Raw genomic sequence first — 52,126 nt, forward strand, 5'->3', positions numbered from 1 at the left:
GACTTTCACAACTGTCACAGCTGAGCATTTATTACCCACCTGGCAGGGCACAATCTATAAGATCAATACATATATCAGACATGCAGATAAGCAGTTTTCCCAGGACATTGAGAAAAAATGACTTTTAAAAGCTGCTAGCATGCAGCTCATGATGCAACTCCAGTGCTAAAAGAATAAAACTATTCAATCAAAAGTGAGAAGCTGAAGACCTCTAAGATCATCCTGCCCAGTCACCAATCCATCCCCACCAAGCTCATTAACCACATTTCTCAGAGCCACATCTACACATTTCTTGAACACCTCCAGGGTCAGTGACTCCACCACCTCCCTGCACAGCTCGTTCCAGTGTCTGATCACTCTTTCTGAGAAGAAATTCTCCCTAATGTCCAACCTGAACTTCTCCTGGTACAACTTGAGGCCATCACCTCTCATCCTATCACTATTTACCTGGGAGAAGAGGCTGATCCCTAAAATATGAAATGGGTTTAAACTCATCTCCCTTAGGATTCAATTGATCTGCAAATGGCTTTTGCCTTCTGCTGTCCTTGACACAAAATGCAAAATAAGGTGGAAAACTAGACTAATTGTTGGAAAAATATGTTGAAGAAGCTCAAAAATTACAAATGGAAGCACTAACTCAAAAACACTCTGAACTATGCTCCTCTCTATTCTCCTCAGCACCTGAGAACACCTCTCTGGGTTAGGAAAAAATCAGTCCTTGAATCTAGGTTAGGCAGACTCTTGAGACAAAGTTATGAACATTACGCATTATTGCAATTAACAGTGAAAGTAGGAAAAACAAGTAACTTTTAGAGAAGTTGGATAAGAGTATGGAGAAAAGCAATAGCAGATAGATGACACTATGAAGATTAGTTAGCAGGGGAAAGAAAAGCATGAGCAGAAGAGTAGCGTGTAATTTTTCTTATGATTACTTCCTTCCACCACAACTATGTAGTTATACAAAGCTGGCAATGTGCTAAGGCACGTAGAATAGATACAGTGTTAGGCTTTAGTCCTTAGACCTCGGGGCCCTCAGTGTGAGAACATTTGGATAGACAGACAAATGGACAGTTCCCACATCATATCGGTGCCTGTTCCAAATCTGTTGATCCCACTGTGTGACACATAAGTGTCTGCTGAGAAACATTTCAAAAAGGCAATTGTCATTCGCTATCCAAATTTACTACAGTTTCCCCTCAGCTACCTGGTTAAACAAAGGAGCTGTTATTAGGGCTACACAATAGTAACACTATACCAATTTTACAACAACATGTTGAATGGCTTTTTATTTACTACGGGGTTTTCCTGTCTCTTGAAAATGAGTATCTCTGTGAATTGGCACTGCTGATGAGTGCTGCTTCTCTAAGGCTATGAAAGAACCTTTCAAACAACTAACATGAGCACTTGAGCCACGGCTGAAACCTTGGAGACTCAAACTGCAATCACACTGTTTTGTCAGCTCTTGTGAAATACTGGGTCAGGCTATCACAGCTGGAACTGGGGCAAACTGATTAGTTAAAATATTTTGGCTTTGCATCAGAAGTACACAAACACAGTATTTCAGCTACCTGGTAGTCTGTAATGCGCAGGCTCATCCTTAAGATAAAACTATTGTCTAAGATCCATATCGATACCTAAACATTTTGGGGCTTAATATATATTTTTTTCCTTTTTTAGCAAGAGAAACAGAAATACTGAAAACAGAATACTCAAAGGTACAGCAGGCAAGAAAAACCCCTACACACATCTCACAGGAGTACTATAGAATTCCTGAGCTGCAAGTAGGCAATAGGTTCCCACTTTTTTAATAATGAGAGTATTGTTTCTCAGGCTCCTTCTACTGTAATCAGGCACAGATTAGCATCAGGACAGAAAAGTACTTAGCCTTTGGAATTACTTGTCCAAAGGAATTTTGTCGAAAATAAAATGTTCAATATATTCAACTGAAAAAATAAACCATATGATGATTCATAAGGAGCGGTGATAATTCCAAAGATAACTAGAAAGACAATTCTATACAGAAAGCTGCAAGCAGAAAAGGATCAAGATGAAAGTGAAAAAAAAAAAAAAAAAAGACAAGAGGAGCAAAGCCCAAGAATACACTTCTATCAACAAAAGACAAAAAAACAACCAAGACACCATATCTTAAGATACACACACATTCAATTAATTAAGTGAATCCTCAGTATCTCAAGCTGAGCATGCAGAAACAATGAATGCTTCTAGAATTTTTAGCCTTTATGAATATTTTTCTTTCTTTTCTTTGAAGAAAATATTACACTTCTGACTCTTTATTCTGCCAAGTCTTTATCTTAGTTTAGGGACATTACATTGTCATAAACCTCATCTGAATAAGAATAGATTCTAATTCTATGGAAAAAGTTTCAAACATGGACGAAAAGTACTTATCAGCGTTGGGATTTTTTACTGTATTTCTTGAGGTAATTTAAACACAAAGTTGTGCTTAAACATAAAGAGATTTAGGGAACAATACAGTGACAAAATCCTACCGAAGGTGGCCCCTGAGCACTCCACTCCACAATTGCTGCAGCACAAAGCTGCAGCATTTCTCACCTCCTCAAGGAAGGGAAACTTCACTCCCTAACCTGGAGTTCTGTCTCTGGCACTCACACTTTCAGCCATTTTAAAACAGGGGATCTTATTAATGTTTATAAATATCTTAAGTATGACAGACGAAGGGACGTGGCCAAACTCTTTTCAGTGGTCTGTGGGGAAAGGACAAAGGGGAATGCCCATAAACTGGAGCGTAGGAAGTCCTGCACCAAAATGCAAAGGAACTTCTTCACAAAGAGTGTGAAGGAGCACAGGCTGCCCAGGGGGACTGTGGGTTCTCCTTCTCTGGAGATATTCAAGGCCCACCTGAATGCCTACCTGTGCAGCCTGCTTTGCAGGGAAGTTGGACTCGATGATCTCTGGAGGTCCCTTCCAACCTCTACAATTCTGTGATTTTGCAGTCAAGCCTTACTGTTCTCTCTCTATGCCAGATCATTGTTTGATCATGAATTACCATTGCAGAGCAGCTGTAATTTGAATTTCCCCATCATTGGTTAGCAAGAAACTCAACTGACTACAGCTTAGTATATTTTTCATTGCCCCAAAAATCATGCAACATATGTTAGACATGCACACAACATGAAAACAGACATATTCAGAATCTTTTGAATGGAAACTAATTCAGGCTAATCTTTAGCCAACGCATACATCAAAACCCAACTCTTGGTTTATATTTTAAGTGACATAAATATTTTGGCTGCTGATTTCAACTGTTGTCAATTTATGTGCTCTAGATTTTGTAGCACAAGATGCATGATCTGAAGCAGTTTTCCAATACTGCCACTCAGTATGTATTGTTTGAGTACTTAAGAATCTCACTGGACAAGCTCTGAAGCAAAGCTACTTAATATACAAGGTAGAAGCCAGTTCAAAAGCAGAATAACTCTATTATGCATCTTCTTCATTATGCATCCTTTTACTGCTTCACTGCTTGTCTCTGCTTTCTCTGATCCTCCTTCCATTCCATTCTGCTTTTCCCTTCCTGTAGGCATACACTGTCTCTCATTGATCTGCATCCTCTTCTTCCTCCCCCACAGACCACTGCTCTTTCACAGCATTACCCTTTGTCTCCTCATCCTGCAGTCAGGAGAATGAGGCTAAAGTTCAGGCACACAGAACAGCTCTGGAGATCTCATGATCCCACCCTTGCACAAAATGCCTCTTGATACAGAGAGTCTCATCAGCTCCTGCTTTCTCATATTTACATTATTTATCCAGTTACTTTCTAATTTACAGACTGCTTTTCCTTTAGAAACCTCACTGAAAAATCAATCTACGTGCCATGGTATATTCAAGTACTGTTAGAACGGAAGCAACTCAGAGAAGAGTAACCTGGCCAGGCCTCACATCAAATACACAAAACTTAAAGCCATGATTTCATATTGAATTAAATACAGTTTCACAGTCTTAGGTGAGTTTCCTTTTGCCAACAGCAGTAAGGCTGCTGTGCTTATGTGCCATCAGTCTGGACTCTGGATTGCTCAAGCTTTCCTTGCATTGTGAATTCCACTCGTCCCTCTCCTTTTATCAGCAGGCTTCCAGGTGACAGAGGATGAAATTTATCTCACCTAATGTTAGACATCTATTGATTGCTGAAATCTGCATTGAACTGGTCACCAAAGGCTCCCTCTACAGGGTCCTCTCTTAATGGAGACAAAAAGCTTTTAGGGTGCAATTCACTTGGCTTGTTTTCTGTGCTCACATTAGGATAGAATGAATTGTATCACACAAGGGCATAATCTTCTTCATTTATTTATTTTTAGCAGAGTCTAGGGTTCAGTGGTATTCAATACACATTAAAGATTTATGTTTAGACGGATGAGTCCCACCTGGGTTCCCACTGATCCCTCACTAGGCCTTGCAGTCCAGTTAAACTTCACTCCCACAAGTCAGGAGAAGACTACAATGGAAAATCACTACTTAAAGACAACCACTTTGCAAGTTCCAAGGTTGATTACACTTTGCTTCTCACCTCTCCAAGTGCATAAGGTAGCTGAAGCATATGTGTATTTCTAGTTTGTTCAGAAAGATCCTGAAATCGTACAGTGTTTCAGTATAGTAGATGTGTGTGACAACTGTTTCCACAGCCTTAAATAAATGTTATGTTAAAATTGCTGATACTTTTACACTTGAAATCATGTACTGCCTGTGCATAGTATTATTCATCTTTGTCAAAGATAATGAGCAGTTCCATTTCCTTTGCAATATCTTTCTTTTATTGTCTTCTGCCTTATTCCCTCATTTAACACATCTGAGAAAACTCTTCAGAGATCAGGAAGCTGCATTATCAATCAGCTAACAATGTAACATGTCATTTTATACCCAAATAGATATATTTTTTCCATTGCATATCAGATGTACAATTTACAATGTGCAGATTGTGGTGAGTTGAGAGTTAATGTCTTCTCCCACATAACTTGCAACAGGACTAGAGGGAATAGCCTCAAGTTGTGCCAGGAGAGGTTCAGGTTGGATGTAAGGAAAAATTTACTCTCCAGAAGAGCAGTCAGGCACTGGAATGGGCTGCCCAGGGAGGTGGTTGAGTCACCATCTCTGGAAGTGTTGAAGAATTGTTTAGGTGCTGTACTAAGGGACAGACATGGTTTAGTGGGGAAATATTGGTGGTATGTGGACAGCTGCACAAGGATGACTGTCTTTGACAACCTTGGGAACTATATGATTCTATGAAGGAACAGGGATGAAAGCTTAAGATACTTATAGTATAAGTAAATAAAGTACTGACTGGTAGACAAAACCATCTTTAGTAAGGAACACCACTAATCTCAGCATCATCAGCTGACAAAGAATGTGTAAACAAAGACAAGGAGATCTACCACTCAGGATCACCACTATATCTGCACCAGAGCTGTAGAAACTGCCTGTCCAAAGGGTGCCAAAGACTTCTTTATTTCTAGAGCTATTTCATCAGTTTCTAAATTAGACTAACACTCAAGATAATCACATAATATAAGGTAGGATTCACTTAATGAACTTGGGCATCTAGGAGATAAAGAGCAAAATCTCAGTTACTGTGTGGTTCCCAATAATTGATCAAGGGAAAGAAGCAGCCCTGCAGGATGACCCATCTCATTCTCAGACAGGCATCCTGAAGAGGTAATGTCTCATCTCTGTTCTAATTTCTCTACCCTCATCATCAGAGGTGACAAGGAAGACTAACACAGACACTAAACTTAAGTACCTAAAGTGAAGAGAGATTAATCCCCTGTATACAGTTGTGGTAGGAAACAACCTGATTTACACACAACAGATACATGCTGGCTGACAAAATGTGATGTCAAACATGAGTTATTTCAATATCCTAGTTTGAACACACATGGTGCTCTCTATGTGCAAAACCCACAAGAAGCCAGCTGGCTAGCACACAGGCTGCCTCTATGGTTCATCTGTCAGCACACAGTCAGGAAAGCATGAGCGAAAGATCTCATGTGCAGAACAAAAGGGGTAAGGCAGAAGCCCTCATAGAATCACCAAGGTTGGAAAAGACCTCCAAGATCATCTAGTCCAACCATTCACCTACCACCAATATTTCCCACTAAATCATGTCCCTCAGTAAAACATCTCAATGTTTCTTGAGCTCCAGGAATGGTATCTGCCAACAGATTGTCCAGTTACAGAGAAATAAATATCAGGACAGAAAATCCAGGTCTGGCTCTGTGCTATATTAATAAAATAATTTGAAAGACAGTACAGATGCAGTATCTGAAATAACACCAGAAATTTCTAAGGCCTTGACCTTACGTTGGTCCTAGAGCCAGTTCTAGAAGGTGCTCCTCTCTCACTGTTTTTATTCAAGATACTAACATTACTACTTCTCCTAAGAGAAGACACAAAATGGAACAAAAGACATTCATCCCCATGTCATGTGGGCTAACCCTCAAGAACATTGGCAGTCAAAGCAATGAATGTGCCCTTGCTTTGTGCAAGTACATACATGGTACATCCAAACAAAAATACACTGTTTCCCCTGAGGTTCACTGAGGAATAAAGATAACATTGATAAGCACAGCAGGACTGATGGTTAAAAGTTCTCAACTTCCCCAAATCTGCTTTCTAATCTATACTATAAATTCCGTATTTCAACATTACCATGGAACATGAATTCCGTGTTACTACCAAAGCGCAAAGCAGGAGCATCAATGGGCTGAGGGAACACGAAAACTTCTGAGGATTTGGAGGAGAAAAGTCTTGTTTCCATGGGGCTCCTGAGCTGAACTCAAGCAGATAAAGTTTTTCAATCTTGCTAACTCAAATAAAAAAAATAAAAAATAAAAAAAAAAATTGAACGGGGAGTGCTAGATTCTAGAAGTGCATAATCAGCTGGATTTTTTCTTTTTAATACATTTCTTCCCCATAAAACTGCAAAACACAGATCTAGTTCTTTTTCATAAGATCAGATAGCAGGCAGACGATAAGTATGGCTTGCTACTAAGGAAAAAAATCTTAAAGCTCAGCATGAGTCCTGACTCGTGTTTTTTAAATCTCTTGTATTGATCATACTGCATATCTAAATGAGATTTAATGGATATCTGTAAATAGCACAGGCTACAAAGTCAAGAGACAGATACAAATCTTTTGTAACAGACCGATTTTCAGTCTAAGAGAGCAAATTTTACATGTAGGAGTAACATTTGCTCACCACAGAGAGGTTGGCAAGCAGCAACAAGCACCAGGAGGGCAGCTTTCCGCATGGAGAAGGGGAGGACTTAATAGAGGAAGCAGATGCAGAAGTCTGGGGGCAGGAGGGAGGTAAAGGAGCATCTCATCTGCACAGCATTGCTCCGGTTTCCATTCACTAAAATCAGAGATTCAGTAGCTGAGGATGGTCATGGACAAAGCAGATGACCCAAATCCCACAGCACTGCAAATTGTGATTTTCATTTGAATCCATGTGAGGTATCAGTTTCATTATCTGACAGTTGCTTAAAAATGTAATTACACTTACATTGGCCAAGAAGTTTCTCTGTAGTACAGAAGGATCCTTCTGATTAGAAATAAAAGTTCCACTGAACCAACATGAAGGTAGCATGTCTACTTCCTAACATGGGAGACAAGCTAATAGAAAAACTGTCAGGAAAAAAACTGGAAACCAGCAATGCTAACAAGAAGCTTGCGTAAAGCAGATAAAATTGAATGAAAACAGTGCGACATAAAAGCAAAAAAGCAGCAACAATTGGGGTTATTTTCTCAGAATCTGCCAAATCACATCAGGAAGCAGCAACAAGCCTGCAAAATCAGCCAGAAATTTAGAAATGCCAAAACTGAGGTTCTCAATTTTATTAACTTCTCCTACCTCAGGCCCGCAGCCTTATTCCGTGCATTTGTACTATCCAAATCCCACACCAAACAAGCTCCCAGGCAACAAATGGCCGCAAGTTGTGCCAGAGAAGATTTAGGTTAGACATAAGGAAGAACTTTTTCTCTCAGAGAGTGGTCAGGCACTGCAATGGCTGCCCAGGGAGGTGGTGGAGTCGCCGTCCCTGGCAGTGTTCAAGAGGCGCCTGGATGAGGAGCTGTGGGATGTGGTTTAGTGCTTGTGGTAGCAATGGTGATGGGAGGATGGCTGGACTAGATGCTCTCGGAGGTCCTTTCCAACCTTGTGATTCTATGATTCTAAGAATTGGATTCTGTTGTCAGCATCCCCAAGGCAGTCACTCTCATCAGTGCAGGGTCTCTTAGTTTCTGTTCAACTTCACAAAACCTGTGAGGAGGGAATTGCTGTTGCAGGTAAGATGTAATACTGTCAAATGAATGAAAAAGGCTTTAAAAGTATCTTTAGGTAAAATAGTGATATAATCAGCTATACAGCCATTTTCCTGCCTTATTATTAAGGGTGTAAAATTGCATTCTCCCAGCCCTATTAACCAGGTACCCAATGGCAGAGTGCTCCTTACATTGGACAAGCATTTTGGGAACAGTGGTTGGTGGGATGTTCTGGCAAAAGGGGGAGGCAGGCAGCGATGACTTTCCCTGCTCAGGTAAAAGGTGGCTCAATAGCAGCACGGAGCTGAGCCACTCCTGTGTTTCGCACCAATAACGTCAGTGCCGAAAGACTTGGTGTATTGTTGCGATGTCAGCATATGAGAAAGGGTACAAGAGACGTTTTGGAGAAGATGTTTAGCAGCACTCATACCGACAATCTAATGGTCTCAAGTTAAAGGGAGGAGTATATCTGGAACGGTTGCGACAGTTTACCTGGGAACTAAACGATGTTTTTCGCTGAAAAACAGATGCCAGCCTTGTAAATAACGCTTCAGAAAAATCCGAACGATTGGCTGCACCTTAAAACTGGAGAAACGAGAACGAGCAGCTGGGCGGACAGTCCGCACAGACCGGTTACATTCAGCGCTGCTGTGATTGCAGCCGGCTGCCGACAGAGGGCGCTGCTACCCGCTCGGCCCACACGTTCAGCGGGTTTTTCCAAGAGCGAGGGGAGTGAGGCCGCCCCGCCTGAGAGGGGCGCGGCTGGCGGCTGCCCGGCCGTCCTGAGTATTGTTGTGTACGGGAACAGCCTCGGTCTGCTGATGCCTCCGGGGTGTACGGAGAGCGGAGGGGGATAAAAAAAGAAGCAAAACTACTTGCCGAAACCCGGGATCGAACCAGGGACCTTTAGATCTTCAGTCTAACGCTCTCCCAACTGAGCTATTTCGGCTCGCACTGAGTAGGACTCTCAGGAATTGCTTCAAATCCATTTTTTACAGAGTATCTGGTTGATGACTCAGGATATTTTAAGTGGAAGAAACATTTTTGGATGTTCCGTGCTACCAGACACACGGCAAACGACAACAGCACCTCAATGCAGAGACGGCATTAACACAAAAATATACAGATATCTGCATCCATTTACACTCAAAAGAAAAGTACTTTGCCTGCAAGCTTTGGGGATGGCAAAAAATAGAATATTCTGTGGGATTCAGGAGCGTTAGATCAGCAGTGTTTTTGCCTCTGAGCTTTCAAGAACTGCACTCTGAAGCATGACCAATCCCACACAGAGCTGGTGTACCCACACGCAAAAAGGAAGCACAGCCCCGGACTCATTTGTCAGTGGTTTTACATAAGGACGCACCTGTAAAGAAAGCTGTGTCTACAGATCTGCCAAGACCATCCAAATGTATTTGTAACAGAAACTAGCCTGTTCCCACAGCTAGGCATTTATTCCATGTCCCATGAGCTCCAGCCTGATCTGTCTGTGAGGACGTCCCTTGCTCACGCTCATGATACGTGGGAGGAAACTTCCATTGCCTGCTGCCTCACACTCTTATCAGCCCAACAACCAAACACAGCTCCCACACAGTCCAGCAGACACAGGCCCCACAGCCCATCATTCCTAGGGCAGTTGGACAGCAATTGGTGTTGCCTCAGGCGCTTGCTTTGCCTGTCTTCCACTGCTGCTTGCAAGAAACTTGCAGGCTTTGTGCATTAAGAAAACACAGCAATGTTGATTTCCCCCCAGTGCACACTTCACAAGCCCATGGCACTTTATGAGTTGCTTGCAGAAGAACTAATCCATCCCACAACAGTTACCCAACAGAGATGTAGAAGAGTTTTAAAAATTTCTGAAGTCTGAGCCTCTCCTCTGCCACAGAAGATGGACAGAATCCCTCTTCCAAAGGCCAGCCTTTCTCCTTCAGAAAGCTTCCCCAATTTAAGCAGTATAGACACCTACTCCACTTATTTTATGAGGGCAACCTCAGTTTCACAACAACGCAAACCTTGAGAAAAGCAGACAAAAATTTCTGTGCTCATAGAATTTAACATAACCACCTTTTCCTTTTTCATATCTCGCAAATAAAATGTGAAGCATAACCCTACAGCATTACAGCTCCCCATGTTAAGAGTTCACTAGCGGATCCTTTGTCATTTTCTTTCTACAGCAGAAGACAGAAGGTTAGCAACAAAACAAGCAGTTTTCTTTTGGAGTAAAGACTTTTCCTTGAGAAATGAATGCTATCAGAAAACTCACCTGCTAAGCCAACCTGACCTACAACATCAGAGCAGCTCAAAGACTCCACGATTTAAATAATAAATAATAATATGCTGAGTAGAAAAACGGGTTTAGCTTCTCAAACACTTTGATTAAACCTTCAAAAACATTGACATGAAGTAGAACACTTTCCACTAAAAGCTGATCATCTTTTTGACACATCCATTCTCAATAATGCTCCTCGTGTCATTAAAGCTTGCATCTTCAGCATCCCAACATTCAAAATAACTTTCCAAATTTCTACTCAATTGCAAAGTACTCATTTCTTCTATTTCTGACATTACCACATCAATTATTTTTAACATCTCAAAGACAACATACCTATTTGTCAGATTAAAAAAACAAGTTCAAGAACCTATAACTTCCAGTCCTAAAATTAAAGGCTCTTTATATCACCAACATATATTGCACTGCTGTGCTTCTGATGTATTTCTCCAACATAAACACACAGGAAATACATGTTTCTCACTGCAGTTCACCCAGACGACTTGCCATGTCAAGAACGAGTACAGCAGAAATGCATCTTTGCAATACTTCACCTATTCCTGTTACTGACTTTTGTAAAGCACCAAACGATCAGATGGTTAAATAACACCATGTATTGTAAGCTGTCTCTCAGGAAAAATCTTAATATACCAATGCCATGTTTCAGTCAATGCAAGAGATTTAAGCATGTCACTGGGACAAGGGTACATATCCAGTATGCCAAATATTCTAACAGACCAGTCTATATTAAGACCTGCAATTTTCACTCCCAAGTGAAGATTCTAGTATCAAACTAAGCATCAGAAACTCAAAAACAATAAGTGCAATGCAATCTAGCAAAGCATTATTATCCCACCTTGTCACAGATACATGTTCCAAGGCTATAGAATACATATTTGGTGTAGAAGTTACAAAGCTTGCTACTCAGCCTCAAGACGATTCTTATCAACCAACATTAGCACTCTATCAACAGCACCATACAACACAGAAGCAGCACAGTGCAATTAGGAGCACTGTAGTTCCAAAGGCAGCACTGCCATTAGCAGAGGCACTATTTAAGTGTGCAACTACTTCCAAAACAGGCACAGACAAAGCTGATGTAAATGCCTCAAACTCTATTCCTTCTGCATAAGGAAAACACTTCTGCTTATACTTGTTTTGATTGTTAATTTCCAAGAGACTTCAGAATTTAGAACAATTCCCATTCACAGCAAGAGACCACTTCAGAGATTGGAGTGCTCTAGCATCTTAACCCTACACTTTCACAGCTCTATGTGGCAGAAGTGTCTGGAATTGTGTTAAATACTTACATGCCCTGATAAAGACAAGAGTTTCTTATTTGATATTTGAAATGAGGTATGCAAAACAAGTGAAGAACCTTTTCCTTAAGACACAGGAAAAAAAAAAAAAATACACATTTGCTTTTCCAGCTGCTATGCACTAGCTGAGTTTATTCACCCAGTTAAGTGAAATCAGTTACACTGTAACTTATAGCAAAAAATCACATTTGACAAAGATTTATTGACAGATTTCCAGAACTGAAGTTTCTTCTGAAATTTTACATCAACTCAATATATTGTTACATCTTTAAAATTTGCCACAAAGAACAAGTGAAACAGAGTTGAAAAAGGTGTGCTAACCCACAATTCAAATGAAGCATTTAAAATTTTCCCTCAATAAATCACCTTTGTATCACAGAAAGTGATGCTACCGGAATGTTAACTGTGTTACAGTACTTCAAGTTTGTTACAATTGAAGTAAAAGGCCATAATACAGTAAACAGATGACATTCAAGACAAGAAGCAAAGCTTAAGAAAGGCTCATAGAAATTTCAGTAAGAACAGCTATTTTCTTGGCACCTTTTCTACCTGCACTCCTTTAGAAATTGAGCATTAGGAAGATAACAGTTTAACTGGTCCTCTACTCAAGATAATACTGCAACAATAAAGAACCGTGAACCATATGGGTACCATACTTAGCTTTTATCCACTGATTTATATTCTCTAGAAATATTCTCTTTGATTTGAAATAGAAGACAACTGTTCAAAGTGACAAAACACATTACACTGTAAAAATAAACTAATGCAGATGAAAAACTTCAGAGCTAAGTATGCTCATGAATGAACATTCTCACTGCAATCCCAAATACTGTAATCATCATCCTCTCATTCCAAAGGAATATGGAAGATTTGAAATCTATTACACTAATTTAACATAAAGTTCTTCACCCTGTAAAATACTCAAAAAAGTTTATCTATACCTAGTGAAGATACAATATTGCACCAAAAGCTGAAATCAATGGATTAAACTTATAAAGTGCTGAACCTTTCCAAAGGTCTTTTCTATTACTCCGCATTCATCATGGCTCACGTTATCCTGAATACAGTAAGAGTTCAGTGTGGTCACTTGATTGCAGGTTTTGAAGAAAAGGCTATATGAGGTAGAATAGACTCCTTCAGGCTGCCAGCCACCTTATGGAACGTTAAGTTATGCAAATGGCTCTGTCACAGGAAAGGGCTCCAAAGCTTTCTCGGCATTCTTCCAGTTGTGAAAGTTTTCCTTGTACCATTCAACTAATACAAGAAGAATGTTGGTGAGTCAAATTGAACAAAGACTACATTCAATTATTTTACAGATACTACAAGAACAGAAAAACAGATACCTATGCAAAATTTTAACCTATAAAGGTCCCAAAAAACCTAGTTTTAGTGTTTATAAATTATTTATTCAAGACTTACTGGAATTAGTTTTTAGTGCTAGAATACCTTATATTTCTTTAAAAATATTAAAAACAGCTTTAAATGGAGCTAATGTACGTAAAATTAAAGTGAGAAACACATTCCCTTTCGTTTCTCATTAATTAGCCTATAGAATCATTTCTTCCCCTCTCTTTTCCTCCTCCCCTAACTTCCATTAGTGTAAAAGGCATCAGACATACTTGTTTTCTTTATTCCTTCTTTCCAAGGCACTTTAGGTCTCCATCCTAAATTGTGCATTTTTTCTGAATTCATCGGGTATCTCAGGTCATTGGTAGGTCTGGTGAAATATGAAACACACAAAGAAAACAATTTGGTTAGTCTTCTCTCATTAATTGGATACACAGAACTTAAACTGCCTTCAAGCCATGATTAGGTATGCCTCTGGTTTGAGCACTCCTTCAACATGAAAAAGATTACATTACCTTCAAAAAAAAAAAAAACAATTAAGTGGCAACCAAGTGCAGCTGTGACAACACAATTCAGTTTGCACAGCCAACTACCTAGAACTGACTAGAATAAATATGAATTAATGTTTTCACACAGAAATGAACAGTGATCTGAAGGCACTGTCAATGAAAATCAGTGCACTTGCAGGTCTCTGGTCACTGAACAAGCCAGTGCTCTCAGATTTCTCACCATACAAGCCCACAGACTTCAGATCTAAAGAACAAAGATGTCCAAAGCATGGCTATTACAGTGCCTATCAGCTGCATAACCTCTGTAATACTGAGCATACAGAATCTCAAACTGCAAGATTCAGTACAGAAATATTTCCTTCCTTTAGGTACAAAACATTTTTATCCCTACAATCTGGCAGTTTGGTAGTCTAGTCTATCATGCCTGCATTACTGACACTGGAATACAGGTTGGTTGAAGTATACAAGCACACAGAAGCAAACTACTTCACAGTTACTAAAACGTTCTAATCTCAAGGAGAAACAACTAATTTTTCCAATGCAAGTAACTATCACGATTAAAGTCCTTCAAAATTAAACATTAGTAAGGTATCTTAATTATAGAATCCTCTGAGTTGGAAGGAACCTTTAGAAGGTCATCTAGTCCAACTCCCCTGCACTGAATAGAGACACCTACAGATAGATCAGTGTGCTCAGAGCCCCATCCAGCCTGGCCTTGAATGTCTCCAGGAACGGGCATCCACCATCTCTCTGGGCAACCTGTGAGCCCACTTACAATTCCAGATTCACAGCCAGGGCTCAATATAGATGAATAAAATCCTTAATCTGAATTACACGAGAACCTATAGAACACGCACACCATGTGAGCCAGCAGCAATTTTTGTTCAGAGTCCTACGGTAAATTTAGAGAGGATTGTGAAAAACACTTCCTTTTAGAAAAAGGCACTTAAAGACACTTCAGTTGCTTGAACTATCCAAACATGAACAGAAAGTATGTATTATTAGGGCTTTCAGAATTCTTAACAGCTATCAGCAGATATGTGATTCCTAATCACTCTAGAGAAAGAGTCATATCTGAAGTATGCAGTGGTTTATTGTCGCTGCAGAAATGAAATGGAGGAAAAAAGAACAGAGTGAAATCAAGCTCACAGTTAAAAATGGAAACACTCAGCAAAAGCATTTACAGAAGCTTCCCATTTTTTATGCTGCCCTAACTTCAGCATGTTGATGTTTTACACTTAAAGTAGTAACACAGAATCACAGAATGACCCAGGTTGGAAGGGACCTCAAGGATCATGAATCTCCAACCCCCACCACATGCAGGGCCACCAACCTCCCCATTTCATACTAGACCAGGCTGCCCAGGACCCCATCCAATCTGGCCTTGAACACCTCCAGGGATGGGGTATCCACAATCTCCCTGGGCAGCCTGTTCCAGTACCTCACCACTTTCTCTGTAAAGAACTTCCCCCTGACATCCAACCTAAATCTTCCCTCCCTCAACTTAAAACCATTTCCCCTTGTTCTGCAGTTATCTATCCTTTCAAAGAGTTGACTCCCCTCCTGTTTGTAGGCTCCCTTTAGGTACTGAAAGGCTGCAATGAGGTCACCCCATGGCTTTCTCTTCTCCAGGCTGAACAAGCCCAGATCTCTCATCCTGTCTTCTTAGGGGAGGTGCTCCAGCCCCCGATCATCTTTGTGGCTCTCCTCTGGACCCTCTCCAACAGCTCCGTCTTTCTTGTACTGGGGGCTCCAGACCTGGACACAGTACTCCAGATGGGGCCTCCCAAGAGCAGAGTAGAGGGAGAAAAATCACCTCCTTGTCCTGCTGTCCATCCCTACTCTGATGGACCCAAGGACACCATTTGTTTTCCAAGCTGCAAGAGCACACTGCTGGCTCACATTAAGTTCTCCATCCATCAGGACCCCCAGGTCCTTCTCTGCAGCCCATATAAATGCCTGGGATTCCTCTGGCCCAAGTGCAAAACTCTGCACTTTGCCATGCTGAACCTCATCAGGTTCACCTGGGCCCACCTTTCTAGCCTCTCAAGGTCCCTCTGAATGGCATCCCTTCCTTCCACCGTGTCAACCGCACCACTCAGCTTGGTGTTACCTCAAAGCACACTTAAATTTGAACTAGTCACATTTACACCAAAATATTAAAGCTAAATGAGAGACAATTGTTCAAGTTAAGTTGAGGACAAAGTAATAAATAAACTATCCTTACAAAAAGATCTGGTTGCTACGTAAAATCAATCCCTATCTCAGAACAAGCTTCAGTAGTTTGAAGAAAATTTGCATCTTTTAAAGATTAGCAATACGCATTCCAAAGATTCAAGTAGTAACTGGAGATGTTAGTTTTAAACAGTATGCTGTATCTCAGGCACCAAATCCGAAAACAAGTTTAAAAAGGCAAGCAAATCAGGTCCCAATTCCCTGTAAGCTAACCCTCCTGCTGAGCAAAAGCACTTTCAGAGAAATAAACAAACTGTATTTGGATTCTTCAGGATAGAGCTCTCCTGCACACACTTAGCTGTGCTCTTACCTGTCTTTTACATAGTCCATCCAATGCTCCATTTCAGATTCTGAACTGGTCTTCTTTATCTGACAACAAGTGGAAGGGAAAAAAAAAAAAAAAACAAATTAAAAAAAAAACAAACAGAAATGGTCTTTTGCCTGAATTAACAACCGAACTACTGAAGTTATAAAAACTAAAGTTATAAAAACTACTTGGAACAATTCCAATATCTCTCCCTAAGTGCTTAGTAAACACACATAGTCTGTTACATTTCAATCTCCCACATCATCTTCAGACCAAAATTCAAGTAGCCAACATGAAAGAGAATAAATTATTTTTAATCATTACCCCAGTTACTGTCCCAGACAGGACAATCAATGCAGTGGAACAGTTTGTGATAGCCTGCACTGCACATAGCACAGCTGCCACAGAAAGGTTAACACCTTGCTCTAAGATCTGCTGCAAGCACTGAACTAACTCGCAGAGATACAAAAATTCTACAACAGAGAATTGTTCATATGTGCAATGACAAGCATTGTAGCTTTTTACTCACTAAGTGGATTAACTCCTTTGCAAGCTGGACAATGGACATCTCAAAATTAGTTCCAATGTTGTAAATTTCACCTGGCTTCCCCTCCTTCAGGACAGTAAGGAATGCTTCTACTACATCAGCTGCATACAGAAAATTCCTTCTCTGAAGTCCAGAGCCATGAATACAGCTTAAGAACAGGGAAAAGCAGAAGACTTTTGTTAATACCTAAATAGAAGCACTGCATTTATTAAAATGCATTTTACACAGTTCTACTGTAAGAATTTACCTGAAAGTGCTTCAGTTTAAAAACATGCAAGTCAGCTGTTTAAGTACATGCTACTACTAAAATAATTCAAAGCTTAATTAGGAAATTATAAATGCTTATGTAATAACTAATTACATGCAAAGTAAAACAAGTTACATACCATTTTCTGTTCTGTTGCAACAAAGATATGAACTTTGGTATAACCTAAACAGTTGAATAAAAAGAAATATTTTAGAAGCTGTTCTGCAAACAACAGGGTGTTTTACCAGCACATATCATTACATGCTTTAATAATAGGATTGTTTCAATAGTTTAAGTTCAAACTTAAGCTGAAATTAAAATCTAAGCAGGTAATGCTTTCTAAGCCTAGAAACTGCAAGGTTTCTTTTTTCCTAGAGTAAGCAGAGTATTTTGTACACCACAGTTGCCTTTCCTGAAGTCCACAGTTCACATTTTTTGTTTTTCACTTTATCCATTTATTTAAGAATAGATGCCTCTCTTGTGTTGAGATGCTTACCTTTGTGGTCATCTATTACCAATCAGAAGTTAAAAATGCAATGATTTACACACAAAAATGGTGCTATCACTTTCACACACAGAAGTGCACTAGAGTCTAAAATAAGGTTGACTACTGCCAACTGTTTAGAACATGGTTTAAACACACAGTAAGAAAACTGGTGAAACAGGTTTTCAAGGAGACCTGATAGCAGCCTTTCAGTAACTAAAGGGGAGCTACACAGAAGGAGACAGACTCTTTAGCAGGGTCTGTGATGATAGAACAAGGGGAAGTATCTCAAAGAGGGTAGATTTAGGTTAGAGATAATGATGAATGCTTTCACAGTGAGGGTGGTGAGGCACTGGAGCGGTTGCCCAGTGATGTGGTTGATGCCCCATCCCTGGAGACTTTCAAGGCAAGGCTGATCAAGCTCTGGGCAACCTGACCTACCTGTGGTGTCCTGTTCATTGCAGGGGGACTGGACTAGATGGCCTTTAGAAGTCCCTTCCAACTCTAAAGATTCTATGATGGTAAATAACCACTAGTCAAGCAATAGGAATTAGCTTTCCGCATGGTATTTGCAGTCATACTAGGCTTAGGTATGTTCTAAAAGCCTAAACAAGTTTTTAAACTGAAGCCACAGGAACATTTTTAATTTTGTCCATTTCCTTAATACCCTGAACTTAGAAGTAATTACACAGGTTAGAACATCCACTTTATAGCAGACATACTGCTCTCTTCAAATTCACTTTCTGAAGTGTTGCCTCACAATTTAACACTGCTAACTACTGCATGTAGAACATGAACAGAAGTTATTTGTAGGAGAATCCTGTCAGTTAAATGTTCTTGGAAAACCAGAAAAAGTACAGAATAAAATAACTGCAGCTAAACTCATGCAAGTAACTGGAAATCTCTATCTGATATTTTATTGACAATCAGAACAACTGTATATTGTTGTACTGATGGTAGAATGTTTTACTGTGAGATCAGCAGATTAAAAAAATCAGCATGGACAGATAAGCATGGACAAATATAGTTGTAAGGCAGTGCTTTTTTGGAAAGTTCATTCTCAGGTGGAAAAAGTAACATTACAAAAACCTTAGATTATAGTATATTGAAGCTCAGAGTAAAGCATTAGCTTAACTTACTTTCTCTGGATACTGGTGCGGTCCATAAACGTTACTACTTCGAGTGATAACAACTGGAAACTTAAGAACATCAAATATGCATGTGATTAAACATTAAGTATGTATATATATAAATAAAAATCTGTAGGCTTCTGGCTGGTCAATAAGTAGTGACACACCTACAATGCTTCATCACAAATCTGAATGTTTTCACAAGTATTAATGAATCAAGCTATCCATATGTTTGCCTCTAGACAAAAGCCTCTGGCTTCCTTAGCCTGTAGAAGCCCCCAGAGTGACAGATGCTCCTCATCTTCCAGTCCCATCACAGGACATTACATACGGGCATCAGGTTGACTGAAAACTTGCTCACTCTTTTGTATCCCCAAGTAAACGTTTCATAGTCATCAACATCATAATCAAGTCAGTCTGACGTCAAAAACATCTTTGCAGAATGTCACGCCAAAATGGAAAGAATAAAGCTTTGAAAACCAAACTATTTTTTTCCTGAACAAATTTGAATAGTGTTTTTTTTCTTTTATCTTTTCTCCACTTATAAGACTAGTCAATACAATTTGCATTTTGAAGATTCTACTTACAAATGAATGTCTTTCCAGCTAACCACTATATATTTTTAAAGTGCTATTGTTCTCTTCATTTATTTTGGGAAAAAAATAGACATTTCTGTTCAGGTTATTTTCCAGTCTAAAATTAACTAGTCCCTCCCAGGCCTCCTTCAGTACACCTCCACTAGTAAGCAGCAGCAGGACTCTGATACATCCAAACTACAGAACTAGCTCTCAGGAAGGATGCAGTATCGTGCTGTCTACAACTGATTTTTCTTTTCAACATTTGTGTGTAAGATTATGAGCTTCAGAGCTTTTGAAGCTTCCATTAACTTACTTGGTACCTTTCCCAGTAAGACTGAACAAAACATTCTGCAGCAGCTTTAGAGGAGGCATAGGGATTTGTAGGACATTTTGGTGAGGATTCATCAAATTCCTGAAATGAAAACTTGCATTACTCAATTGCTCTTGCCCAGGTAAGTCTTCAAGCTACAAAAGACACAGCTGCAACTTCTATAAACATCCCCAGATATTCAAACACACTAGACTGAGCAAGTCACCTTTCCTTTAGGCCCTGGACAATGTGATCTAGCTGTGCATGCCTTCATTCACTGCAGGGGCGTTGGACTAGATGGCCTTTAATGGTCCGTTTCAACTCAGAAGATTCTATGCATCCCAAGCATAAAAAAGAGAGACTCTAAAATGGCTATCATAAATATCACTTACACAAAATGCCTTGCTCTTGCCTGACCCTTACCCCTGAAATTAATTGATTCCAGTTACTTCCTGACTTGTTTTCCTCTCCTCAGAAAAACATCTTTAAGATTTACTACGATTCACGAGGAGTATCTTTTAGAAGTTTCCACAAGTCATTAAAGACACCAATCTGACTGCTTTAGCTAGTACGCATTCAGCACGTTCAAAATAAAACATGCTACAGAAAAGCTTCAGGACAACTTTGATACTCAGCTTTCTAGAAGCAAAAGAAGTACCTGCTTGCAAGTTTAAGTATTATCAAAAATAACACATTCAAAGAAGCCAAGAAAGATTAGAGACCCACTTTTAAACTCACCTGATCAGTGCTGCCTCCATATACTTCATCTGTACTGACATAGACAAACTTCTCTACATTGGCTTCATGGGCAGCAGCAACCAGTACATTAGTGCCATAAACATTCACATAAGTGAATTCCAGGGCATGCCAAAATGACAGATCTATAGAAAAGAATTTAAAAAAAAAAATTCAACCCACAATTCTGATTAAATTTAGGCAATACATGGTTTTCTAATGAACTGTAACAATTAACAGCAGCAATATAAACACGGAGCACTAAAGGAACAGGGGCTGTTTAGTCTGGGGAAGACGAGGCTGAGGAGAGACCTTACTGCTCTCTTCAAATACCTGAAGGGTGCTTACACTGAGAGCAGGACTGGTCTCTTCTCACTGGAGACAGGTGACAGCACAAAGGGAAATGGCCTGAAGTTGCACCAGGGGAAGTTTAGGTTGGATATCAGGAAACACTTCTTTACAGAAAGGATTGTTAACACTGGAACAGGTTCCCCAGGGAGGTGGTTGAGTCACCACCCCTGGATGTGTTTAAAAACTGTTTGGATGTGGTGCTCAGGAACATGATTTAGCAGAGGGCTGTTAGAGTTCGGGTAGTATGGTTAGGTTGGACTTGATGATCTTTAAGGTCTTTTCCAATCTGAGCAATTCTATGATTTCATGATTTCACCACCAGTTCGATCGATTGTCAGGTAGCAAGGTTATCATTAAACTAAGACACTTTCTACACTTACACAAAGAGAAAAAAAAAAAATCCTTGCTCTCAACAATAGGTCGGAATGAGGAGCAAAAGGTTGTTATCTGGGGATATTCAATTTGAAATAGCACTAATTAGTTCTAGTTAAATGGCAGCATAGCTAATTCCCCTCGTCACCATGAAGTGCCAAGTTTACTAAGAAAAGTATCATTCAAAACCACAATATATATTTATTACTGTTAACAAATTACCACTAGTTGTAATTCTTAGAATCATCCCACTGACCTAATGACTTTGTGCATATCAATGTTGACAAATCTGAAAAGAATTTTCCCAGAGATCAGAGAATTTTTCAATGACTTCTGCTCATTATGGAAGGAATGTGCCAAGCATACCTCTCATTAACAGCTCTACAGAAGACTGACAATCTGAAATTGGCACTTCAATGTGTAATCCATTTTGCCACTTTTTTGAACCCTGGAAGAATTCTAAGGGGAGCTGCACTCACTCTTAGCTTCCACTCTAATTTTTCCTGCAAGGTTGCAGTCAATCAAGGGAAACTGTCTTCAAGATACCACATGACATGTGTGCACTGTCAGCTACACGTGTCTAGATGGAACTTAAAATGTAATAGGCAAATACGTATATATACATGGCCGAAATTAAAAACTGCCTTATCTGACTGTTGTTTAACTAAAGCCATGAATCTCCTAAGTTAAAAAGGCCAACCAACTGAATCATGCAGTCTGTAAAGATGTTAGATTGTATATCTGTTTTATGTGAAGGGAAAAAAAAAAAAAAAAAAGATGAAAAATGTCAGTATACTATTTCAAAACATATATACAGAAATAATACTAAAACATGCTGCAGTGCTCACCTACATGTGTTTGGGCTGCAAAATGAAGAACTATGTCAATTTTCTCAGTTTCAAAAAGCTGTTTGATAAAGTGAGGTTCACAAATGTCTCCCTAAACAGGAAATAAAATGAATTATTTTTTGATAAAAATAGTAAGCTTCAATTTGTACCAAGTAACACATAACAAATCATTACAAAGCAGGCACAAGGAAAAAGCTCTGCAATAAGAACAAGCGTGCAAAGCCAAAATACAAGCCTTTTATCAGAATCCTGGGATTACTCAGCTTACTCTTTAATAGTAATAATAGAAAACTATGACTCTAAAAAGTGGAATTCATAACCTGAAATTAACTGAAATCCAGACCTTTAGATACAATTAGATACTTTCTTTTAGCTCTCCACAGATACGAAACAGTTAGCAACAAATTTTGGGGCATTATACCAATGCCATGCCTAAAAGATGATCTTCACTTTTTGAGCAATAGCCATAGATACATCGTTTCAGGATTTACATTACTACTTAACACCAGAAACAACACGACCTCCAAAACATACACAGCAAAGACACAGCAAATGCTACAATTGGGATGCCTGCTTAGAGCAAATAAAGTTTGCAGACAGTGACACCCAGTGGCATTAGAGATGAAGTTCATTTCCACTGCTGTCAAAAGCAGATGGAAGTTTGCCAGCAGTTTTCTTTGGTTTTGTTCTTACTACCAGAATCATCGAGATAATTGGAAATGAGCACAGCATGGACACGAGTGGTTTGTTAGTGTGACAAACAAACAAGGGCAGTTTTCAAATGTAAACAAGAACTGAGAAGCTTTTGATACTTATCTACTGGCTCAACTTAAACAGGAGTACCTCAAAGGAAGTAGTGTCAGGGGAGGATGAAGGCTTTTGTACTTTCAAGAACAAGGCAATTAACTGAACACAGTTCAAATGAAGCTATGCTTTTAGAAGTTCTCATGCAATTATTCCAAACAACAGCTTCAAAGAAGTAATGCATATAAGAAATTGGATTATTTTTAATGATTCGTTTTATTTTGTTTTTTTTTAATAGAAAACCAAATTCAGTAGTTTTCAGTTTTGTTTTATTTTCCTCTTTAAAGACAGAGCATTCAGTAAGATTTCTTGAGCGTATATTTTTGTTCTAAAACACAGTTAGATGTAGGCTGTCTTGTGCCCTATACAGCATTCACACATATTGCATCATGCATTGGGAGGTATTGAAAACATTAGGAAAAACAACAAGAGTACTTCTGGTATCCTGAAACCGAGTGTATTTGCTTGGTACATATTCCCTTTCCCTCAACAAAATTGCATCCAACAACTCCGGGATAATCCAGAATCTAACAGAATTCGGAAGGTTCAAAAAAATTAACAGCTATGGGGATCACCAAACAAGTGTGGAAAAGTTTGACTGCCTGAATTTAAGAGAGAAACTCAGTTTACATTTCCTGCCACTGCAAAAAGCTGTCACATATATTAAACTGACTGATATTTCAGAAACATGAACCATATGCTTTTCTCTGATGCCCTGCAATCTCAGACAGCCTAGCTTGACAAAGGACCTAGCATCAGCACTGAGTTCCACACAACAGAACCTCAGCAGCCTGAGCATTTATCCAAACAAGAAGTCTAAATCCATCCACTGTCTGGAGACTAAAATACTGAACAGTAAACTAATTTAACCAGCAACATCCTATGAAGAAAAAGCATACCTTGAACCTAGACCATGTTCAAAAACAACTACAGAGTACACAAAAGCAGAACTAAGAACATCATAGCCTGATCTTTAGCATGGATAGAATAAAGAATATGTCACATAGCATGGGAAATGACAAGCTGCTGCATTTGAAGATGGAAAATCTAAGAGTGTCAGATAAGCCTGGAGAGTCAAATCTGAGGCCATCCTGTCTGTTCCACCTATCAAAAGCAGACTTAGAAGTGAATGAATCATCCTGAAAGACAGTTTTCTATATTCTGAATCTTTATTGTACAATGTAATATTTATTTTCAAAGACTGCTTCACATAAGAGTCAGACAATAATGTCACACAGCTTTATGCTGTCAGAATTCTCAGCTGAAACACAAGGTCTTTTAATAAAGGTATACGAATGACATAATTGCTTTTATGTCTATCTGAGTATCAGATACAGAAGCATATTCCATACACTGACTTATTCACAACAGTGAAGAAGCAATTTCAACTTTAATTTATGGTAAAGCAGTGGCCTTACCTTCAAATTTTTTGGGAGCTCTGGAAACTATGTTACTTTGCTATAAAACACCCACACAAAAATGAAAAAGACAAGTTTCCTAGAAAAGAAGACTTTATTACCTGGATAAACTTGTAGTTTTCCTTCTCAGAGACAGTTTCAAGATTTTTCAAGCTTGCACAGTAGTCAAGCTAAGGAGAAATACACAAAGTATTATCAGTAGTTTTCATGAAAATGGACAAAGATAACTCAGCTCCAACCCAATTACAAGCAAATTTACAAATAAAGCAAAAATTTCTCTGAAAGAAAAGCTATCTCACAAGCAAATATGATAAAGCGTGAGAAACACAGAAGTCTGAAAGATATCCTAACAATTTCATAAGTGCTTGGATATCCATCACTTCAAAACCCTTAGGATAATAATTGTTTGATACTTCTCACATGGAAACCAGTGAGAAGTCAAAAGGAAATTCAACAAATAGCATTCCAAGTACACTTCAACATAACCCTGTACATAGCAGGGAGGTTAAACTAGATGATCATGGTCAACCCAGGCCATTCTGTGATTCTATGATACTACAGGCTGTATTAAAAAGCTTTAATAAAAGGGTCTTGCCTGGCAAGAAAGAAGACAGCCCGCTTACCTTATCCAGATTTATAATCAGATAGTTGGGATAGTTTCTGACCAGCGACACAACTACATGCGAAGCACTGCAGGATGGAAGAAGAAGACCATGTTTACAATCACATCGCTGGTTTTCAGGCAGCAAAGCAATGACAGATTACACGCCCGGTAATAAAGGGGTTCAGAGAACGAGGGAGTCGCACTCAAAAGGACAGCCCACTGAGGGATCTTAAGGTACCCCTACGTACGATAACCCACACGCGGCCATAAGCTCCCCTTAGGAGGGACACGTACCTACGCTCAGCCTTTTAAGACTGGCGGCACACAGAAACGCGACCAGTCGCAGCCCCACCCCAGGACACGCTCTGAGCTCCCAGCACGCCGGCCCGCCCACCGCCACGTCCCACGGCTCCCCGCGACGGAGCCTCGCGCCGCCTGGCCCCACTGCAAGGCCGCGGCACTACGAGACCACTGCTCACATGAAACCGGCGCCGCCCGTCACCAACAGCCGCTTCTCAAAGCGCCGCACCTCCGCACGCGCCGGCGGCTCCGACATCGTCCGCGCTTTACGGCGGAGTACGACCTGCCCGCGTGCATGCGCAAAGAGCGCGGACACGCCTCCGGCCCCAGTCGTAGCCCGGCGGGGCCGCTAGGTCACGTGGCGGGGGGGGTGGTGAATCCCCGCCATGGGGTGGCGGCTGCTGTGGCTGCTGTGCGCCGGGGGCGCCGCCTGGAGCAAGACGCTGCGGGGCGGATTCGTCAGCTCTGCCGCCCGGCTGGAGCCTTGGCGGCCCGTGGCGCGCTTCCAGTTCCGCGGTAGGTGCCCGCCGGGCAGCGGAACGTCTGCGGGAAAGAAACGCTACGGGGGGAGGGAAGAATAGAGCGGGAGCCAAGAAGGGTTGGAACGTGACCCTTGGGTGCTAAAAGGGAAACGATGTATGGGGTGAGGACAGCTCGAGGGGTGATGGGGAAGCACTTATCGGTGTCCTAGAAGATTAACGTAGAAGTGTTCTAAATAGGTCTGGGGGAGGGGAAGGGTGAAAGCGTTGCTTAAAGCTAAGGAAGGAACACCGAGCTCCAGGTGAGCGGCGTTCGGTTGTATCGCACTGTGCGAGCTGAGGTTGTCTGCTCCCTTAGAAACACTGCTGCCGTTCTGTGAATGTCTACAGGGGCTGGTGGTGGTAGTGCCGGCGAGGCCACGTGGGCTTCTATGCAACCTGCTGCTTGTTTTTCATAGCCTTTTCCCAGTGACTGCTCTGACAGCCTGAAGTCAACATAAAGCCACCCAACTTGCTTTGCTTCAAGTAAACTTGGACTTTTGCAGCACCAGCTGATTCCTTCTCCCCAAATAATCCCATCTAATAATTCGGGAAACTGTTCAAAGCAATGCGTAGTGATATATAATGATAGAATTTATCAAGATAGCTTTGAGGATCATAGAATGATCAGTCAACATCAGTTGTCTTAAGCTAATTCTGCAATGGCCGAAACATGCGTCAGTGTCAAGGTGCAGCCTGCGGGAACACTCACAGAATAGCACTTTTGAAGTTTGATTTTCTTGTAAATATGGTGATGGATAGTGATAGGACAAGGGGGTTTTAAACTGAGACAGGGGAGGTTTAGGTTAGATTTTAGGAGGAAGCTTTTCACACATAGGGTGGTGACACACTGGAACAGGTTGCCCAAGAAGGCTGTGGATGCCCCATCCCTGGAGGCATTCAAGGCCAGGCTGGATGTGGCTCTGGGCAGCCTGGTCTGGTGGTTGGTGACCCTGCACATAGCAGGGGGTTGAAACTGGATGATCATTGTGGTCCTTTTCAACACAGGCCATTCTATGATCCAATTATATGGTTTTATTCATTTGTCTTATAATCAAGTGTTTTAGCTGTAATCAGTCAATAACATAAAGATCCATTGACTCAAATCCTTCTGATATTTAGCCCAGGAGGTACCCTGTGGTACTCGTAATCATGCCTTGGAAATCCTGGAAAAAAAAAGTGGGTGGAAGGAAGAAAAATATGGTCTGGAAGTCCATTTGAAAAAGAAGAAAGTAGTGGGAAGTATAGAAGGTTAATGCCATTTTTTTAAATTGTTGTTTTCATGCTGTGTTACTGAGATGTAGAGAAATAGTGAAAATGTACAAACGTTTATGGAAAGTGGTAAAAAAAAAAAAAATTAGAAGTGAGGTGAGGCTTTAGTGGTGCTACTTAATAAAGCTTTCTGCTGTGCTAGCCTTCTGTTCTTATGACTTGCATCAGGGCAGTGCAGTTCATTCTATTTTTTAAATATCAAGGTGACCATGCTGTTCTGTGTGTCCGAATCACCGATGTGGCAGCAGCTGTAACAAAAGAAGCCAGACTTCACCTGTTTCAAGCACAGGAGTGGCAAAAGCTACAGAATCACATCCAGGATCACAGATGTACAGAAAAATTCTCTAAAGCTCAACTGACAAGTGAGTTTCTATCTTCCCATTATGAATTAAGTTGTGTGTATTTAGAACACTCAACGTATCAGTGAATTTGGACTTTGCATGGGCTTTAGTCAGGGTAGAACTTTGACCTTCTGTAATTAAAAAAGATTCCAAGGAGTGCAATTGCTTCTTTGTATCACATCAGAAGACTTTGTTTGCAAGTTATGATTCAATAGGCCGCTGGAAAATGGCAGTCCTTGACAAGCAGTGAATTACTGCAAACTTGATGACAAGTTCTGTTCTCATGCTCTCGTTTGCACACAGCTTAAAAATGAGGTTCAGGCTTGCGTTTACTCATCGACTACAAAAGTTTTCTATAGTTCTGCTTGGAGTGAAAGTAAAAAGTTTGTTGTTTTGTGTTTTTTTTTTTTTAAATCTCAGGCCTTTCTGTATAAAGGTTAATGTTTGAAGAATTAGGAAGAATGCTATTACAAGATGAAACTGAAGTGGTTAGAATGAACAAATGGGTGATGTAGTCAAATGTGCAGTGTGAATTATCACTTTTATTGCTGTAGAATGAAAAAGAAAAGACTCAAACCAGTGGGGCCTTCTGCAGTTAGCATTAAACCTCTGAAATGAATGCTTGTAAGATAGGAGTGTATACACCAAGCATGCAGTAAAACCTTTTTCCAGTTCTTATTTGTCAGGAGGGTCCTCTTCCCAGTTTCATGGAAAATAATGCTTTACAAGGAAAAGAAAAAGCCAAAAGGATATTGTGATAGCACAGACCTGTCACTCTGACGTACAAGAGCAAAATCAATTGTATCCTTATTTAATTTTACTTCACATCCTACAAGTTAGCTTGCAGGCCTGAAGGAAAACTGATTAAATGTGCTCTGCACAATTCCTAGTCTTTATGCAGTTAAGGCTATAAATTCAACTGAGAGTACGAATGGAGAGCAGAGCTACCCCTTCTACATGCCATTTAACTTCTTTTTGTTTTAAGCAACATATGAAATCATTAATCTATCTTTACAAAGGTTGCTTTCTTTAAAGGAGTTCTTTCATTTGGAGTATTTGATTTATAAGATACACTGTTCCAAAGTGGAACACTTGCTTAGTATTAGCTATGCTGAACAAATTATCAGAACACATTTTTTTTTCTGCTTCATGTGTTGTCTAAATTTGTATTTCTTGTCTATTGCTGCAGAGAGCTGTGATCCAACTGTTGATCCAGGAAGTGCATGCTTTCAGATAACAGAACATAACTTGAAACAAGTTTGTTTAAATTACATAGATCTTTCTCACAAGTTGACTTTAAGTTAGAAATTCATTCTGAATTTTGTCTACAGCAGGTTTAGAGATAATGAGTTTGCTAGGAGTTGATTTATGCTGGTGTTTGTAGTTTCTCTTATAGAAAATGGTTTGCATAAAAACCAGCTTTTGTAGAATTTTAATGAGCTTAAAATATTAAAATGAATCTATCAACAGTCCAGTAGTTATACTTTTAGTTCTTCTACAGAAATGACTTTAATCTATGGTGGAGCTGATAAGCAATGATCACTGTTACACTCATTAATTAATTCAGTAACCAGTGTAACAATGCTTACAGCTCTTGTAGTTTCACTCAAACGTACAGAGCCACATATCAAATACGAATCAAGTATTTATTTTGGAGAGCTTGCCCAATTGTTAACAGTTGATTTTAGGAAAAACACTGCTGAGATCAGTAAGCAGACAAAACTTTTCAGTCCTGCATAGTTAGTTTTAATGTCATTGATTTGAAATGTGTATTTTTTTCGGGCAGTGACCTCAGCCCTTTAATGTCTGTTGAATTTGTCTGTGTTAGTTTGGGGAAGGTGCTATAAAAGATGCAAAGTTGCATTTTCAAAGCATGCTCATCAATTAGCGTGTGGCTGTTGCATGTTCTGTGCTCTAAATATCTTTGAAAATGGGGTAGAATCAATTTCACAAACAATTTTTTTTTAATGAGGAAGTATCTCTTGGCTAATATAGAAACTGATACTGTACCAGCCCCACTGATATTATACCACAGAACAGAAATTTACTGAAGGTAATACTGTTTGCAGTTACTGGCTTCTGATGGAATGGATCCATTCTAGCAAACCCAAAAGCTGAGAAATGGAACGCAGCTCATATCTTCACCAGCCATTGTCTGCACCCAGTTGAAACCAAAGATGAGACTGGAAGTCTCATCTCGGGTATTGTGGTGAGCTTCAAAGCAAAGCAAAGACTGTTTTGCACTGTATGTAGTTCATAAGCTGTAAATAATGTTGTGTATTTAAATTCTATTTCCATTTAAGTATAAGTTTTTTAAAGACAAGTTAATCAAGTCTCCACTCCTTTTTTGTTGTTTGTTTTCTTCCAAAGTGACTGTGAACCACACAGAGCAAAATCTGACAGTGTCCCAGATTCCTTACCCGGAAACATGGTATGTGTTTTATGTAGACAAGTTTACCTGCGAGGAGAATTATTCTGAATCCGAGGATATTCAGTTTGAAATGGTCTTACTAAATCCAGATGCAGAAGGGAATCCATTAGATCACTTTAGCGCAGGGGAATCTGGTAAGATTTCTTTTCTTAAAATTAGATTTGTAAGTTAAGGATCTGATCTCCCAAAAAAGTCAGTACTTACTATGCTTGTGAAAATATGCTACTGGGGACAGGACAGCAGCGTCCTTTACATTTCAGGTCTGACTTTCTTAGAGAAGAGTAAACTTAAGTTCATTTTCTGATATTAGGGAAAAATCCTTCCCTTTCTCTAGTCTGACTTACCAAAACTTACCTGACTACAGATATAGTATACAAGGAAAGATTGTGTTGATATGTTTGCTTATACATTGTTGTTTTTTTTTTTCTATTGAAATTGTAAGCTTCCAATTGATTGTGAATTGAATCCCTGATTTTAATAAATTTGTTTATTTAATGCGTGGAATTCCTTAGCTAGACTTTGTAAGACTTGAATCTGTACAATATGAATTCATGCACAACATAAACTTTTTGCCAGTACAGTGTTCACTGTCTAGGTCTCTCCAAGTTTTGTTATTCACAGGCTGCACATTGTGAAATGTTTCAATCCTAATTTTTTTATTTAAAAAATACAAATTTAAGACTTTAGACCTGCAGAGAAAAACTTTTGGAAATGACTCAAGGCAGCAGCAGAAGATAAGCATGCATAAAATTGTATGACACTCTGGCCAATCCAAATCAACTGAAATCTAGTGCTTAGTTTCGCTGCTTTGGAAGGCCTAGTTAACATGCCACTGACTTTGCTTGTAGTGTAGGAAGAGTCCAGAAGGCTTAGTCTGTCTTCATATAGTGATGTAGCCTATATACTCAGGTCTAGCCTTATAGCAGTGCTAAGAATTGTGTGCTCGTCTGTCTTAATTGGTATCCAGAGAGTGTAGAGGGAACAAAGGCAGGTTCCTTGTTGAAGGGAGGAATATCTTCACACTGAAACTTTCAGAGGAACCTGTAAGAAAGCTACTTATCGATGGTGTTTCCAGACTTACAGCTTGACTTGCCACTTCTCAGTTGTGCTTCTTACTCTGCAAATGTGGTTGGTGGTTCCAATTTGGTGAATTTTGTATGTGAAGTGAATTCTAAGTTAATTCACTTATTCTCAAAAAGTAGTTATTGTGTTCTTTTGCTAAACTGAGAGATAATCAGTGGCATTATGTGGCCTTTATGTAATGTACAGGCCTCTTAGGGAGACATCTCAGCTCTCTCTATTTTTTTAAGGACGATTTTGAAAATTAGGAAGCAAAACTCAGAAAAGCTTGCATGCCATGTAAGTAAATCTATAATAAAGCCGTAGGAAGTAGGAAATAGGATGAGCTTTACATGCCACGTCTTCCATGGTTGCAGATGAACACCTCTTTATTCAGAATGAAAAATGGCAACACTGCCAGGAATCCTGAAGTGACATGCCTGTGTCTGTTTTTCAAAGAAGCAAGGAGGATTTCTTCTCTCTAGAACATTAGACCATCAGAGAAGAGATCCAGGTTCATTTTTTGTATTTTATTTCCTTTGAGGCGGATAACATCTGCTTAGCTACAGATGGTTTCAGTTAAGTCACTCTTTACTCTAGTCCCTAAAATTATGTCTCTGCCGTGAAGCATTCTCAAAATTAAATGGATAGGCTATAAAGAAAGTATAGGAAAGAACTTGCAACTGTAACTTCTGATTAGGGTGTTTACCTTTTGAGAGAAGGAGGCCTGGTTTCCAGTCCCTAGCAAGCAATTTTTAGCATTTTACATGGTAAGATATTTAGATAAGACTGGCAGTGGGATCTAAAGCTTCCAAGAGCAGCTGACCAGGTGAACAGCATCTGGATGATCTTGAAGTTAGGTATTAGAAATTAACATACATGTTTTATTTTCTGTGTCATAGAACGGTTTAGGTTGGAAGGGATGTTAAAGATCATCCATTTGCAACTGTCTGATGTGGGCAGAGGCATCTTCTGTTAGATCAGGTTGCTCAAAGCCCCATCCAAGCTGGGCTTTCTAAGAATGGGGTATCCAACAGCTTCTCTGGGCAACTTGTTGCAGTGCCTTATTGCACTGTGAGTGAAGAATTTTGTCCTGATGTCTAATTCAAATCCACCTTCTTTTCATTTAAAGCCATTGTCCTTTGTCCTATCACTGCATTCCCTAATAAAGAGTCATTTCCCTAACTCGAAGTGATGTGGAAGGAGGAAGACTTAAAAAGACAGCTTGAAAATCACTTCTGTTGTTTTTTGGTGGAGTGTTTTTGGTTATGGGTTTGATTGTTTTGTTGGGTTTTTTTTTTTGGTCTCACACCAATTGCCACAGTTTCTCTCTAGTGGCAAAGAGCTTTCTATCCCGAATGCTTATTATTAAAAGCCTTGCTTTTTTTCCTAAAAGAGTTTTTAAAGTGCACCCAATCATCACAATGAGAAATAACATATCTATGTAATCCTTACCAACTTTGGTGGGTGGCTGAAGAATCATAGAATCCCCAAGATTGAAAAAGATCTACCAGATCGTCCAGTCCAACTGTCCACCCACCACCAATAATTACCCACTAAATCATGTTCCTCAGTACAACATCTAAATGAACATCTCCAGGGTCATTGACTCCACCACATCCATGGGCAGCCCGTTCCAATACCTCACAACTCCTTTATGGAAGTAGTATTTCCTAACATCCAACCTGAAGACAGATAAAAAGTGAAAAGAATAAGATATTTTGTCCTAAGAATGCTTTTTTGTTGTTGTTTTGTTGTTGTTGTTGTTGTTTTATCAATCATAAATTAGGCAGAGGTATACAAGGGAGGCACAGTGGCTCTCAAGTGTTAGATTTTTAGTGAGTCTTTGTTAACAGATGGTCTTCGTCTCCTGTTTCACTGTATGCATTTTAGCCATAGAAGTTATTTTGTAGTACTAGCAAATATTAAGAACTCATCTAGTTCTAATGATCTTCAGCTTACATACTGAAAGCTATTTCTCATCTCTGGTGGAAGCTGGCTGATAGTTTTAAGTGTTGTTTTGCTGGAAATAAAGCCTGATTCTGCAGGCACTGCATGGTTTCGAGGAAGGCTGGAGAGGAAAAGCAGAAGTTCTCTGTGTAGAATTCCCATTTGCCCATTTTAACTTGTACTTCCTTGGCTTTTTTACTCTGTTAGCTCATATGGTGTGTTCTACTGTTTCTAGGTAGTAGGAAAGAGTCCAGGATCCAGGTCTTTAGTGCAATATCTTGCCCAGCTACTGCTAGACTGAAAGTCAAACAGCTTCTGTTTTATAGATATCAGAAACTTTGCACATTTTTTGTTGCAAAAAACAAACAAAACCACTAATTTTCTGTTCATTTTTTTTCTTTCCACTTCATCTGAAAGTTTTCTGTATTTGTCAGCTCTATTTCTTGAAATGTTTTATGTGGAAGAATAGTGACACCCAGTGGTTAACAGCGTCCTGGGTTTTTCTCTTTTCATGCTGTGCCTTTAAAAATTGTAGCAAAAAAAAAACCCAAAACAAACAGAAAAAAAAAAACCTAAAAATGAGTCATTTAATAAGTATATTTCTGATGAATGGGCTGCAGTTATTTTCTTTTTGTCAGGAAGTTGGGTGCCACTTTATACTACATGAGTAATTACTACAGAGCTTTTCATTTTGAACAGAATTTCTCCTAAGTTCAGAGAAGGTATTACTGGGTAAAAAACACTTCCTAATCAGCTTTTTGAAGAATTCATTGACTCCTGGATAAAATAGGCTGGGGTTTGCACATTTTATCTTTACTATTATTTTTGGATGACAATTACTTAGTATTATCCGGTGATTATATAAATAACATATGGAGATTTTAGCTTACTGCTAACAATAGTATTTCTGTATAAAAACTGAGCTGTATTTCTTTTTTTTTTCCCACAGGATTACATGAATTCTATTTCCTGCTTGTCCTAGCATACTTTGTAACTGCTTGCATATATGCACAGTCTTTATGGCAGACAATTAAGAAGCACGGACCAATGCATACTGTATTAAAAATGCTCTCAATTGCATTACTATTGCAGGCTGGTTCAGCTTTTGCCAACTACTTGCATTTCTCAAGGTATCTTTACTTTTGCTTTTAATCTTAAGACTTGAAGGATGTGCTGTTTTAAAGATTAGCACATGGTCTTTCCTGTGCTGATTCTTACCAAACTTAGGTCTCACTTTTTAGAAGCTGCCCAAGTATAGTTGTAGAGAAAGCACAAACTTAAGTATCACTTACATTAAAATATCATCTTTTACTCTGTTATCAGTTATTCCAAGGATGGAATAGGAGCACCTTTTATGGGAAGTCTGGCAGAATGTGAGTATGGTCACCTGCTGTTTTTTATGTATTCCTACACATTAATCTGTATAATGCATTAATGAATGTTCTTGTTAAACAGAATCATTATCCTGCCCCATATCACTGTATTTCTAACATGAAATATTGAGCAACTTTTAAGATGTTGTTCTGAAAAGTAGGTTTTGTTTCGAAAGTTTAGAGTAACTGCACTTAAAGTCCTATAGTTGCGATCCATCCTACAAATATTTACCTACGTATCTATCATATGAGTAAATCCTTCAATATGTTGAAGAGTTTTGCTGAGTTTGCATAATACACTGAAGCTTTTGAGGAAACTATCACATTTTGTGGAGTGTGTTATTTCATTAGCAAATTTAACATTGATTATAACAAACACACGTTTTATAGCACGAGTGATAAGGTTAGAAAGCTCTAAAAAGTAATTATGCAAAGAATTGATGGTAACAAAGCATTTTTTGTTGCTCTGTATAGATTTCCTGAGTTCTCATGTGAATTGAATTCTAGTAACAACGCTACCCAAATTGCAGTAGTTTATTCTTGCAAGATTGTTTGGAATCTAAGGTTGCTTTTCTTTTATTTATTTATTATTTCTCCTCTGTGTATTTTACATTTGAAGCATTTAGTGATTCTTTCTGAGCTAATATGTTGCCCTTTGATTCGTCCAGAGCATGCCAAGAAAGCAGCACTATGATAGTGAGATGGCATAGGCGAGCAACAACCTATATAGAAAAACATTTCCTGGCTTTGAATTCTTTTAGAAACTTGCAGTTGGAAATAACAGCCTCTTGATGGCACTTGGCTCCACAGTAATTGACACTCTTGTTTCAAGAAGTCGGGTTAGAGCTCTTCGCAGCCTTTTTAGCAGCTGGGTTTTTTAATTTTCCCTCTCGTCTCCTGAAATGAAATTAAGTTGAGACGATGGAAGTAGCCATTACTCCTCTCCACTGAGAAATCCAGTGTTAACTATGCAACCAGAACTGTGGAGAAAATAGCTGCATCTGAGAGTTTCTGTGTATGCGTGTATGGATTGAAGTGGAAATCACACTTCTGTTTGCTTACGGTGGAGTTTACTAAGAATGAAATAGTGTCTTTGAGTGAATACCTGAATTCAGGTGGCTCAGCTGAAAGACTTTCACTTTCATACTGTTTTTAAAATTTGTGGTTCCCAAAACAGTAAGGAAGCAGAAGGAAAAGTGGAAAGCTTCAGTGCTGATTACAATTCTGAAGGATAGCCAGTAGTAAGTATAATTTGGAAATGGAAGATGCTACCATCTTTATTCCTGTGTTAGAACAGAAATCCTGGATAAATGATCCCATTTTCATTAATTTTGCTGGGAGCAGAATTCCTTCTAGAAACCTGTTCAGGTGCTATGCCAAGCAATTGTTCGTTTCCCAGCGTTATTTAATCCTTACAACGTATAAAAACCTGACACTGTCTAACTCATCTGAATGAATCATATAATCATATAAATCACATGAATAATTCTGGCACGTAAAAGCATCTCAAATAGCAATCTTTTAACTTCTGATAAGATCAGAATGTGAAAAATCAAATAGTATTGTTATAGCTGTTGATCAGCTGAAAAAGTTGTTCAGGCCAACTCCTGTTCTTAGCCCTGCTGTCAGAGTGGTTCCAAAAAACGTTTATCGATGTGGTGATAGGTGCTTTATAAGTGTGTATGCATATAAATTAGGTATCAGTTTGGTAGCTTGTGACTTCACACTCATCCCAGATATCATGAGATCGTCATTTTCCAACTTTTCTTAAATATAAAGCCTCTTCTTACTTGTAGGTAAGATGTATGTGGCACCAATGACCAAAGCCTGTGCTGATTTTTGTCTGAAACTGTTTTACCTGAGAATCTGCTTGCATTATTGCTACGCTGAAGAGCAGAGGAATGTCTGTATCCAAGATGTGGTTGAGAGATGATGTCTGGCTATAACTTACAGGGAAGGTTATCTTAAGGACTGAGAGAAAATAAAATGATTGAATGCTCTCCAGAGCATCCAGATTTATTCAGACACTTGTCTAGCCTGGATTTGTAACATGGATTTGGCATGCCTTGAGCTCACATAACAATTTTTCTAAGGTATACCATGCCTAGCTAGCATTGTAAAATAATCCCAGGCTCATTTTGCCCCAAAATACCAGTTTGTTTTTTCAAGTTTGTGTCTACTAAAAGCTCTTTGATATTTGCTAAATAAAAAAGGTGTCTGAAGTTTTAGAAGTATGCAAGTGTATAAAGCACCAGGATACCAAATAAATCCCAATAGTAACATGTTAACATGTTGAAATTTTTTATAGTTATATTTTGCTAGTATTGCTGAGTGTCGAGGAAATACAGCAGCTGATCTTCATTTGACGCACATCCCTTGTGCGTGTGTTAATCTATGTACAGAGGCAGCATTTTCTATTGTATGTGGAAGTACTTTTTTTTTTTAATAATACATTCCAGCAGTTGCATAAAATTGGAAGTTTTCCTCTATGCTGTAGAAATATTTATCTTATATCTGATAACAGAAGTGGAAATGTCAAGTATGGAACTAATTTAAATGAGCTAAAATATTAAGTGAATAAAAAGGATTATTGTACATAGTGACCACCTCTAATTTCTGAAACAAATCTGAAATTTGCACAAGAACTAATTTCTCAAGTTGCTTTTAGATCTCTGCTACGCTGCTACTTTGAGCCAGTTTACACTGAAGTCTATACACCAGCTTTAAAATTGTTCAGTAGGTTTCAGTCAGAAATTTACCAGCTCGGTGATGCTTGAGGGTAGCTTCAAACTCAAGATTTTCTATGATTCTGTGAGAGCTCTGAAGCTTAAAAATCACCTGGGAATAAGCTTTCAGTTCTTTCTAATATAAGCAGGACTTCAGTGAGGATGGAAAACAAATGGTTTAGTATATTCTAGCTTGAAATTTTCCTTACTCAGATGCAGCTTCAAACACAGGTTAGAGACACTGATTAAGAATGTAGCTTTATGAAGTACGTTTTAGTTGTTTCCAGACTGGGGTGAAAAGAAGTGTGCACAGTGAAATGAGGTAAGGGGAGTCTGCATGTAATAAAGTATAGACAGATTACTGCTCCAAACTAAGTTAGTGCTAGGGTTAGTCATTATATTTACCCCTTTAAGTATCTGACCGTGGAATTTGTCCCAAATATTTGTGCTTTCTGTTACAAGCTACGCGTTCCTTAAGACAAAATGCAATTAATTTAGAAGTACAGTGCCACTGTTTGATTTTTGAACAAAAGTTTTGTGGAACAAAGGAAGGAGTTCATCTCATTGTGTTTCATATTTGCTGTGTGATTAACATACATATGATTTTAGTCCACTGGCCTTTATAAGTTTGTTTATGCAGGTGGATTCCTGAGCCTAGACTTCTTTGATACAAGAGTAGAAGTTGGAAGAATGTGGCCCTGTGCCCACGTCATTGCAGAATTACAGCATAAGTAGAGGGAAGCTGGTCGTGGTTTTTTTGGTCATTTAAAAATGATCAAAATAGCCACATTATGTGGCAAACAAACTTCAGCTAATCAAACTGTTAATAGAGATTATAAGATAAGCAAAGGTGATTCTGAGGCATAAATATCCATCCTTTGTTTGTAGGGGTAGTGGATATTTCTCTTAGTTTTGAAAAAAAAAAGAAAAAAGTGTATTTTTGTTGTGACTATATTCTTTTTTCTTTTGTTTTTAATAGTGTGTGACATAGTCTCTCAGATACAAATGCTTTATTTGCTGTTGAGTCTATGTATGGGTTGGACAATAGGCAGAATGAAGAAATCTCATAGCAGACCTCTTCAATGGGATTCCACTCCAACATCTACTGGCATTGCTGTAGTAGTTGTTGTTACACAGGTTTGTATTTTACATTCATTCTTATACTGAAACGTACAGTTGCTATTAAGTATGACAGAACTATGAACCAACTAATTTCAATATTTTATGAGAAACAAGAGGTATCAAGACTGGAGAAGAAAAAAAAAAAACCCACAGCACAATGTGCACCCAGCAAGTCTAATAAGTAACAACAGTTCCTCTTTATTTTGACAGTTTAAGGTATACCTCCACAGTATGTTCTTGTTCAGCAGTAAAACCACTTAAGAAGTTCCCACAGTTCTCCGAACTCCCAGTTGTATCAGTTGTTCATAATATTATGCTGCAAACCAGATCAGTGGAATGTTCTAGACTGAATTGGAAGGAAAAAAAAAAAAGGTTTTGGCACGGTTTTACCAATCTGATTTGCAATGTGGTCCTGTAAATAGCTGTCATCAGTACAGTTGCGTGGTTGTGAACTGTGACGTTAGTGCTGACAACGAGGGGCATGGGAGGAAAGATGAGAGAAAGATTCTTACAGTTCTTTTTCTGTCACCAAAAATATGAGACTGTGTCCTCATCTTCAAACCACTCCAATAGGATGTCTGATGGTCTTTTCAATCAGTATAAGGCAATTCTTTAAAGGTTCATGTGCAGGATTGTTCTTGCAAATATACAAATGATGTGACACATAACTTCATTCAAATGTTTTTCTATTAATATAAATTAGAAAGTCAAGTAAACCAGTAACTTAAAAGTAAATTGTAATGGAGATCATCTAACCCTGGTGGTGTCTTTTGTAAACAAATTTTTTTAAATCACAGCATAAAGACAAGAGAATCTGAAAGCCATTGAGAATGAGAAGAACAGGGAGAAACTGGAGACAGTAATGAGGAAAAGATCATACTAAAGATTTTATGCCATTTGAGTAATGTCTGTAATTAGTGCTGCTTCCAAACTAAATAAGTGGACTGCTAAAACATTAAGAGTAGCTGGGAGCTTACAGTATTCTTGCTAATTAAGAATGTAAGCCAAAGCCTATTAAGGTCAATGGGACTGTTGAAATTTAAAGATGGGTGTCAAAGTAAGGTGGAATGAACCTATCTAGCACCAGAAGTTTTACATACTGGTAGTAAAGACTTCTAAAGTATTTAATTCTATTCATGCCTCTCCTCTGGTACATACATATGGACATGTTAATACTCTGTCACTTGAGACTGGAAAGTTTGTTGTTGTTTTTCCCTTTTTACTATACATAGAAAGGGCACCTGGTATCATCAACTTGATCTTTTTTTAGTTGTTGCTTATGGTAAAAATTGGGGCAAGCATGATACAGACATGCTGCCCCAGTACTGGTCCATTGTATATATACTGTTGGCTATTTGAGTACCAGCAGAGGATTGATATAAAGTTGGCTGTCTTCTCCCTGTGAGAGCATATCTCTGCCACATCTCCCTTTTCGGTACTGTTGGAAATGTCAGGTTTGCTAGGAGTCCTGTAAGAACAGAATACAGATATCACTGTATGTCATTGCCTGTGTGGTTCTCCAGTCTGTTTCAGTGTCTGCTGTCTCCAGCAAAAGCTCTTTGACACCAAGAGTATCCTTAGCCTTTCTGGAGAGAGCTGTTTTCCATCACGTGTTCAGTACATACAATTTTTTTTCTGATAGATTTCTTCTCCTTGTAGAAGAATGCAACTGTTGAGCTCAGGGGAGCAGAACCTGGGCCATATCAACTCTGTCTGTGACCTCAGGATCTCATTCCCTCGATTAATCTGTTTATTGGTCTAGATTGATGTGGGTATTGGATCTGTAACTGGGCAGTGATGGTGATCAGTGATCACTTCTATTAACATAGCATAATCTCCTTTCTGTCCTGCTCTTCCACAGAAATTCTTATAGGAGAGCTAGCCTCTTTCCATCCAGAAAGTGGATAGACATACGTGTATAAGCAGAGATTTCTCAGGATTACTATGGAGGATACTGGATACCACATGCATTACCTTAACACAGCAGATAGAGTTTGAACCATGTTTTATTGACATTCTGCTGTTGTTCTAATTCACATTCCTCAAAGTTTTCAGGTTGTTTTTTTTTTTTTTTTTTTGAGGTGGGTTTGATTGGTTTGTTTTCCTTGTTGTTTTCTCTCCTCTTTCCACTGATGCTATTGATTCTTTGCTTTTATTCTTTCAAAAACACCAACAACTTCCCAGGCTGTGTTTACAGATTGCCATCAATGTAGAGTGGCCATTGCCTCCTTGCCGGCAAAATCTCGTGTGATCTTTGTGGCTGCAAATAGATAGCATCTCAAACAAGGGACAAGCCTACCGTTCATTATCTCCCTTTCTCCTAATTTATTCTTTTTTTTTTCACTTTCAGCACAAAAGATTCTCAGACCGCTCTGCATTCATTAACTATTCCACACTTTGCTGCTAAGACACAAACCTTGTTCATAACGTTTTGCTGATAACAAGCCTTTCCCATCACATAGACCCAAGCAGTTTCAACTTTCAGGGCTGATCAGAGCAGAGGTAGCGATTACAGAAGGAAAGCTTATCGCTTTGACCAAAATGCATATAGAATCTTGCTGTATTAAAAGTCATGCTTCACAGAGGTCTTAGATACAGTCCAAAGGTGCACTCAGGGTGAGCTGTGCTTCTGACCTCAGATCTGAAACATTTGTTACTGTACCTGAGTTCATGACATTGCATACTGAAGTACTAGATACTAGCCTTGTCTTCCTGCCACCTAATTTCCCTTTTGCTTCCCCTTTACCTTTATGTCTCAGCAATTATCTACTCCATGCAAACTGGCTTTTACTAGAGATTGATATGTTATCTTGCTCTAAAGTCATTGCTGGCATAGCAAGGGGCATAAAGGGTTCCACCGTAATTGTTTCCGTATGACAGAAGAGGTGACTGTTTGGTTCTTCATCATATGGATGTGGAGATCCAACTTGTATAGCAGGAACATCAAGATAACGTCCTTCGTGAGCTTCTTTTAGCTGTTAGAGGGAGAGCAGTACTAGACAGCAGTTGGTGTCCTATGTCTGGTATGTTACATAAAGGGGAAAGACCATCTCCTTGTTGTAATTTTAATGTTGGACATAAAGCTGTGCACTTATACAGCTTGTCCAGTTCTTCCATAAGCAGCCTGAGCAGAGTTGTTCTTATGGATAACAATTAGGATATTAACCCTGACTTCTTCTCAAAGGTGAAACGATTCTGCTCAATGATCACAACAACAAAATCTGATTTCATTTTGAACGTGTAGGTGCCTGTGTATTTTTTTCATCTCGTTCCCAATACTACAGCAGAGGGAGCAGATGTGTGCCTTTCTGTGGGCAAGTTGAAGGGCATCAGAGCTTACTAACATTATTCTCAGGCATGGCCATGGAGATTTTGACTTCAAAATCAAGTTGGTCTGTGAAATCTCTCCTTTCACTGAGAGCACACTGCCTAATCCACTCTAGCTTACAAACGCTCCGTAGCACAGATTTCTACTTTATAGAATGCTGCTTTTCTCTAGGGAGCAAGAATAGATCCTGCTCATAGTAAGAGCAATGACAAATATTTTTATTTCTCCAGGTTTCCTATGTGTTGCGCTGACAGTTCCATTTCTGCCTGTAATGCTTCTGCTTTCTAATTATTTTGGAATAGCCTAGTGAAACTTAAAGGAGCTGAACTTCTGTGATCTTACACTGCTGTCACTGCATACAGTCTTTGTTCAACTGTGTTGTCTGCACAGCTTACATTCTTTAGAGGGCTAGTCCTGAGCGTACCATGTTGTCAGGTGCTATTTTCCTATGAGGATTTGGACTTTGTTCTCATGATTGCTTTGCTCCAGCTCTTTGTCATCTTCTCATGAAAGTGGCTTCCTTCGTTGATGTTACTTTTGGTGGTAGGTTAAGGATGATTCAAACCCTCCTGAGCTCTGTTCTTCAAAGCTGAGATAGCTGTGGCATCTACCTAAAACTCTTAATTGGATTGGTATCATGCTTCATGTTCATGTCAGGGAGATTCTATATATATATTTTTTCTGAAATTTCTTCCAGTCCAAGGATATTAAAAATTGAGTTCCCATGCGTCAACGTCAAAAAATGAAATACTTTGTGCAAGACTGCTGTCATTCTATAACTAGTAGAATCCTTGATGTTTTCTGGGTGTATTCTACCTCATCTGAAATTCTATTTCTGTGTTGGGAATTCATCCATTTCATACCAAAACTACTGCTTTAGCCACAACTTTACCAAACACTGCTGTTTCTCAGGATTTTAAGAGCCACTTGGTCTTATTTCAGGCTTAATCCTTGAGAGGATTCTCCGTCAAGTAATTCAATCGTCTTGAGTTATTTGCTTGGAGTTGCCCAGAAAAGGTGTTTCAGCAGCAGTGTTTGAAGAACATTGGTCAGATTATTTACTAGTAGTAATCAGTGATATTCAAGATGTGCTTTATACTTCTTACTCTCTCATATTTCCATTTTCTATTCAGGTGGCTGAGAAGTAATTAAAATGACAGCAGTCATGTTCACTGTGTCATAGTCAGAGTAAGGGAAGGAAAAAGTGAAAGAGTACTCTCAGAGCATATTCTTAGCCAAAAACATTCTAGTCTCAACTGACAAGACTTGAGGACACCCACCTTTGGAATGCACAGGTGTATTGCACATTAGAAAAAAAAAAAAAAAAGTTTATATCAGTAATCTTTCTGTCTTCATAATATGGATGTAGTTAGAGAGCCTTTGAATTTGTTCAGAAAGGAATCTGACTAATGTAGATTTCTAAATTGAGGCATACAGTGTCTCTTTCTGACAGCCTTTAGAGCTACCTTGCTCATATAAATCAAATTTGACTACCTTTTTTCAAAAAGCCTGCTTTATTAGACACCTGAAACCCAAGTGCAAGTTATATGTCTGTAGTAGGTGGACTGGATTCCAGCATATATTCAATTCTTAAAATGCCACTCAGCTGCTACGTGCTGCTGGGAGCCTAAATTTTATGGGTATTCTAATTTGTAATGTTAACAATCCCAAACTCTTGAAAAGGTTTTATTCAGCAAGACCCAACTTTCGTGCAACTCTGCAAGTAGGCACCTGCCTTCTATTCAGCTGAGACTCAGAAAGTAGGCTTTTCTTAATCTGTTTTTCCTTAGAGAATCTATCAGTATTCTTTCTCACAGTGCTCTTCTAACATTGGATTCTACAGCAAGTGGATACAGTACTGTTTTTCTGAGAGTTAAGTTGGATTACTGTCTTGCATCTGTTGGCCGGAGTGTTTGTCCAGGTGTTGCAACAGCACTTGGAACCTGTGACACTGCCTTTCAAAGTCCCTAAGAGGGTTCCAAGCCAGTTGCTTGCAGAGTCAGGCTTGCTCACGGTTTCTGACCTAGCTGATGTTGAATTCTTTTCTCCACGATGGCACAGCTTCAATAGAAGGGGTGGAGAGTGGCCCACCCAAGAACAGCCTATAGCCTGGCAGTTAGGGCACTCTCCAAGGAGGTGGGAGATGTGAGTTGGATTTCCTTTAGGCAAAGAAGGGAATTGTGGGAGATCCGAGTTCAACTTGGGTGAATGCTTCATCCTTCAGGCTATTGTATAAAAGGGGCAGCAGCACCACCCTCTTACTTCCCCATCTTTAAAAAGAAAAGCGAATCCTGTTAGGATTTTGAAAGAAAAGGCGTAGTCGCCTGCCTTTGAAACAAGCTTTACAGGTTGTGAATCCCAACTGGAAGCAGACACCTCCCTGTATCGTTTCAGTGGGCTTCCTGCTGACTAGGCTGACTGTTTAACTACATTAATATATTGGATTTTGGGCTAAAATGCTACATTCCTTCTACCTAAGTTAGAGAAAACTGTAACTTGTCAAACTTTCTACAAGTTATGGAATGCAAGAGATGAGATCCTGTTCCTGCCAGTCAAATTTGGAGTAATGCACAGTCCTAGAAAAGTAGTTCTGGCCAGGATTATTTGTTATGTAACATGGGAGTCTCCAGCAAGCAGGGAAGAGCATGACCAGTTGTGCTGATAATTTGATCTGTGATAGAAAGACAATTGAAGTTTCATGTGAGATTGTTGCTTTCTGAATGTATGTTACTGTTGTTCTTTTTCCAGACCTTTTTGTTAATTTGGGAACAGTTTGAAGATACTAATCATCACAGCTACCATTCACACCATGGCTTAGCAAGCGGACTGCTTATTGGCCTCAGAGTTTGCCTAGGTTTGTCACTGGCTGCTGGTCTTTATCAGATCATCACAGTGGAGAGAAGCACGCTGAAAAGGGAGTTCTATATCACCTTTGCTAAAGTACGGGCTCATGGAAACTGATTCCTTTTGCTGTAAATGTAATTGTGGCACGCAGTTGACTAAAGCACTGAACTGTTTTCCTCCATAAGAAAGTTAATATTTAAGTGTCTGATTTGATTAAATTGCACCCTGTCATCGTACTCCGAGCAGTCATTTTAATTTGACAAGGAGCAAAGAGCTTTTCTAAACAGAAATCCCACCTTTCATTGTGTGGTTTTCATTCTGTTGATTGAAAATTAAACAATGGATTCATAAAAAAGACAGAAATGTAAATGCAGTTCCTTTAACTGTCATCTCTTTCTTCTTAGCTGGCGTATAGTTATTTTATAACTTACGCTCTTCTTTTCTTTCAGGCCTGCATTCTCTGGTTTTTGTGCCACCCATGTCTTGCAACCGTTTCTGTAATATTCAGAGAATATCAAAGGGAAAAGGTATGTACAGGCAAGATAAAAGAGATGGAATTTGAATAGTAGTTGTTCTTCATGTTCAGTGTTTGTTAGCAAACTCATGCTCTTAGGCTGTTAATCTTATGACCCCAAAGGAACTTGAAAAGTCTTAGTCACACAGCTCTTATTGATGCTAATGTGAGTCATATTTTACAAAGGCATACTGGGTTTGAATCATCTAAGAGTAATCGTTTCTAGGTGAAGGGGGGTGGGGAGATGGTTAAGTCAAAGGAAAATGTGGAGGGGGTGTTTCGTTTTATTGTTTGCTTGTTTGTTTTTTAATTAAAAGCACCTTGGGGTTCTTTTAACAAAGCTAGCAGAAAGATAAATCAGTGGATTTTTTTGTTGTTTACTTTTCAGTCTTCGTCACTTAAAAGCTTTATGTGGCTAAATAGGTCAAGGAACTTGCAGCTGAACTGTAGATTAAGAGATCTATCCAAATGCCTAGTTTGGTTTGTGAGCTCTAAACATTTAAAAACAAAGGTAGACTTACTGGATTTCTTGATTGCTTAATTATATTGGGAACTAGAGAACTGGTGTGTGAAGCCTGCCATGTTCAGATAAAGTGCATTTCTATTCTCAGGTGATTGGCTACCTCAGTCCCGGGTAGTTTGCTTCTTTACTTTATAGTTACAAACACCTTTGCATTTATATGCAAATATTTTCAGAAAACAAGCTTTTATTTGTGTGGAGAATGTAGAAAGAGGGATAAACATTTACTCAAAATATATAATATTTATGAAATATTGATATAATGAAACACCATGTTTGGTTTTGTTTTTTTTTAAAAAAAAGAGAGAAATTCAGGGGGAAATAAGAAGAAACCTCCTCTAGATCAACAAAAAAAATCTGTTAGTAGTGCTTGATGAATACATCAATGCAGTAGGGTGAACAGTGAGTGACAAGAGGTGGAATGAGTTAATAAAATTTTGCAGTATTTTGAGAGTTTGAGTTTACTGAGGAGAGATTGTAGTTGCTGTCCTCTTGGATTTTGAGAAAGTTTAGTCATCATGTGCAGCTGGAGTTCCTGCGTTACAATGTTGTGTTTTCTCCTTTAAATGCATTTAGATAGAATAGAAATGTATGATCAATAAATACAATATTTGTGCAAGAAAAACATTTGTTTTAACAGACTCTCTGTACCAAAACTTAGACTTCTGCTTTCTCAGAAGCAGTAGGTACCCTGATGGTTTTGATTAAATACTGCCCTATGTGTCTCCTACAGATTAAGAGACTTGCACTGAGGTCTAAGTGAGACTGTTAAATCACTTCCATCACAGCTCAGTGACTGTGCTAGTTCAGAGTATTTTCAGGTTGTTGTTGTTTTTTTTTTTCCCTCCGCTCGTTGTAAGAAAAGAATATCTAAGCATCACCTCTGCTTGTGGAACTGCATGGGTGGTGAATTGCAAGTCTGAAATTCCCCGGAACAGAGACCGCCAGAAGGCGTTATGTGACTTGCCTTAGGGCCATCTGCTGATTTGAAAACATCCAGGTGTGAGAGCGTGTATCTTGGGCTTGAGCTTCACGTTCAAATCTTCTGTAACTGCAGCAATATTAAAAGATTTAAAGTTAAGCTTCAAGCACACACATATTGTGCTGGTAGAGATTTATTTGGGCTTGTTTTTCACTTTTTCTCTTTCTCCTTTTTTTTTGTCTTCAGATTATTACCATAGGTGTTATCCTCTGTCAGTGCATCTCCATGGTTATCCTCTACAGACTTTTTCTCTCTCATAGTCTATATTGGGAAGTATCTTCACTGTCATCAGTGACATTGCCACTGACAGTATCCTCTGGACATAAAAATCGACATCGCTTCTGAGATGTTTAGGAAGAATATGTTATGTAAAAAAAAATGTGCAATAATGATCTAAATATGCAGGTATTTTTGTCACAGGTATGTGATACATTGGTTTCACTGGAAAACTGGGTGATAGTATCAGAGCATTTCATGGAACTTTGGTCTGACACGCTCCGTAGGTTAATTTGTTACAGTATTGTTAAGTGGAAAAATCTGTAATTTGAGTGATTTCCTAAATATGATGTGTGTGCAGCACGGGTGCTGAGCCATATCACAGGAAAGTGTAAGGAATCTTTCCTCTCTCATTTACAGCCACAAAAAATGTCCTTACTTTATATCAATACTAGGTTTGAAAGTCTTATAAAATACGGTTCTTAAAATGTCTACAAGCTCAAACAAGTCTGATATAGGCCAGTTGTGAAATTGATGTGATACCTTATGATGAATACAAGTTTTTTGGTTTGTTTTTTTTTTTTTCATGTTTTAAGAAAAAGATGCATTTTATGTATAAGTATAAAGGAAATGGAAACAAAAGAGGGAAAGTCCACTAAAAACGTATATAAAATGTTTACAGCCATCTACAGGAAACTTTCCTTTATCGTTGGTGTGAAATAAAAGCTTTTTTTTGCAGTTACTGTTCATCTTGGTTAGAACTGTGATGAGGATGGGAACAGAGTTTGTGTTTTCCTCTTTTGAAGTAAATGTGACTGAAAATTTCACCTAGTAGTGAAGATCTAAACAATATTTGAGGCTTAAGAAGATACAGCATCATAAAGGTAATTAAAACAGCAGGCTCACATTAAAAAAAAAAAAAAAAAAAGCCAAGAGAAAGAAATGGGTGATGTGGCACTAGAATTTTAATCCTGATATAATTCATTTCTCTTACATTGAGGATTCAATCATAATTAAGCCATATACACAGATTAAATTAACAGAAGCATTTCATATAAATGTTGGTTTCAGTCATCAACTACCCATGAATTCCTGCCCAAGGATACTTAATCAGGATTAAATTTTCTATGAATAATTGAAAAACAAAATACTCACTGGATTTGTTATAATCCATGTTGGCACTGAGTTCTAAGTAGTTGCCATCTTCCATCCATTGTAATAAAGCCATACTACTTTGTGATGCCCTCGCATTCAGAAAAACAGTGTAAATATATACTTTATTGAAGTGCCTATTTATTGAGTATGATTAGATCATGCTGACATTTTCCTTCATAACAAGAACATACCTATTACCGTTGTGACTGCAGTCTCTCTTGGATTTTCTTTCATTATTTATCATAGTTTAGCCTTCTTCCCATGAACGTGTGTCTCTTCACAATACTGATTTTATTTTCGGGTAAATTAGCGTTCGTTTCTTCTTAATGGTATGCATCTAATTATGCCTCTATGAAAACGTGAAGACACCAGTGTTCTAGCTTCAAAACAGCCCTAACTTTTCATTCATGTTTGCCTCAGATGTGAGCATAGTTGAAACGTAAGTCTATTCCATTTCAGTTTAGAGGTGAAAGTAGACATTTGCCTTTGACTAAGGCGAAATGGCAACATGACAAAGTTGCTCATTAAATCATCTCCTTTCTTATTGTTTGTAATTCAGATCAAGAATGGCAGGTTGAGGCTGGAAAAGATGAGATATTATGATTTCACACAATCTTTAGAATGATTAAAAGATTAATTATTACATTCCTCTGATAACCACACAAAAATATTATTGGTTAAAACTTCAGTCTTTATTTCCCTGCTTATCTCTGTACTTTTCATCTTCTCAAGAAAAAAGCATCCTGTTTTTGATAAGTCTCCAATAATGCAGCAGAAGAGTTCTATCTGTCCTCATGTATAAGACATGAAATTCACACATAAAATAGAGTTTTCTAATAGACACAAGAGCTCCTTTATAGTTTATGATCTGTCACGATTAAAGTTTTAACCTATGCAGAAAAACTGCATGTGACTTTCAGAATAGACACTCTGTTTTATTCTTCAGGTGTATTTTCTTGCTTCCTGTAGTAGCTCTGACTTCAACCTGTTCGTATTAAAGTAAATGGTATCTTAATTTTACCTTCTAAATATACCCTGCAACAATTCATAAAAGACATTCAGAATTCATTGTTCATCTGAGTATAAATGCATAGTATGAGATGTTGTCTCTTAATCTTTTCCAGATTGCCCCATAAATCAACAGGTAGCATTATTCTTCTAGTCTGGCATCAAATCCAGTGATTTGAAAATAAAATTTCAATTTTACTATTAATGAAACTGCAGCAGATCAGTATCGCTTTCTCATGGTAAGCTGCACCACGGACATGCATTTCTATTTCTATTAGCATTCTTTCTTAACCATCATCCACAAACATCAAGGTATTAAATCATTAACAGGTGCTGTAGCATTAGGTCAGTGTCACTGTGATAATATTAAGATGTCTGTTAATTTGGTATATGATATCCATAGGGGCAGGGGGCCTGAAATCTTCAAATATGAGCTACTTACAAAGCTTCATACTTACCTGTACTCAAGCTTGAAGCTTACTGCCTGTGGATCATGCCTGGGAATTGCTTGAATATGTGAAAGCCTGTCTCTTGTTCCTAACAGTTGGTCCCATGAAAGACATAAGTTACAACCTTGGGGATTTTTTGTGCTTATTCACATAGTTACCCAACTTATCAATTTGGTTTCATAACCACCTCTTAGAAGAATAGCTTCCAGCCTTCTTCTAGTGGTCTTCAATAATGCACCCTCACTGAAAAAGTTTCTGGCTTTGTAAAATGTGTTTTCCATCACCCCAATACTCCCTCCCCCAACCCCCCCCCCTCCCCCTCCAAAAAAAAAAAAAAACAAACATTTGTGTTGCAAAACTGCAGTTCTGGCGTAGATCTGAGCAACTCATGCCCCCACCTCAGCTACGTGCCAGCTGACGGCAGTGGACAAAAGCACTCCTTTAGCACGCCTGTAGTCCCAGTGTGTCAAGGGTAGGGTTTGTGCCAGCTGAAAGCAGCTGCCCACCCAAGGAGCTCTCAGCAGGAGGGCTGTAGCCGGGTTGCAGCCTGCCTGCCACCTCGCAGAGAGAAACACGCTCCGTGTGAAGGCAGCACTACCAGCTGCTGGCCGTGCTGAACGGCGCCATTTAGTCGAGGTTGAATGGCAACTTCGTACTTGTTAGGTTTTGTGCATTACATGGTTCTGTTTAAAATAAAGTTGCAGAGAAAGAGTATACTAATTCCATTGTTCACCAGTCTCAGTGAATGGAAAAAATAAGTGCACATTGATGCGATTGCAGGCTGAAGTTGTGCTCTGAAGAAATTCACTAACGTGCGTGAGAGGACTCTTCCTTGCCAGTCATCTCCTTTTCTCCTGGAACAGATGCCAGTTAGTGTCAATTACAATTTATTGGTTGGGGCAGGATGGTTGTTCAGGAGGAGCAGGAGTGAGATCACCAATTCAGCCCACAAGACCCCCCACACGCTGTGAGCAGTGATAGTGTTGCATAGCTCCCAACCCCAGCTGGATTGGAACTGATGATGTAGAGGTTGGAACAATGCTCCAGCTCACACAAGTCCTCTAAGCTATTCACTCCCATTCTCTGTAGGGTATGTTGATTGTACTTTTATTTAAAGTGCTTCAGGTAGGAAAAATGAATATTTACAATTAAATGCATGTAAATGGAAGTGGAAAGGCTTGATTGGAAAAATATCAAGTTTCTAATACATATTACTGTACTAAGACCTCCCACACAAGGCAAACACTTATAGTCAGATCTAATGAATATTCTTTTCTGGTTCCTGTGCCAGTGGAGAGCCACAGAAGTAGCAAAATCTTTTTGTTTGCATCTGGGTCCTCTACAGAACTGGAAATAGCTCAGTACTAGTTTGTTCTATGTGGTGTCATGCCTCTGCCTGGTATATTTTAGACATTCATGATGATTGGGCTGGCTGAAATCGATATTATGTTATACTTCTAACACTTCTTTTGCATGACTGCAACATACAAGGGGTGGGCGATTCTCAAATATCAAAAGAGAGAAGGTGTCAAGGTGTTTTTCAAACGACTGTTAACCACAGTGAATGGCAGCTAGACTGGTTTTCTAGTCAACAGTAAGTTCCAATTCTCATTTTTCTTAAATCCTTTTCTAGAAAAATATTTCCTGTCTTACAGAGTTCTACCTCTCCCACTGTGCTCTCTTCCCTCCCCTTTCCCCTCTCTCACTCACGATCTTGAGTGCAATGGGTGTCACTTCTCTTTCTATCTCTCCATCTGTTCCCACGATCAACAGTCACAGTCCAGCCCCTACTTTGCATCTAGTATGCGCATTCTCTTTATCCTTGGTCTGTTTTGATTTCACGCTTTTCCTGTCTCTCCCTTGCCCTCTCCACCATGACTTTAGTCTCTCTAGCCATCAGAGACCTGAGGGTGTGGTTTGACATTGCAGCTCATTTGGGCTCTTGGCTGCCAAAAATGAGCGTCCCCTTGGCTTGCTGTTGCTTCCCTTGAAGTGATGGTAGCTGTCACCTAGCAGTTTGAGTAAGATGAAGCCAAGGAGTTACACTGGTAGAAAACTCAGTCTTCAGCAGCAGCAACAGATCAGATTAGTTCTGTGTGGTTTCAGCTCACTCAACCAGCTCACCAGCATTTGGTGAACGTCAGTGATGCAGGGAATGCAGAGGTAGGACAGGCAAGATGAAGGGGGTCAAGATTCCCTTTGGAAAGGCAGCTGTGAGGTCAGTTGGTCTTCTGCAAAGTGTAGCCTAGTGGCTCCCATCTCCCATATCTTCTGTACACAGTTCTGCACGCAGTGAACTGGCCTCTTTTCTTCAAGGCCCTTTTTTAAGAATAGGGTCCAGTTAGTTTTGGGTGGAGCGGTTATGAGAGAAGCAAGATGGAGGCAGCCATAACTTTACCAAGACAGTGATGAGGTGCTGGAACAGTCTGCCCAGGGAGGCTGTGGATGCCCCATCCCTGAAGGTGTTCAAGGCCAGGTTGGATGGGGCCTTGGGCAGCCTGGTCTAGTATTAAATGAGGAGGTTGGCAGCCCTGCATGCAGCAGGGGGGCTGGAGCCTGATGATCCTTGTGGTTCCTTCCAACCCAAGCCATTCTATGATTCTGTGATAACTTGAGTGGCTGCCACTTCTTCCAGCAGATGTCAGCATTGTGGTAGAAGGCGACCAAGAAGGTGGCACTGCCCTTCTCAAGGTCTGCCTGTGTGCAGGGAGTTGCTGTCTGAGTATCAGCAGCCCACTGAGCTGCAGTTGCCTGCAGTGGGTACTCATGAAGTAGTGGGTACTTCCACCTGCTGAGAGGCAGGTCTTCATGTGGCTGGGATGGAACAGAGAGGATCCTTCTCATCTTGTAGCCAAGTAGTGTGCCTGGGCAGCTTGGTCAGTCTGGCTTTAATGCTGCAACAACAGCAAACAGATTGAGGGAGACTGTAAACGAGCTATCCCAGGAATCTTTTCTTTAACACAGCAGTTAGGGCTGAAGGAATGTACATATGCAGTGCTAGAGTTCATACTTTTTTGCCTCATTTCTGACCATGTGAGCCTCTTTTAAAGCGGTAGAGTTATTTCCAAATCAGATATTTAAAGCGGAGCTGTTAGGCAGAGATCACCATTTACATAAGACTTCTATTTAACCTATTACCTATGAAAATTTACTTCAGGCTGGAACTTGCTTTCCAAAACAAATGGTTTTTAAAATTTTCTTACTTATGAGTACCTTAAATTGTGTTTTCTAAAGGGGGAAAAAAAAAAAAAAAAAAAAAAAAAAAAAAAACTTGGAACCTTACCAGTTTAATTTGCATTTTGGCTCTAATGT

At 39.2% G+C, this 52,126-nt stretch overlaps 2 protein-coding genes and 1 non-coding gene across 5 annotated transcripts; 1 reads left to right on the top strand and 2 right to left on the bottom strand.

The window, feature by feature from the left end:
• Positions 1 to 9,171: 9,171 nt before the first annotated feature.
• On the bottom strand, positions 9,172 to 9,244 carry TRNAF-GAA. The gene has a single exon. It is a non-coding gene; the product is annotated as a tRNA-Phe (tRNA).
• Positions 9,245 to 12,031: 2,787 nt separating this feature from the next.
• TGDS (TDP-glucose 4,6-dehydratase) lies at positions 12,032 to 25,268 on the bottom strand. Of its 3 annotated transcripts, XM_042868276.1 has the most exons (12): positions 25,186 to 25,268; positions 24,726 to 24,792; positions 24,204 to 24,272; positions 21,881 to 21,971; positions 20,313 to 20,455; positions 19,578 to 19,676; positions 18,696 to 18,755; positions 17,212 to 17,255; positions 16,808 to 16,973; positions 16,282 to 16,340; positions 13,500 to 13,597; positions 12,033 to 13,134 (listed from the first exon to the last, which is right to left on the bottom strand). In XM_042868276.1, the coding sequence occupies exons 1-12, from the start codon at positions 25,260 to 25,262 to the stop codon at positions 13,049 to 13,051; spliced, it is 1,059 nt and encodes a 352-aa protein (XP_042724210.1). In that variant the 5' UTR covers positions 25,263 to 25,268; the 3' UTR covers positions 12,033 to 13,048. The 3 variants fall into 3 exon arrangements, with proteins under 3 accessions (XP_042724213.1, XP_042724210.1, XP_042724211.1); XM_042868279.1 differs by lacking the exon at positions 18,696 to 18,755 and having other exon boundaries at positions 12,032 to 13,134; positions 17,212 to 17,222; XM_042868277.1 differs by lacking the exon at positions 18,696 to 18,755.
• Positions 25,269 to 25,392: 124 nt separating this feature from the next.
• Positions 25,393 to 46,944, top strand: GPR180 (G protein-coupled receptor 180). Its single transcript, XM_042866779.1, has 9 exons — positions 25,393 to 25,522; positions 27,000 to 27,158; positions 29,508 to 29,702; positions 33,527 to 33,707; positions 33,901 to 33,950; positions 37,656 to 37,813; positions 43,875 to 44,066; positions 44,420 to 44,497; positions 46,173 to 46,944. The coding sequence occupies exons 1-9, from the start codon at positions 25,393 to 25,395 to the stop codon at positions 46,329 to 46,331; spliced, it is 1,302 nt and encodes a 433-aa protein (XP_042722713.1). The 3' UTR covers positions 46,332 to 46,944.
• Positions 46,945 to 52,126: the final 5,182 nt, after the last annotated feature.

This window comes from Lagopus leucura, unplaced genomic scaffold, assembly GCF_019238085.1.
Source record: "Lagopus leucura isolate 7727_CA_CO unplaced genomic scaffold, USGS_WTPT01 Super-Scaffold_100001, whole genome shotgun sequence".
Taxonomy (NCBI): Eukaryota; Metazoa; Chordata; class Aves; order Galliformes; family Phasianidae; genus Lagopus; species Lagopus leucura.

What these genes read in the sequence shown, in the direction of transcription:
- GPR180 (XM_042866779.1), top strand. Translation starts at nt 25,393, where the DNA reads ATGGGGTGGCGGCTGCTGTGGCTGCTGTGCGCCGGGGGCGCCGCCTGG. An exon ending in TAGTAGTTGTTGTTACACAG is followed by an intron (nt 37,814 to 43,874) that starts GTTTGTATTTTA and finishes TTCTTTTTCCAG; the next exon opens with ACCTTTTTGTTAATTTGGGA. An exon ending in GAGAATATCAAAGGGAAAAG is followed by an intron (nt 44,498 to 46,172) that starts GTATGTACAGGC and finishes TTTTGTCTTCAG; the next exon opens with ATTATTACCATAGGTGTTAT.
- TGDS (XM_042868276.1), bottom strand. Translation starts at nt 25,262, where the DNA reads ATGTCGGAGCCGCCGGCGCGTGCGGAGGTGCGGCGCTTTGAGAAGCGG. An exon ending in TGCAGCCCAAACACATGTAG is followed by an intron (nt 20,456 to 21,880) that starts GTGAGCACTGCA and finishes TCTTTTCTATAG; the next exon opens with ATCTGTCATTTTGGCATGCC. An exon ending in CGCACCAGTATCCAGAGAAA is followed by an intron (nt 17,256 to 18,695) that starts GTAAGTTAAGCT and finishes TCAACTGTTTAG; the next exon opens with GTTATACCAAAGTTCATATC.